This window comes from Amphiura filiformis, chromosome 8 (assembly GCF_039555335.1).
Source record: "Amphiura filiformis chromosome 8, Afil_fr2py, whole genome shotgun sequence".
Classification (NCBI taxonomy): domain Eukaryota; kingdom Metazoa; phylum Echinodermata; class Ophiuroidea; order Amphilepidida; family Amphiuridae; genus Amphiura; species Amphiura filiformis.
Window position 1 is genome coordinate 51,055,917 of NC_092635.1, and position 72,089 is coordinate 51,128,005.

Below are 72,089 nucleotides of genomic sequence, written 5' to 3' on the forward strand. Positions count from 1 at the left end.
GTCAGTGGTTTTCGTTTGGAAAACCCCGAACAATAATTATATTAACCTTGTTTAGGACTTTGAACCACAAAACGTATACAACATTGACCTGGCAATACTAACTAGTAGTTGTTAGCTAGCCAAGTTAATCAGTGAGTGTAAACTGACGATATAATTGTGTTGTGTTAGGTCCAATGCTATCATTAGTAGACAGCACATGGTAATAGGCTATGAATATCTTCTTTGCACGTTTATTGTTCGGCTCTGCTGGGTCACACCATCGCCACCGTTCATCGTATGCTGTCTATAATAGACTCAACGTTTTGTACATTTTCTTATAGCTCCGTCACTTCGAAGAGGAAGTAGGAATAAAATCAGACATGACAGTTCCAGAAGTCAAATACACACAGGTACGAGATGGAAAAAAATTATTGAGGCCTTTTGACATTGAAATATTTTAATTCTTAATGTGAATTGTTAATGGCAAAACAAACATTTTGACACCTCGGAGCATTTTTATAGTTTTGACCCGTATGAGCCAAAAAATTGACCTTTAACTTTTTGGAAAATAACTCAAAACTATACATCCTATATATGTCAAACTATTCATTTTCTTAACTTATGACTAGAGAAATAAATTGGTATATTTTCAACACAATATAAGCAAGTTTGAAATTGATCCTGTATAAAATATTGATGAACCTTTACTGAAAATTCGAAACATTTGGGACTGTATAGAGGCAATTATATAGGGAGAAAGTACCATGTTATGCCGATTCCAATGGTACCAAGAAACCTCTGGTCATAATTGTTACAACAAACAGCCTATAGTGGAATTATTCAGAAAGGAAGAGAACCAAGTCTAATAATTCGTGAACCATTAATTTGACGCCTTTTCTTTTTCAGATTTTCATTAACAACAAATGGGCGAATTCGGTAAGCGGTAAAACCTTTGGCACCATTAATCCAACGATTGGAGAAACGATATGCGATGTTCAGGAGGGTGACAAGGTAAGTATATCAATTTGTAAGCAAAGTCATAGTTCATTGAATTTACAACCGTATGACAAAACAGGCGAAATTAGTAACTTTTTGCACAAGATTTGCAATTAAAAGAGAATTGGCCAATGCTCATTCTAATGACGCTAGTATATGGACAATATAAGTGTACTTTTTCATTTATTGACATAAAATTTGTAAGGAACACTTGAGGATAGCTAGTTTTCAACAGATTGACCACATTCGCCTTGCTATAACATTGACCAAATGACGAAAAGTGTTAGCTTTCGTTCGATATATAAAAAAATCTGATTGCATGAAGGGAACACTTGAAGTTTCGAAAAAACCAATCAATCACAGAGGCCCATTTTCCAGCTAAAAGCTCCACAGCTCTTACGATGCTATGCACTCAACTGCGTAGTGTAATGCTTGCTTGAGAGCTCTTGGACAAAAATGTGTGCTCAGGTGTATCGAGGTGGAAACTGTGCGTAGATGGTTTATAAGAGAATCGTTTTTATATAGAAACTTTTCCATATGAATTAGGCAAGGTAATGTTTTTATACAACAACAACAATAACAACAACAACAACAGTATCATCATCAATTAATCATCATTAACAACAACCATGTAATGTGTCTTGAACGTAACTGTAACTGGTATGGCGTCCAGTGTTCACTTCAACTCTGGCATGACGAAAAAGTGAGTCCAACGGAGAAAGACACAAAACACATTAAGTCAAGAAGTTTAACAACTTCAGTTTTGGGGATGGCTTGATAATGATGATCAATTATAAGATTTTAAGATGTTCACGAAGATGAAGATTGTGGCGATGATGATGAGGAGGCGAAGGTGAAGGAGGTGGAGGAGGAGGAGGAGGAGGCGGAGGAGAAGGAGGCCACGACAACGTTGATGATGATCATCACTATTATGGTGATGGCGACAGTGAATGTGATAATGATTTTTTTAATCTTTGAACTTTTTCATCTGTTCCATATTTTTTCACACTTGTACATTAAAGGCTGACATTGATCTGGCTGTGAGAGCTGCAAAGGACGCCTTCAAAATTGGTTCACCATGGCGCCGCATGGATGCGTCTCAGAGGGGACGTCTTCTGAATAAGTTAGCTGACCTGGTAGATCGAGACGCTGATTACCTCTCGGTATGGTAACAAGTCACCGTTAATATTTCATCTGATTTGAAAGCATAAATCAAAATATAAAACATTTGGTAAATAATAGTTAGAGATAACTAAAAATAAAACACGTCATGCTTATTAACCATCGTGTATTTTGATATAATAATAAGATGAATTAATTTTGATGTTTTGTTCTAATTTGTTAATTATTTTGTATTCTACAGTCTTTGGAGACATTGGATAATGGCCTGCCATATCACACAATGTCTCGTCCATTTACTGGTTGGTCGGCAAATATGTTGCGATATCTTGCAGGATGGTCAGATAAGATTCACGGCAAAACTATTCCAATAGGTAAATTATCACAATTATTGTGGTCGGCAATGTGATTCGTCACACGACTTTATTTAATGGAACGAGTACAAGAAGACAATGCAAGAAAAATTGCTGGGCAAAGATGTCATTAGCCGTCTAATCTGTTCCCGGCCTCTGTTCACCTACTGATTTACCATGCTGTTTACTGTGAAGCTCGAATACCTCTATCATATCTAAGAAATACAGGGTGATTAAAAAAAAGTGCAATAGAGAAAAGAATCCATTTTTATTTAAGAACCGAGTTGAATCTTTTAGGTTTTAAAACATTTTATACATAACATACCCGTTAGAGATCATGTGTGAAAAAATCAAGGAATTAGCATTTACCGTTTTGTTTTTATGACACATTTTATAGCGATACCCAATTTTAATGTTTGTCCAAGAGACATCTAAAATTTGAATGTCAGCCCACTCTGTGTAAGGTAGATTTGGAACAACTGCCATTTTCTTAACCTCATTGGCATTGAAATAAAATGAAGCACCGAAATTGTTATTGTCCTTGGTCTTGTTTAAGGAGAAGAAACATTATTTGATGTTATTTTCATTTTCCCTTTACTTTAACGATGTTTATTCATTATCAAAAACATATAAATTTGTAGGCGGGGTTTTCAAATGAAATGCGCGCAAATTGATGTGGCATGAATAAAAAAAATATCAAGTGAGTTGGACATATTGGGGTTAAAAAAACTGGAGTTGGAGTCGAGTGAGGTATGAAGGACTTAAAGTAATTTTAGAAAGTTTGTTTGAACAGAAAAAAAAAATAAAGTAACCCAAAAATCAACCTTATTTAAGTTAAAGTAAGTTTCAGAGCTGGTGCTTTTATCGTGCATTGTGTGCTCTCATTCAAAATACATGGTACCTCGTGGACAAATAATGAAATTGGTTATCGCAGCAAAAGCACTCACAAAAATTTAACGGTAGTAGCTCGTCACCTCATTTTTTCACAGAAGGTGACAATTGAATGTGGCATTTATAAAAACTTTCAATAATGGGAAAGTTCAACTTGGTTCTTACATAAATGTTGATTCTTTGCTCTATGTCACTTTTTTTGACTCACCCTGTATAAATCAGTACCATCCGCTGGTTTATCACCTACCGCGGGTTGCCGAAATTGTTGGGCTTCTATTTTATGTCTCTCCTCTTTCCGACTCATTTCTCTCTCTTGTCTACCATAATCATCCATTGTACTTTTATCCATTGTGGCAACTTTAATTTGTGCAACTGCACAGGTTTCCATTCATATTTGCCTATATTATATTATATCAATATAATATTGGTCCTGCGCATTTTCGACCCGCAAATTTTAATAATTATTGTAGATGGTGATTACTCCTGCTATACCAGACGCAAACCTATCGGCGTCGTTGGTGCAATAATTCCCTGGAACTTTCCAATATACTTCACGGCGATTAAACTTCGGAAAGATATTGATCTTAAAACTGGCTGAACATACCAAATTCTTCTTGATACATTGTAATTCGTCAGTTTTACTATCAATTGTTGCAGACGGTGATTACTTCTGCTATACTAGACGCGAACCAATCGGCGTAGTTGGTGCAATTATTCCCTGGAATACTCCTATAATCCTCACGTTAATAAGATTGGGAAATGCACTCACCTGCGGAAATACATTGGTATTGAAGCCGGCTGAACAGACACCATTGACAGCACTCTATCTGGCTTCTCTTGTAAAAGAGGTAAGCAAAATGTGTTGATTTTTACTGAAGTGTTAAAATAATTACTATAAAAAACTAACATAGCGCCAAGTCATAGCAATATTGTAAACTACTATTAATAGTATACACCAGGACTGACAGGCTGACCTGACTGACTGACCGGACCGACTGACTGACCGGACTGACTGACTGACCTGACTGACTGACTGACTGACTGATGACTGACTGACTGACTGACTGACTGACTGACTGACAAAGATGTGCGATTTTTAAATGCCACCAATTGTACATGACACTAATTGGGTTTTCCTATCCAACATTTTCTGTCCAAAATGGAAAAGGCACTCAACATAACCACCCAGATTCTCACTTAATTCTCACTCCCATGAAGAAAGAACTAAATAATTTTTGCTATTTGAATCTTAACTGGTATTTATGATATGGTAATCTATTCAATTCTAGGCTGGTTTCCCACCTGGCGTTGTAAATGTAGTACCAGGATATGGACCGACTGCCGGGGCAGCCATAAGTGAACACATGGATGTCGATATGGTTACATTTACTGGATCAACAGAGGTGGGTTAAAATATTTGGTGTACCACAGGGTTCGGAATTGAGGCCTTTATTGGTTACCATTTTAAATGCGTTTATGCCATTAAACAGCCAGATTCGGACACAAATTTAAGCAGTGTGTTTAACAAAATGTTTCTGGGAACTAAACGCATACAAACATTGAACCATTAAAAAAGTACTATACATATTATAATGTACCTGATATTACAAATAAATCTATACATATTCCTTTTATCATATTAACATTTCATATGCATACACTTATTTATAGGTTGGAAGAATAATTCAGCAGAGCTCTGCCAAAAGCAATCTGAAGAAAGTAATCTTGGAAATGGGTGGCAAAAGCCCAAACATCATATTTGCCGATGCTGACTGTAAGAGCACAAACATAATACATTGTCCTATGGACGCAATAACTAGACCAAACACGATTATTGCCGCATACCGGTGCTTTATCATCCGAATCTTTTATTTCCTTTCTTTTACACGGTTGATCAAGTGTCAACTGTGTTCTTCATGCTTAATTTAATATCACCTCAGACAGCTATATCATCTGAGATTCTTACATGTATTAAAGTAGATATTAATTCAAATGCATCAGACAGCTACATTATCTGATACCTGTCCCATTCTCCAGATGAGCATGATTTGGCTAGGACCTAAAATTACTCATTTAAGCAATGGATATCCAAATCATTACTTATTGCATCATAAAGCTACATCATCTGATGCCAATTCCTGTCCCAGTCTCCAAACAGCATAATTTGGCTAGGACCTAACAATTATTCAATTTGAATATAAAACAATTACTCATTTCCGGAATTAGGACAATCCAATTCAATTTCCAAACAGTCTAATTTGGAACGGACATAAAACAATTACTTATTTTACCGGGATTAGGGCAACCCAAATCAATTTCCAAACAGCCTAATTTGGAATGGACCTTACATATTAAGTATGAGACAATATTCCCAATGACTTGCCCAAATGCAGCAATTTATCTCCATTTTGATTCATATATTGTTAAAAAAATGGTAAAAAGCAAAAGAAACAATGCCATTCACCCGTATATTTTTCAGAAAGGGAGTGGTGGGCGGGTTTTAATAATTTTCCTGACCTCTCGGGATGATATCGAAACAGCTTATGAAATTTCCCGGCAATAACTTCCGAGAGAACAGCCAACGCCCCCAGAACCGCTGCCTTTGATTGGCTATTGGCACGCGATTTGTTAAATTACGTAATAATATAATAGTTGACATAAGCAGTGTAACTGAAGCGTTTACTATTTTGCTTTCTTTAGTGGAAAGTGCTGTTGAGTGGAGTCACGTGGGTTTGTTTACTAACTCCGGGCAGGTTTGTATTGCCGGTTCCAGAACTTTTGTACAGGAAGAAATCTACGATGAATTTGTCAAAAGAAGCGTAGAAAGAGCAAAGCAAAGATCCATAGGAGATCCGTACGATCCGAACATACAAGGTGGCCCTCAGGTAATTACTCTACTTGAAACATGTCTTTTTTTCAGCTGTCCTGTTAGTTTTGCTGTATTCGTTTTGGCGTGCTTCCTCTGTATTTTGTGTCTCCACTGCAAACACAAAAATGGTTCTTGAAACGTTATAAACGTGTCATAAACACGTTTTGGTTTCATTTCATTCAAAATGTTACATATAAGTCATGAAAACATTTTAAAATTTTAGCAAAATATTTTGTCCACTCTTTGATAACATGTTAAAATGTTTTGCACATAGTTTTCAAAAAGTGTTTTCTGAGCGTTATTGAACGTTTTATACTCTGTAGGAAACGTTTGTTAGTGAATTTTGATTATTTTATGAATAACACAAAACTTAGTGCAATCAAATCTGTCAGAGACCTTGGTGTTGATGTCACATCCAAACTTGATTGGAACGACCATATTAACAGATTGGTAAAAAAGTGCAATAAAAAAAATGGGTCTCATCATGCGCACAGTTGGTTTTAAGGCACCTGAAAAAATCACCAAAGCCCTGTATAATTCATTGATCAGGAGTGATCTTGAATTTGGTAGCTGCCTTTGGAGTGGTACATCCAGACACAATAGTCAGTGTCTCGAAAGTGTTCAAAGGCGAGCTACCAAGTTCATCATGCACTATCCTGATCTGGATTATCGGGAGCGGTTGTGCCATCTGGGTATGTTACCCCTCACGCTTCGTAGAGAGCAACTTGATATTTGTTTATTTTACAAGTCCTTGTCTGACAATTACGATCTGGATGTTTACAAGTATGTCAAGTTTTACAAGTCAGAGATTGGGCAAGACCGTCCCAACACAAGATCAACATGTGACACCTTGCGCCTTAGGATCCCCTTCTGCAAAACGGAAGCTTTTAAGTCCAGTTTTTTAACCGCATTGTGCCAATTTGGAATCAGCTTCCCCTTAGTGTTAGGTCCTCTTCATCTTTTTCTGTTTTTAAAAGCAATGTGGTTAATTTTTTGCATTCTCATTTTGAGTTAAATTTTCGGCCGGCTGACATTTGTACGTGGGTTTCCGTATGCAGCTGTGCTATTTGTAGGGTGTCTTAATTAAATTTTTGATCTTGAGGTGGGATGGTCTTAGAGGTGATATGCACCTGTTCATCCCAATCCTCTACACTGGTATCTCTCCTACATGTGCTGGATCCGTGGTGCGTTTTATTCACATGTATATATAATATGTCTTTACAAGCCGATTACAAGCCGACGACGGATGTCGGCTTGTTCTGTCTCTTCTCAATTCTTCTTTCTTTCTTCTTTCCTCTGGCAACCGCAATCAACTGCATCTAGCTTCGCAAGGATTGACAGATTTCAACCAAACTTGACCTAAAAAGACCACTGGGCTAGGCCAAACCTTCCATTTGACTTTGACCTTGCTGTGACCTTTGACCTAGCTATAATGGTCAAAAATGTGATTTCACAAAAATGCTACTCCTTCCACAAATTTCATGCGATGAGGACATGGTTATATCATGTGACTCGACTTTAGTCGGTGTCTATAGGGTGTGCTCAGATAAGGGTCAAAGGTCATTAAGGGGTCATTTCGGTCAAAGTCTAAAAAATATTCAAAAAATCACTGTCTTTACAAATTACATAGCAGAGAGTCGCCATTAGCACACATGCATCGCTACTAGCCAGGGTCTTTAGGATGCCTACAGTTTGGGGGTAAAAGGTCATTAAGGGGTTACTTCCGGTCATAAACCAAAATTATCAAAAATGTTCAAAAAAATTTTATCTCAAAATGTAAACAGACCAGAGTAATATAATCATCATACATGAATCAGTGTTCCCTGATGCATGCATGGTATTTTTATTTAGGGGGTCAAAGGTCATTAAGGGGTCACTTCCTGTTTTTAGCTAAATAACTTCAAGAATTTTTATCTCAAGAACTAAACATGTTAGAATTTTTAATTATAATTAAAACAATGCATTTTGTCGGTGTACATAAGGTTTTTTTTCATTGAGGTCAAAGGTCATTAAAGGGGGTCAAAAGGTCAATCAAAATTTTCAAAAATCAAAATCCATGTATAAGTTCCGATTAAGCTGAAATTCACCAGGAATATTTCTTATGACCTCCTTAGCACAATGCAAGAGCAGTTGACCCCATCCGTAACCCAGGGGTCAAGTTATAGGGGTCAAATTGCGGCTTGTATCAGCGTCTGTTGACTCTAGTTTATACTTTTACTTTGTGCAATATATTTATCCATCTTTTATCTAATTTTGTTATTTGAAATTGTAACCAGTGTATGAAACCAAATAAATAAATAAATAAATAAATAACCCGACAATAAAACGTTTTCTGTAAAATGTTTTGTGTTTGCTGGGTCTTGCGCATTTAAACTTAATCTATGCGCGACATATAATTGTATGTTAAACAGAATCAGAAGTGACGAGTAGACTTTCGTTGATTGTTGACTTTAGGGAGTGGCGTAGCCAGGATTGTTTTATGAATCATATCTCCCACACCTCGTCATTTTTACTCATATGATATCTTATTCAGATTGAACAGGTACAAGTGGACAAAATCATGGATTTGATAGAGAGCGGGAAGAAAGATGGCGCCAAATTAGAATGCGGTGGTGGTCGGCATGGAGACAAAGGTTACTTTATTGAATCTACTGTCTTCTCTGACGTCAAAGATCACATGAGGATAGCAAAAGAAGAGGTAATGAGAAATATTTCCCAAATAGTAAATCAGTCTGGAAATTATTGATACCAGTGTCGTCACATACCAAATTTTCTCAATCTTTGATGCACTTAGTATTTTAGTATTTTTAATAATTGTCAATTTGTATCATTCAGATTTTTGGACCTGTACAAAGCATCTTTAAGTTCAAAACTATTGACGAAGTTGTCGAAAGAGCTAACAATACAAGTTATGGTCTTGGTGCAGCCGTATTTACGAATGATATCAACAAAGCTCTTACTATTGCCAACACAATCCAAGCAGGATACGTTTGGTAAGTAAAATGTAGGTTCTCAGTCGAAGAAAGTATGCAGTTCATAGTAAAATGAAAAATAAAATTTTAACGTGAGTTTTGTGAACCTCAATCCATTTTATGCTAGGATATAAGCAGTCCAAAATGCTCCGATTTTTTATATAAAAGTAGTCTCAAATTGTTCCGCTTGTTGAGTTTAAACAAAATAATAAGAGTTTCCTGGTTTTATCTGAGTAATATCACAAGGTTCAAGGTTAACATGATTCAATGGGCTTTGACTTTTTCGCCCTGTTACCCTGGTAACGAAACACCTGAGATAAAACGAACTATTCTTCAGTTAAAATGTTTTCCAACCGGAACAATTTGAGATCTGAACATTTTTGATCTTCTATCCTGTGGAGACCCAAAATTTGACCTTTTTGCCTATAACTCAAGAACTGCACATCGGAGATATAGCACACCTTTTTCTAAATCATATCCAGATTTGATAATTCCCATATGTCCCCTTTTAAAAATCTACAAAACCATACAAGGGAGTAGCAAGAGCATCAGGGGCCCATGGATAAGGAGCAGTACGGGCCCTTTTAACCATGGCGGGATTTACCTTATGGGGGCCCTAGGCCAGGGCAAAATTTGGAGGCCCGAACTCACATGCCGAGGAAGGCATGCGCACTCAAGTCAGAGGCCAAGTTTTGGTTTACGTATAATATAGAGGGACACTAACATACTTTGTTCCGATGTTGCTAGAACATTTGCGCGCAAAGTACGTGAAAAAATTAAATTTCAGACTATTTTAGCCCCAGATCAAAATTAATTTTGCTATTTGAATGTCCGTGAAGCGCGGAAAATTTTACAATTTTGCCCTATTTTGGTCAAAAAACATGCTGTTATTGGGGTTAAAAGAAAGATGCATAGGGCAATTTTGGAGCCCCCAAATTGTGGGGCCTTGGACCCGGGTCCATCTGGCGCAATGGTAAATCTGTTATCATTATCTCCATTATCAGCCCTTATTTAATTTTTGTTTTTGTGCTCGGGGCCTCTGAACCCTTGGGGCCCATGGACTTCCTGTCCCCCGCTTGCTACGCCCCTGAAACCATAAAACTGGTCTCTTATTTCATTTAATCAGGGTGAATGTTTACGCAGCTTTTGCAATGCAAGCTCCTTTTGGTGGCTACAAGCAGTCCGGCATTGGACGTGAGGGGTAAGGATTATAGACAATCATTTAATTGTACTGATTATGAAAAAAGATGTAGGAACGCATCACAGATCTACTAAAATAGGCTTATGGGATTTAACGAAAATACGGTAAAATAAGCTTGATCGTTTTTTGGGAGATTATCTCAGCCAACCCCACATAACTAATGAATATTAACTTTATTATCTCTCTTTATTACTTAGTGGTGAGGATGGAATTGATGAGTATTGCGAGATCAAGACGGTAAGATATTGATCATTTTACCTTTAGTTAACAGAATACAAAATAAATAGAGCCTAAAGTGTTAAAATTAATAAAAATATATTGGTTGCAATGTTCACACACACAAAAAAAGATTTTTGTTTTTCTTGTTACGTACTAACACGACTTTTAACTATATGGTTGCAATCAAAACAAACTCTGAAACTAACAAATAAAGTCAAGTCGGCTGTTAAGCACACATAAATTTTTTACCAAGCTTTCCCGCCCTTTTTTCCTGTTTACATATTAAAGCTATATATATGACTATTTCATTCTTTTTCTCAGGTTATCGTCAAAATTCCAGAAAAGAACTCTTAATTTGCTTCCCAGGAATTGATGCTCGAAGAAGATGAAGAAATAGAATAATCATGTTCAAAATGAATTTTGACGAAATGGGTGGGTGTGCCGTGTGGTATGTCGGGCATTGGTGCATGCCATGCAGTGGCGCACCTAGGGTAGAGAAGGGGAAGCTGTCCCCTGTCAGAATGGTGACATCACGCTATCTCTAAGGTCCGCTATCTCTAAGGTTCGCTATCTCTAAGGTTCGCTATCACTAACGTGTAAAGTCTATGGAGATCAGAATCCCGCTATCTCTAATAGATAAAAAGGTTCGCTATACCTAAAAAAAGGTCCGCTACTTCTAAGGTTCGATATCACTAATTTAGAATAAGGTTCGCTAGTTCTAAGGTTCGATATCACTAATTTTAAATAAGGTTCGCTATCACTAATTTAAAATAAGGTTCGCTATCACTAATTTTGAATAAGGTCCGCTATTACTAATTTATTGAAGGTTCGCTATCTCTAAGGTACGTTATCACTAATTCCAATAAAGGTCCGCTATACCTAAGGTTCGCTATCACTAATTTTGTTTCAGGTTCGCTATCCCTAATTAATTAAGGTTCGCTATCTCTAAGGTTCGTTAATACTAATTTCGATTAAGGTTCGTTATCACTAATCTTAAATAAGGTCCACTATCTCTAATTATAAATAAGGTCCGCTATCTCTAATTTCAAATAAGGTCCGCTATCTCTAATTTTAAATAAGGACCGCTATAGCGAACCTTATTTGAAATTAGAGATAGCGAACCTTATTTAAAATTAGAGATAGCGAACCTTATTTAAAATTAGAGATAGCGAACCTTATTTGAAATTAGTGATAGCGAACCTTAGAGATAGCGAACCTTAGAGATAGCGAACCTTGTAGATAGCGGACCTTATTTAAAATTAGAGATAGCGAACCTTAGAGATAGCGAACCGTAACCGTGAGAATACTTTCCTCATTGACCTTATTAAATAGCAAGCTGAATATTTTGGCGCACTTGGGACACTATAACGCTGTAACAAGGCCTTAGTAAAGCAGTACGGAAACGCTTAAATATGCATTTTAGGGGCTTTACCTGCTATTTAACAGTACTCGAAGTAAACTTTATAAATCTAATGATTTATACCTAAAGTGTATGTAGGTGGGATGAAAAGCCGACGATCAATTGAAAATTTTGACCTTACGTATTGAAGATATGGATTTTTTTCCCCAAAACACTAAACAAAAATAAGGTCTTTTTGGGAAAAAATCCATATCTTCAATATGAAAGGTCACAATTTTCAATTGACCGTCGGCTTTTCCTCCCTGCTACATACACTTTAAGAATATATCATTAGATTTATATAATTTACTTCGAGGACTGTTATATATCAAAATTTGAAAAATATCAAATTTTTATAATTTGTCATAAAATTTGTATTATATTGTGATTTTCAAAAATGAAAATTATTTGATATCAGAAAGACATGCTTCGTATTCAGAATGCAATTCGATAGGTCTGAGGTGCTCTCATGTCCCAAAAATACTGTCGAAACGCAATAAACGCTCATTTTAGATCCCTTAAGTTGCCAGGATTGCCACTAACTGTAAGCTACATATTGCACCTTATTTCAAAACATTATAGTAACATAAGATCCCTTTTTAAAATATCTACGTTTGGTTGTTTTTCTGTCATATTTACTCTATCCGTTTGTCTAACCGTTTAAACGGACCACAATCCGGTCGGTAAACCGTGTAAACGTATGTAGCCTATTTAAAAAAAAGTTGTACATTTTAATTACTGTTGCTTCTATTGAACAGCCAGGGACATAATTGACATAATTAACATGCATTGCTAGCTGTTCAAAAGGAGATACAAAAACGATAACATTGCCAAGCATGATAAGCACGATAAGAGTAGATAAAAAACATACGTTTTTTTTTTGTAACAGTCCTGATGAATTTATTCAAGAAACTTGATAATATATAATTTCTGATTATAAGCTTTTCGTCAGATTTAGTTTCAAGTCGGATAGTTTTTCACCTTTTTACTTAGTCCCAGAGGCACATCCTCACCCAAACTAAAGCTGAGACCCTCCATCACCGGGTGTGAATCTGATTGTGCCGCCTCTTGTTTGTCAATATCGTTAACCAACTGATACTGATCGGGAGACTGATGAGATTTCTTTCTTGTATGAATCTTTTCATGAATCTTCATGTTTGACAATATGCTGAATGATTTGTTACAAAAGCTACAGTGGTGAGGTTTCTCTCCTGTATGACTCAATTCATGTCGTTTCTTGTGGTCCAATTGACGAAATAATTTGTGACAATAACTACATTGATAAGGTTTCTCTCCTGTATGAACCCTTTCATGTCTGTTCTTAGTTTTCGATCGGCTGAATGATTTCTTGCAGAAGCTACATTGATACGGTTTCTCTCCTGTATGTATCCTTTCATGCTCTTTCTTGTATGACACTCGGCTAAATGATAAATTGCAGTACATACATTGATGGGGTTTCTCTCCTGTGTGAATCAATTCATGTTCTTTCTTGTCTTTCAGCCGGCAGAATGATTTGCTGCAATATTTACACATATGTGGTTTCTCTCCTGTATGAATCATTTCATGTTCATTCTTGTGCCACACATATCTGAATAATTTATTACAATGGCCACATTTAAAAGGTTTCTCACCTGTGTGAATCATTTCATGTCTATTCTTGCTTGCCAATGTCGTCAATGATTTGTTGCAATAGCGGCATTGATAGCTCTCTTTTCTATGAATCTTTTCATGCGTTTTCTTGTGACTGTCTCCTCTGTGAATGTTTTCATGCGTATTCTTGTTTACCAATTGACGAAATGATTTGTTACAATAAGTACATTTATAGGGTTTCTCTCCTGTATGAATCATTTCATGCCGTTTCTTGTTACCCAACTGGCTGAATGATTTCTTGCAATAGCTGCACTTATGAGGTTTCTCATCTCCCTGTGTCTCGTCATCCCATTCTCGCTTAGGGCTCAACATGTTGTCTGAAACAAGTTAATAAATAAAAATACATAAATAATGCATAAATAAATAAGGGACCGTTCACAAACACTTGTAAGGGGGGCCTGATGCAAAAAAAAATTATCGCGAAAATTTTTCGGGGCCCCCTTTTACAGACCTCGAAAATTTCAGGCCCCCCCTTTTTGACATGAAAATTATGGGTCAACCCCATAGAAAAGCATAAAAACTCAAATTTTTCGAGGAAAATTTGTGGTCATTTTTTTCAGGCCCCCCTTAGGAGGGTCAAAAATTTTCAGGGCCACCTTTTTTGCATCAGGCCCCCCTTACAAGTTTTTGTGACCGGTCCCTAAACCCTAACAAGCAAAAATCTTCTGCGCATGTATACCACGTGTTGGCATGACGCAATCAATCAACCTACGTTCGCATTGACGGACTGAGTGAAAAACTCACTCGTCAAAAGAGTGAAAATCAGTTCAAAACCAAACGAGTTAAAATCACTACCAAAAGAATGGACACCACTCATTCAAGGTATGATATTACTCGAATACTGTCCTTTATATCATACTTGGAATAGTGGTTCCACTCTTTTAAGAGTAGTTTTCAATCTTTTAGGAGTGATTTTCACTCGTTTGGAGTGATGTTCACTCTTATCTCTCTTCTGGAGAAAGTGAGTTTTTCACTCTTTTACATTAAAAGACTACGGCGAGTGGAAAATTGCTCACGAGTTTAGGCCCCGGGCCCGGGGTTTGGTCGAAGGCCTGGGTGACGGGGTACGGGGTTGATGGAGTAAATATTGAATGAGTCGCATGTGACATATTCTACAACCCCAAACCACCTCCATTAAAGAATTTCTGAACACTTTCATACTTACTCAGCTGTTAAGCTTCCTTAACATTTTGATAACATTTAAATGTTTGTGTTGATTGGCTCTTAATATCTAAGACGTGTTTTATACACACGTTTTGGTTATAAAAAGGTCATAAAATCGTTGTTTAAACGTTTTATATGAAAAAATCCACTACAATAAAATTTCAAAAAATGTTGTAAAAATGTTAAACATCTTTAACAAACATTGTGCAAAATATTTTTAGAAGGTTTCGCATCAAGTTAAAAAAATGTTTTTGGAACGTTGTAAAAACGTTTTATACACTTACATACTTTCTGGGTACAATCTCGAGTCTTTAACATGTTTAATTACCAAGGGTAATTACTTCTTACGTATTTTAATTTACTCAAGTATGCTCTTATAACCTTCTGTGATTTAGTGCCAAAATTCATTTTCTCTAAAGTTAAACTTAGCAGCAACATATGATACTTCTTTTTCATGGCCACATGTGAACTTTGACCAGCTAAATTTAACAATACATTGCCGATTTCTCGTGGTAAGTTCATGCAGGGAACCTGGTTCATGCAATCGCCACGATAACAATGCATTAGTACACTGCATGTAAACTGTCCACCTTTACTCATGGTAAATCGTTTTATACACACCACTGAACTTAAAAATGGTTTCTTTATATAGTGTTTCTGATTTTATTATACAAAACAATGACGCCAAATTAAATAACAATATATTTAAGATATTATTAGCTTTATTGGTTGAACATATTACATACCTGCACCTGTAAACAGACTGACCAAAATGAAATTAGAAATAATCTTCAGCTCCCGTGTATCCACTTTGGTTATACAGATCCTTTCCAGGATATGGATATGTGGTACTAGACTAGTATACCAAGGGCAAAGGAGGTCATCACTTCCTGTTTCCAATGTTTATCATGGCCATAGGTATTAAAAATATTGTTTACTGTATGTATTATGGGTCAAATTGGGCTATGCTAAATTTTATTTGACTTTAACAAATGCGAAGTTAAAAAGGATGTTAACCTTCGGAAAATCAATGCAGGTATATTGTTACGAGTCATTAATGACTCAAGGCTATAACACCCTTTACCCAAATTCACTTATGCACAACAAAACACACTGTTAGTATAAGTTAACAAAAGTTTTATGATATGACAATGAATCTGCACATACAATTTATAGATGACACTAATAATTACTACTTAAAGGAGCAGCTGAAGGAGTATTTCGTGATCCTAGCACCTTCTTTTTATGACACATTTCAGTAGATATCCACGGAAAAACGATGTGTTAACTGATAACATTTTTTTGGCTAAGGATGCAGATCTAGAATCAGTAGTCTTCAAGATATAGAAACCATCATCAAAACCATTGTGTGGACAGCAAGTTTGTTTCAAGCCCTAAATCAGCGTTTTGTTCTGCCAGACTATATGTCGTTAACTCCCATAAGAAACTTATTCTATGGGACACATTACACAATTTTCCAGTTCACTGGTTTAGAGAAAGTACTAAGTAGTCAATCACACTCAGCTACACTCAGTACATGTTGCTCACTATCAACAAGTGAGCTCAAGTGTTTGCGAACGGTCCCTATTGTTGTGATGTGGCGGGAGTTTTAAATGTACATGTCCTGAAAAAAATATGATGCTCGCGCATACTGCCAGGCAAGGCACAATGGGAATTGTCATGATGCCAGCTCATGCGTACTGCCAGGCAATGACGTCACAAGTCATCTCATCTATAGTATTATATTCTCATTGAAAGACGACGGTTAGAATTGTCAAAAGATTTGCTCCTTATTATAATTAGAAAGAGTGGTCACCCTTAATCACTAAACTACCTGTAAATTCTAAATGAGAAAATATATTGATTATGAGCAAAAGCAAGGTGTCAGTTAAAATGTGCCATAGTTCGGAATAGAAACGTGTGCACAGTATTTTTGCGAGACCTGAGAGAACATCGGACACACTAAATTTTATGGTAAATTATTATAAATTATTATAAATTATTAAAATTGAGGTTAATATTTTGATATTTAACAGTCCTCGAAGTTAAATTTATAAATCTAATGATATGTACTTAAAGTGTATGTATCTGGGAGGAAAAGCCATCCATCATTTGAAAATAAACTTTTTTCCCCCAAAGACCTAAAATAAACTTTCCTTCGAGGACTGTTAAATGTCAAAAATAATAATTTTTAATAGTCTGCCATAAAATGTGTATTATATCGCGAATTTCAAAATATCAAACTATTAAATATCATCAGGACATTCTTCATATTCAGAATGCAATTTGATGTGTATGATGTGCTCTCAAGACCCACAAAACAAAAAGTGCAAACATTGCTATTCGATCCCTTAAATCATGGTTAAACTTAAAGCCATTTTATAACATTTGCTGAGGAGAACGCCCTCAATTTTTTTTAAATTCTGGTTTTTACACGATTGTAATGTACGTTAGTCAATAAAGATACTCTGCAAAAATCAAGACTTTAGGTGCTGTAGTTTTGTCAAAATCCGAGATTTTGAATAACACGATGGAACTGGCGTTTTATTATTACGATGGGAATATTAGTCGAACACACCCCGAGGATCGTACCGTATTACAACCGCGGGAGTAACATGCATGGGCGCTAGTAGTAAATTTCAATTTTCTATGCTTTACCTCACTTGTTCGGCTCAAAATTAAAAGGGGACATATCTGACAGTAAAAGCTAACATTTTATGGAAAATAAATACTAATCTATTTTTACAGAAATATTATAATATGGCTTTAAGTGCTCCCAAACAGTATTCGTTTGTGCGCCAGGCCGTATAAGTTACTGTGCATGTAGAAACGCAACAAATAAGTTTGAAATGTCAAAAAACAGAAAATGTCACAATCACGTTTTAACTAAAAACGTGATCGTTTCAAGTCTAAAATGGGACACCAATGCCTCGGACATGAACAAAAAATAAGTGACTGTATGTTTTTTGTTTCGATATACATGAAAAAAGTAATAATGACACACGGGCAATTCTAAAACAACATCTTTTGCACAGACTTCAATGGGATTTGAGAAGTTAAGTAGCAGTTGAAACTCGCGTGATAACACTTTTACAGTGCATGATGGGGCTTCCTTAAATCATCCGCTGATCTGTCAAAGAGATCATAAAAAAGTCTTTAAACTGTGTATTAGCTTCTTATTGTTTTTTTTAACGGTTATCTGATTGTATGACGTTGTGTGATTATCCTAAAGTTCAATAGATATAACACTCTATAGGGAAATTTTAACTCTTGATCTCAATATAAAAATATTTACCTCATAGACCTTTGGCAACTTGTAACGCCCTCTGACCTTGTTCAGAGATGATTGGTTGACCCTGATGTGGATGGCTTCTTTAACACCTCTCTCGAACTAGCGGGGCTTCCTCCGGAGGGGACACTCACATGCAAAGGTGCTACTGGTATGTGCGGCGATCAATGGTTCCCTTTTCAGGCTCTTCGGCAGTTCCTTAAGACCCAAGGACCCTTAAGACCTCAAACTTTGACAATTGTTGCTCTTTAGTTCAAATTGTGAAAAAAATTGGAATCTTTTAGCTCCGCAGCTTATAATTTGGCCCAATTTGAGTTCTCTAGTCTAGACCTACCCCCAAATGTTGAAATTTGAGCCCAAAATTTTGCGATCCGCGCCGCACGCCCTACCAAAATTTAAGTTGAGTGTCCCCATCTATTCGGACTTTGTCCAGGTCAATGTGATGGCCCTGCACAGCGTCATCATCCCTATATCTTCGTGTCTAAAATTGCCATGATAGTACGATGAATCCTCTCGTTTTTCAACAGCTACGCATGGCGATTTTGTTCGAGATAGGCCGAGCAACTCAGGCTAAGCATACCATTTTATGTTTTTACGATTTGCGCATGATCAGTATCCCATATGATATTTCTATTACAAGAAAATTTGATTTGTTATCAGGTAAATCCCAGGTTTTATTTTTAATACACTAACTGGGAATTAAATACACTAATTAGTCATGTTAGTGGGGACCGGTATTTTGCTGTGGATATATTTTACTGCATTTTATAAATAACGATTTTGATCTTCAAAATAAAAATTGTGATATCCCAGCAAACACAAAAAACGTTTTTAATAAGTTATATTTTGGCTTTTGGTTTACATAAAAACGTTTTAATAACATTACAATGTCGGGTTATTATAAAGGTCATGAAAACGTTTTGTATGAAAACACACTACAACAATATTTTTAAAATGTTTTCAAAAATGGTATTGTAAACTATTTTTGCAAACATTTTTTGCCAAATATTTTGTCAGAACTTAACATTATGTTAAAATATTTGCACTCAGCAAACACAGAAATGTTCTTAAAATGTTTTTCAAAACGTTTTAATAACATTTAAATGTCGGGTTATATAAAGGTCATGAAAACGTTTTTAAAACGTTATTGCAAATATTTTGGGCAAACATTTTTCGCAAAATATTTTTTCAACCAAAATAACATTCTGTTTAGAATGTTTTGTATCAAGTTTTCAAAATGTTTTTGGAATGTTATTAAAACGTTTTATACCCTTTATATAACCCGACATTTAAACGTTTTGAGTAGATTATCAAAAATGATTTTTAATGTTATGAAAACGTTTTATAACCTTAATATACCCTTTATATAACCCGACATTTAAACGTTTTCTGACAACCTTTAATAACCTTTTGCGAATGATGTCGAAAACGTTTTGTGTTTGAGAATTCCAATTCTATAAAGGAACACATGTATTAGAAAATTAAATCACAAGTCATACAATACAAACTATGCCACTTTTTTTTTTATCTGCGTCAATAATAGAATATCGATTTCAATCGAATTGAATACATCGCTCCATTTTGAGTTTGTAGTTCACCACTGAGCGATCCAGCGATCGATTGCTAGCCAATCAGATAGAACTCCTTTTCTTTCTTTCGGTGAAATACTACTCGCCCGTCGCTCACCAACGAAGTATTAAGTTTATATTTATAACATAGGGTGTCGACACTGTCTCCTGTGACTCAATATGGATGTGGTTGGAATCCTCGAAGTTGCCAAAGGTCTATGACCCGATTATTACGTCACACTTCAATGACCCGATTATTACGTCACACTGCTCGATGGGGTCGGATCATTTCGCTGACGAAGGCAAAAGTTGAAAATTACGGAGGTAAATATTTTTGTATAGGATCAAGAGTTAAAATCTTTCTATATATGGATTGCCAATACAGATGGACATTCATGCTAAGATACAACACTGGGTTTTTTCAGAGTGTCTTTTCAAGGTGTCTGCAGATGTGTCTGCAGACAGTCCAAACAAAAGAATGTTTATACCAAATGCTTATAGATTGACAAAAAATCCTTACTGTCCTTTCTATATTTCCTTCATATCTATGTCACTATGTGACTGGGAGACTGGATTAGACACCTTTGTCGCAGAATCATCAAGTGGAACTTCAAAGAGCGTATTTTCTTTGTATTTTCGTGATGATCTCAGTGAGGACGGAAGCTGTTGGCAAATAGCTTCTCGAAAGTTTTTGTTGACAGACAAATAGATAATTGGGTTGACGCATGAGTTGGCAAATGCAAGTACCACGAAGAATCGGTAGAGGTTACCGAACAAGTACTTGAAGGGTACTAATCCCAAATTGAAAGCAAGGAATGCAAATTGATCAGGAGACCAACAAATGACGAATGATACAATGACAATGAGCAGCATAATGATGACACGACGACGAGCTCGAAGAACAGACATTGTGGCTAGACATTTTGGACTCCCTTTTTCTTTTGAAAGATCACGTCCCTGTGCTTGAAGAATTTGAATCGTTCGAACATTTACAATAAGCATAATGATCACCGGTATAAGGTATTCAAGAACGAAAAGGAATGTTCCGATGAAGATCTGGAAACCCATACTGGGGAACTCTACAATACATTGTCCTTGATGGAGATGTTTAAACACGTAACCGATGCTATTGATAACGAATGAGGCCAACCAGATGCTGACGATAATGATTCTTGTGACTTTCAAAGTGAGTAAGCTTCTAGAGCGCAATGGATAGCGAATAGCGATAAAACGTTCAACTGACACAGCTGTGAGGGTAAAAATAGAAGCAACATGGACACCCACATGATGTGTGACGAATATACTACTTTACAGTAGAAGTGTCCAGCTGTAGTGTTAGGAACTCGCGACAATAGTGGATGCGGAATGATACAGATGGATGTGATGAGGTCAGCTATAGCAAGAGCTGCGATGAGTGTGTTAGTCGAAGATTTGATAAGCTTACGCGATCGAAGATAGACATGGATAACGACGGAGTTCCCAATGATGCCTATGATGGCTAGAATGAGTTGAAGGATTAACCGCCAGTCCCACTGAATTGGAACCAAGTAGATTGGTTCTGACATAGACGTGTTTTCCATTATAAAGAAGATAATGATGGCAGTAAAATCCTATAAAAAAGAACACAAAATCATAATACGCTTCGGACCTAAACAGCCAGAAATCAGGAAGAGCAGTAAGCGGTTTTTTAAAAAACCATATTGTCAAAAACAAGTACATATATCATATTATTATTCGCATAGACCGTCAATACTCGGGGTCAATATCATTAGTCAACTTGAATCTTCATGAGCGATCAGTGGGTGGAATTTAGAGATGTTTGAACCCAAGACCTCTGTATTACTAGTATTATCGAGTCTGGTGTAGGTATAGTTGGAAGTATTTGTATTGACCGGGATATTGACCGTCTGTGCAGAAAGTGTAGCTTTATTTGATATTATGTAGGGCTACTGATTAGGATTCGTTTAGATCTTACTTTAATACCATGCTATTGTCAATGTGGTTATTTCTGATCTTCATGTTGATTCAAACGAAGCGCCTAAGATAGAGTCGTTTGTCTCGAAGTGTGACTAATAACCCACTTGACCAAAACAAAAGGGAGCAGTTGCTTACACATGCGCCTTTGTGATCGCGCATTGATACATATGTGATGCGATCAAGCAAAATCAGTCGGAACTCGGCAACAAAAATTTTTCACTTTCTTATAGGATAGTAAAAACAACCAGTTCCAATGATATTAGCAATTAAAGAGTTTCCAAAACAAGAGAAAACAAAAAGAAATATTTTCTTCGTTTGGCTATATCTCAAAATCAATATTTCCGAGTTCCGACTGATTTTGCTTGATCGCATCACATAAGTTTAAGCGACAAGACGCTTTTGGTGCAGTAAGCAATCAGACGTTCGCGTTGAAGTAAAACTGAGCAAGCAATCCAATCGATATGTGCAGTTGCCATTAAAGTTGAAGTAAATTTTCAAATTTTATTTCTCAAACGGTGATTATGGGTGTTTTACTGTTTACACTAGGTATGGAATAATGCACGTTAACTTCAACTTTAATAATTCCGCAGACCTTATCACGTACTGCAGTATGTGGGGTACACGGTACACATAAACAACATGTTCAACTGCGGTAGCATATGTGAACCGGCAGCACAAATGAGCCGTAAATTCCCTAAATTGTATTCTGAGTTACGGTGTAAAATGTGTACGAAGGTCGTATTCATCGGTAACTTAAGCTGGCCCGACATCTGTCTCATTTTGATATTCAAAAACTAATCAATAATCCTATTGTTGAAGTGGATAATAAGCTTCTACCTTAGATGGCTATAGAACTGTTAATAGCTCTGGTCTTTGTTTGCTTTTGCTAAATCCTTTACAAGTGGTGGGTTACCAGGCATTGTATTTTGTACAGGTATGCATAACCAACAATTAACAATGAGTCGTCGTCGTCGTGGTCCTATGGGTCATGACTGACCCTTTGTGACCCTGTTGATGATGGTATTCCAGCAGCTTCTGTCTTGAGCCAGACGGTGGGCTGCGACGAGAGAAAGGCCTGTTAATTGTTTAATTCCATCAGTCCATCTAAGCTTCTGTCTACCTCTTCTACGACTGCCTTCTATGTGACCTTGCATAATTATCTTCTCAATGCTGTCACCATCTCTTCTAGAAATGTGGCCAAAATACGCCAGTTTAAAACGATCTATTTTTTGGGACACGGAAGCATGGTCTCCAATTTGGTTTCTTACAAATTCGTTGGTCTTATGTTCTTTCCACGATATTCTCAGCATCTTCCACCAGCACCACATTTCAAACGCCATGATCTTTTTCTTATCTGTCATTCCAACCGCCCACGTTTCACAGCCATACAAGGCAATCGGGAAAACCAGAGCATCCATAATATGAATCTTGGTAGCTTTAGAAATACCTCTGTCTTTCCATATATCTGTCAACGCAATTGCCGATGATCTTGCCATGGCTAGGCGTCTTCTGATTTCCCGTGAACTGCCCCCTGCATTGTCTATTAGTGATCCCAGAAAGTTGAAAGTGTCAACTTGTTCCACATCTTCTCCATTCACCTTCACTTGCTGATTTGTATCTCCTCCACAGATCATTATCTTTGTTTTCTTGACATTGAGATGCAGCCCAAATTCCTCACTACTTGCTTTTACTCTGTCTATAAGGTCCTGAAGCTCATCTGATGACTTTGCAATAAGGGTGGTGTCGTCAGCGTATCTGAGGTTGTTAATCTTTCGACCTCCGACTGACACCTGACCTGTAACACCAACAAATGCTCTCCTCATGATGTACTCTGCATATATGTTGAAAAGGTACGGTGACAGAATGCATCCTTGACGAACGCCTTGGCCAATAGTGAACCACTCACTGTCTCCACTCTCTGTTCTAACGGTGGCTTCTTGGTTGTGATATAATGAGCAAATCAGGTCAGTCACATGCTCGGAGAACCCCATTTCTTTCATTATTCTCCACAGCTGCCTATGCTGCACACAATCAAATGCCTTTGAGTAGTCAATGAAGCAAAGGTATAATGGTTGCTGGAATTCCCTATTTTCTCCATTAAATTCCTCAAATTGCCAATTTGGTTTCTTGTCCCTCTTCCCTTCTAAAGCCAGCCTGCTCTGGTGGTAATTCATTCTCAAGATGATTTCTAATTCTCTCAGCAATGATATGGAGGAGGACTTTACTAGCATGTGAAATTAAGGCGATGGTGCGGTTGTTAGCACATTCCCTTGTGTCTCCCTTCTTTGGTAAAGGTAGGAATACAGCCTTTTTCCAGTCCTCTGGCCATTCTTTACTGTGCCAAATCTTGTTACATAGTCTGTGAATTATTGCAACACCTTCCCCTTCACTCTCTTTCAACAGTTCTGCCTGGATGTTGTCAATTCCTGGTGATTTACCATTCTTGAGCCTCTTCATTGCTTGGTTAACCTCACTCAACAGGATCTCTGGTTCACTGTCAGTGTCTTCGCTTTCGCGAAGAGAGACCTTTCTTAAACAAGAAACAATGAGAGATCTTTCTTAAACCTCGTTGACTTGGGGATGATTTGAAATGACCGCCAATTATGACTGTTTGATATTTATTGCCAGCAATGTGGAAAAAGAGACACATGTAAAAACGTAAAAAGCTATAATTTTGTTGAAGGAGCAAAGTTTAACAAACCATAACCCCGCTTCTGGATATCGTTTGAAGTCAAATGATAGGTGATCCCGCTATCTCTAAGGTCCGCTATCTCTAAGGTTCGCTATCTCTAAGGTTCGCTATCACTAACGTGTAAAGTCTATGGAGATCAGAATACCGCTATCTCTAATAGAGAAAAGGGTTCGCTATACCTAAAAAAAGGTCCGCTACTTCTAAGGTTCGATATCACTAATTTAGAATAAGGTTCGCTAGTTCTAAGGTTCGATATCACTAATTATAAATAAGGTTCGCTATCACTAATTATAAATAAGGTTCGCTATCACTAATTTTGAATAAGGTCCGCTATCACTAATTTATTGAAGGTTCGCTATCTCTAAGGTTCGTTATCACTAATTCCAATAAAGGTCCGCTATACCTAAGGTTCGCTATCACTAATTTTGTTTCAGGTTCGCTATCACTAATTAATTAAGGTCCGCTATCTCTAAGGTTCGTTATCACTAATTTCGATTAAGGTTCGCTATACCTAAGGTTCGTTATCACTAATCTTAAATAAGGTCCACTATCTCTAATTGGAAATAAGGTCCGCTATCTCTAATTTCAAATAAGGTCCGCTATCTCTAATTTTAAATAAGGACCGCTATAGCGAACCTTATTTGAAATTAGAGATAGCGAACCTTTTTTAAAATCAGAGATAGCGAACCTTATTTAAAATTAGAGATAGCGAACCTTATTTGAAATTAGTGATAGCGAACCTTAGAGATAGCGAACCTTAGAGATAGCGAACCGTAACCAAATGATATACCATTTTTAAGTTTATGATGTTTATTTTTTAAACACGAAATAAAACAAAATTGACCAGGGGAGGAATTTACGGCTCATTCGCCGTGAACGGTCACATATACCTACTGATAAATTATGCACATTACTGCACATTATGGGTTATTTATGTATCACGTAAAAGTAGAAACCCAACTCAGCTATTAGCATGATTAGTAAAGTCTATGTTTAACACGATGCCTACCTGATATTATATAGTATTCCTTAGCTGTGTGTAATCTTCTTTTCGGTTGTTTTTGACAGATACTTGTTTCATAGGGCCTAGTAATGTGTACACACTCGTATCTCACAAGTCGCTTGTGGTGTAACTCAGACTGATGAGTTCTAGAAAGTGGTGCGTTTTTATTGACGATTTAAGCACATGTTAAGGTTATTATGTTAAGGTCTTGAATGGCTTTGCCTGTTGAAAAAATGCTTACCTTACATGTAAGAAAACATGTCTACTTATCATGGGATATAAACAAATGCTGAAAAAAATATTTGAAAATGTGTTTATAGCTTATTTTGTCAGGTGCTGTAAAGCACTATTCGAGTAGTTTACAAGCACCAAGCTGTGACAATGCGTTATAACGCTAAATCAGCGACAAGCGATTTGTTTGTAACCAATTAGGTAGTGTGCTTTTTGTTGCCTTTGGACAAGCGCACTTCTACATTGGTCATAAACCAATCGCCCGTCACTCATTCATGGAGTAGAATCTCCCCCTAAAACCTGTAATACGGCCCTTCTATAATTATATATCATCATATAGGGTCCACAACTTATAAGTTCCCCCCTAAATACTTTTTAAAATAAATTGAAAAATATTTGACGAAATGCAAACGTGTAAAAAGGTATGGGTAGCCCTATTTGTTTTACACATATGGATCATCATGGCGTCAAACGTCATTGCGTTAGGTCACAATGTTTCATTATGTAAAAAAAAGAGACTGTTTTTAACAGTTTTATCAGTGTTAAAAGTTGCATCTGAGTACATTGGAGTCAACTCTCAAACAATACAGTAGGCCAGGAATATTCACGTGTTTGTTAAAGAAAACTTAATCTTTGGTTTTCTTCTTTTTCAAAAGCAAAGCAGGTTTTTAATTCTTTTCTTTTTAATGATAAATGACTGAGTTGGGCGGGATATGTACTGCAGTGAGAATAGACCATACATCGCCGGTAGTTCATCACATGTGAAATGTCACATTTTAAAAATGCCACGTTTGCCCGATTTCCTTCGCGGTCGAGCAATAGGTTTGCTGGATGAAAGTGAAAAATCAGCGGAGAGCACCTCGTGGACGTGTCACGTCTGTTCGTCAGGACATGTCAATAGTGAATTTGGCTGAAACCAGCAACGGATCCGGACTTTAATAAACAGCATGCGCCGACGTTGTAATGCATTTGTTAACAGTGTAGAAGGACACATTTCCTACTGAACATCTAGACTTTAAGTTTTATTTCCATTACAAGCACGTGAACAGACCTGACATACTGGGTTTTTTAATTGACTCCTATGGACTAAGGTGCAACTTTTAAAACTGCCACTTTTTTTTTTACATAATGAACCATTGTGACCGAACGCAATGATGTGTGACACTACAAATTGGTCCAGATTTGTAAAACAAATAAGGTTACTCATAACGTATTACAATTTACATTTCGTTGAATAATTTTCGATTTCTTTCAAAAAGATTTAGGGAGAACTTATAAGTTGTGCAACCTATATAACGATATAATCTATAATCGCTCATAGCGATATAAGGCGTTAAGCTAATAAGCTTTTAAAGTCCATTTTACATATGGAGCATTTTGCACCAAGATTTAACAATGAAGATTTGATTCTAAAATGGTTTAAAGTATAACAAATCTCTAATAACAAAAATGACACAATAACAAAAAATGACACAATGAAGATTGCGGATTTACTTGAAAAAAGAAAAAAAAAAAGAAAAGAAAAAAGCGCAGTGATTTATAGTGCGCTACGCACAGGCACAACGCCTAGACGTTGATCCACAAGCCTCAGCACACTTTACAGGTTGTCGCTGACCACTATGGCCCCACATCATTCCATAAACCATTAAACAACAAATCAGGGACTTTGCTGCTTCAAGAGCGCACACCCTAGACATTCCACAAATAACCATCGCAACCAGGATCAGCTCCCCGAGTTTCGTACGGGTTACAACGAGACAAATTAGCAGTGAGTTCCTTGCCCAAGGGAATTTCAAGCTAACTCAATTTTTCCACGAGAGCATACTAGGCACCACCAGGGTTCGAACTCGCAACCTCTCCCACCATAGTCGAACGCCTTATCGATTGAGGGAGCTTGACTACTTGATGGTTTGAGGTGTAAATGGAACACTGATGTCTTGGACATGAAATTATGAAGCTAATGCTTTATTCTTTTGTACAATTATAATAATAATTACGATTGTTAACATTACAATTGAGCACAATCCATAGGGTTTCACGTGTAAAGGAAACTCAAAATGTTGCCCATGTATACATGTGATTGATTTGAGAAAGCTAAACACATCATAAAGAAGACTTTTAAAGTTTAAACTCATTTTTACAACAGTATATCTGATTTTATCACGTTGTGTGGTTAGCCTAGAATTCAAATAAAATGATATAACACTCTTGGTTTTTTCAAAGCGTCTGCAGACAGTCCAAACAAAAGAATATTTACACCAAGTGCTTTTAAATTGATAAAAAGTTCCATAAAACTAAAAATGCTTAAAACAATTTAACACGATTAATGTCCTTTCTCCATTTCCTTCATATCTATATCACTATGTGACTGGGAGGCTGCATTAGACACTTTTGTCGCAGAATCATCAAATGGAACTTCAAAGAGCGTATTCTCTTTGTATTTTCGCGATGATCTCAGTGATGACGGAAGCTGTTGGCGAATTGCCTCTCGAAAGTTTTTGTTGACAAATAAATAGATGATTGGGTTCACACAGGAGTTGGCAAAGGCTAGCACCACGAAGAATCGGTAGAGGTTACCGAACAGGTACCTGAAGGGTACTAATCCCCAGTTAAAGACAAGGAAGGCAAATTGATCAGGAGACCAGCAAATGACGAATGATACAATGACAATTAGGAGCATGATGATTACACGACGACGAGCTCGAAGAACAGACACGGTGGCAAGACTTTTTGGACTCCCCCTTTCTCCTGAAAGATTACGTCCTTGTTCTTGAAGAATTTGAATTGTTCGAACATTGGCAATAAGCATAATGATCATTGGTATAAGGTATTCAATCAAGAAGAGGGATGTTCCGAGGAAGATTTGGAAACCCATACTGGGGAACTCTACAATACATTGTCCTTGATGGAGATGGGTAACATAGTAACTGAAGGTATTGATAATGAATGCAGCCAACCAGATGCTGACGATAATGATTCTTGTGACTTTTAAACTGAGAAGGCTCCTATAGCGCGATGGATAGCGAATAGCGACAAAACGTTCAACTGACACAGCTGTGAGTGTAAAAATGGAAGCAACAATTGATACCCACATGATATTTGACGAATATACTACTTTGCAGTAGAAGTGCCCAGCTGTTGTGTTAGGAACTCGCGACAATAGTGGATGCGGAATGATACAGATGGATGTGATGAGGTCAGCTATAGCAAGAGCTGCGATGAGTGTGTTGGTGGAAGATTTGATAAGCTTACGCGAGCGAAGATAGACATGGATGACGATTGAGTTCCCAATGATGCCTATGATGGCTAGAATGAGTTGTATGACTGGTCGCCAGTCCCACTGAATTGGAACCAAATAGATTGGTTCTGACGTAGATGTGTTTTCCATTGTAGATAATAACAGCAGAAGATTCCTATGAAAAAGAAGCAATCAACAAACAGAAAACAATATTATACGAGTTAAAGCTTAATTGGTAAGGGATATGGAAGAGTGGTAAGTATTTTAACAAGGCAAAGGTAGATTCCCAGCAAACACAAAAACGTTTTTAAAACGTTTTAAATAAGTTGTATTTTGGGTTTTGGTTTAGGTAAAAACGTTTTAATAACATTAAAATGTCGGGTTATACAAAGGTCATGAAATCGTTTTAAACGTTTTGTATGAAAACACACTACAACAATATTTTGCTTTCGAAATGTCATTGTAAACTATTTTTGCAAACATTATTGGCCAAATATTTTGTCAACACTTAAATAACATTATGTTAAATTATTTGCACCCAGGAAACACAGAAATGTTCTTAAAATGTTTTTTACAAAACGTTTTAAATGTCGGGTTATAAAGGTCGTGAAAACATTTTACGGTTATAAAGGTCGTGAAAACATTTTAAAAACGTTATTGTAAATATTTTGGGCAAACATTTTTTGCAAAATATTTTTTCAACCCCAAAATAACATTCTGCTTAGAATGATTTGTACCAAGTTTTCAAAAATGTTTTTGGAATGTTATTAAAACGTTTTTATACCCTTTATATAACCTGATATTTAAATGTTTTCTGTAAAACATTTGTGTTTGCTGTGCAGTAAATTACCAACAAATGTTATTTAATGTTATGAAAACGTTTTCTACCATTAATATACCCGTATATAACCCGACATTTAAACGTTTTCTGACAACCTTTTATAACCTTTTGCGAATGATGTCGAAAACGTTTGGTGTTTGCTGGGTTGGAGGCAAATCAAAAAATATAAAACTACAAATCTGCAGTGTACTTAATAAACTATATATTGATCTCGTAGGTAATGAGGTCAGGAAGCCAATGAATTGCACTTGTATTTTTATCGGTCTGGCGGTTCTTGAGTTAAAGCCAATAATAATATCAAAAAGAATATTTTGAGCGTTTTTCCCTCCATCATTGTCCATAGAAAAATCATGCACATGGGATGGAAATGACATCCCTTAACCATTGGGATTGTCTTTTAAAACCGCTTATGAGTCAGCTTTATTTGTGTCAATATTTGAGGCAATGCGCCACTTTCAAGTTACTCTTGGGCAGGGATGATCATGATAGATGAAGCTGTACTGATCAAAAAGGTGAACGCTTGTGAAACTAACCGGAACAAATGTGACCCTTTTGTGATATATTTTTTGCAAAATTTAATTGAAGAAAACTATACGTGAAAATGGGACAGGGTATAAATTAGTGAAAGAAATTACAAAGTGATAAATAGAGACGGAGAAACTGGTAGATATATAACACCGTACAATTATTTGCTCATAGTAAAAACAAAATGCAAAATCCTTCTTTAGCATAGATTGATACTAGCCATATCAATTTATTATTTCTGTAACATACGTTTTGGGCTAGGATCCTTTGGTGGTACCCAATAACAAATATGATATAAAACCAGTGTGACATATTACACTTCCAGTCTATTCGGCCATTTAACTTCTGGAATACGTATAGTACGTGCCAAACTAAAAATGAAAACATAATTGAATCAATTAGGCAACAATAGATTTGAATCGGGATCAAGCGAGTGGTTTCAATAGCAAGGTCACAAAATATAAAGGAATTAATAAATAGAGGTCAACTTGCAAAGACTATGAACAATATAGGTTGACCTCTCTTTCCGGGGGTGTTCTACCTATAAATGGTGTCTTTGCCTTTTGGTTGCGTTTTCTGTGATTCTGATACAGCTTAGCATAGTGTTCGTTGTAAACATTATAAATAAACTAAGAAATATATGTACACCTATAAGCAGTAGTGTATCAGGAGGTGGCGGGGCAGCAGCGTGTCCTCGGCGGGAGTCCCACGTATTTTCACGCGTATGGGCAATTTCTCAGGCTCTCAAGATAATAAAATTCACGCACTGTTTAAATATCTCACGCATTGTCAAAATATAGTTAGAGAAATTGTCTGCCCCCGCAGGGAGGTTAATAAGGTTAATTTACTGGGTGGGCAATTTATTTTGTTTTGCTCTCAGATCAGGGAAAATAATTTACTGATTGGGCAGCTGTAATTAATGGCATCCAAGTGTGTGGATTGTATGTCAGTTTGCGAAGAATTAGGACCGTATAACATTGGTCAACATTTTTTATTCTTTCTGACCCATATAAAAGGAAAAAAATAAATAGATAAATAAATACAAAAAGTTCTAAAATTTGAGAAAAGTGTTAGTGGTTTTGTGTCTTCAGATCATAAATATGCAGTTTTCGCTGAGTTGTTATGGTGGTCGAAAAAAAATGGTGCTTTTCTCAAAAACTGCTAATTTTTTCAGAAATCTGCTGTGCTAGTTGTTGCATTGCATTTTTTCCTTTCTGAAAATATGTACTTTCATTGTACTTATCTTCATTACTTTTAAAGATACAAAACAATGACTAAAATTTCACACTTATAGAGTGACCCTGCGTGACCCTTAATCATTTAAAAAACATGGGTTCATGAGGAATGTTGCCCGTTGTATTGTTCTATTATCATGATTATCCGATGAACCATGTTCATCACAATCATTCACTGAGGCTTGTTTTTCATTTTTTCAAAGGTTTCCATGGGTACTGGTCGGGTGTGGTTTCGTGTATTTTTATGTATTTTTCATCACAATGATTCAATGACCCCTATATGACTTCTGTAGCTAAGAATTAATTTCATACAATTATGATCACAAATATCATGAACTACAACTGTCATCGCGAACGCGGATCGGGGCATCGCAATCAGAGAGAACTGAGCCAGTTCTATATATTACATTGTGTAGTCTGTGATATTTATTCCTGTACGAAGTTGTAACTGAATAATTGGCATTATGTTATGAAAAGATACACCAATATGACCACAATAGAAACAGTTGATTTCAAGAGATATCATAATGATATTAGTTTTATAATAATCATTATGATGCCCAATTGCTTGTGGGCAAAATAATTTACTGGGTGGGCACTTTGGAGCAATGGGCAAGTTAAATTTACTGGGTGTGCAAAAACATTTCCTGTTATTTACCTCCCTGCCAAACGGACAAATGACCAATACCACTAAAAGGATTTAGTCACGATATTCAAATAATCAGTTTTGCGAGTCTTGTTGTTGTATGGTATTTAGGGCCTAAAATGGCAAAATATAGACTTATTATCAAGATGCACCAATGATATCGAACAAAAAATAGAATATTATTTAGAATCCCCGGAATTGAAATTATCTAGAGATCGTTGTTGTAAAATGTTAATGATAAGGAAAGCAGGAATAATATTCAAAACATTACATAATCCCTTTTGCATGATGTATAAGTTCAAATTTATACATTGTTCAATGATCTTTAAAATATTGCTAAGAAACTTTAAATTGCTCATCAAACTTCACCTCAGATCACGGTCCACATGTTCTAACCATTGTTTTAAGGTGTCCTAGCAAAGCATAACATTACCGCTTACCTGTTATTGTTGTTGTAAACTTATCCGTAACTTAGCCCGCCCGGTTTGTTGCTATAAACGCACTGGTATAAACGTACGTGTGAAAGTGAAAAATGAACTGAACCAAAGGGTCACGCTGCGTGCGATCGTCACGTGGTATCAAGAATAAACTTAAGAATTATACCAAAGTAGACCATCAAATTGAAAACAGTATAGTCAATTACTAGGAGAGTCAATTATTTTGGCACGTACGTTCTCCACGGTAAATTATTGTAATGAGCTATGATTGTATTGATATTAAAACCGCAGTTACACGACTATCGTATTTCTATGGGGTACCACATGGCTCTGGTTCTCCGTGGGTACCCTTCCACTAGTACACGTCAGATGTCGGCCAAGATTATTAAGACCATTCAATATAGCCTTCATGTTCTAATGCGGCCCATACACTTTCAATTTGATTAATCAATATCACACACCGACATCGCCTGGTAAATAATTACATTGTACAGCAGAGAAACTAAAATCAATACCGGGATCGATACCAGTGTATGTGCTATGCACGATTTGATATTCAGACGATAAATCTTTGGATACCGGGGTAGAAAATGATGAATATCTCCCATAATTGTTTGATTCTAAAGAAGCTAATTTCAAGGCTTGCACTTGAATATGTTGAAAGAATATGATAGTCGTTAGCTTGTGTATTGTGAAAGAACCGTGCGTTTTGAACTCAAAAACTGACAAAAATTCTGATTTTATATGTGCCGAAAAAAAAAAAAAAAAAAAAAAAAAAAAAAAGACAGCTGCCCTCATTCGTAAACACTCGGGTCACGGAAGATACACGGTACTATAAAAGCAGTCTAAAAGCAGATGACGTCATGACGTATACCATGCTCGCTGACATCTACAGAGGTCAGTCACCAGGCTATTGTCAATAGCCTTAAGGTCCGGGCATATACTACCACCGCATTTGCGATGCGTTGCTTTGCGATGCGGTGCGTTGCCGCACTGCATGGTACTGCAAACAACTGCATTGGATTATCGCAATAAAGTTAAATACATTTTAACATGGAAATGCGACGAGTTACGTTGAGTTGCGGCAAAAAGTAATCGATATATCGACATCGCAAAGCAACGCATCGCAAATGCGGTGGTAGTATGAACGGACCTTTAGTCGGATGTCCCTCGGCTCATTATGCGTCTCAAAACTATTAAACAGGTCGTAACAAAATGGCCATGCATGGCTGTGGATTCAACCTACCATCATGGCGATTTCTGTCATGACGATATCGGGGCGATGTCACTGTGAATCAAAGACCCATACAAGAGTGACAAAAGCCGGACATTAAATTCGTTGATTATTTTAAGCGGTGTGGTGGTACATCTACTAAATCAGGGGTGAAGGGGCACAGATTATTAGCATATCCCTGACCTATTCTTGAGGACTTTTGCTGTCACGCTGAAAATGGTATTTATCAAATTTAGGAGAATAAAAGCATTTATAATTGTTATTAGAGTCAGTAACAAACTATAGCCTATATTAAAAGTCATCGGTGTTATATGACAACGCGCCGGAAATTATTATGAAACGTGGATCCGGTATCTAATCTGTGTATTATATAGATTAGTTCTGGAGTTGATATGAAGTTCTTTAAGGTTAGCAACTATTTTAAACCGTTGGGATTTGTAGTTTACAGCATATTGCGAATGGTAGTGAGCTTTGGCAAAAATTGCACTGATCATTTCATAGCGAGCGTGTAGAAGAATTAAAGTATCACAGATATACTTTGTAGGTCCTGTGGTTATTGTGTAATGTTATGTTGTAAAGAGGGCTGAGACAACAAAGTATATGATTTGTAGAATGAACTTTTGCAAAACATCAAAGTGTTATTTTTCAATAATATATTGATTTAGATAATGACAATCGATTTTTTGGCTGCTTTGACCAACAATACCTCGTGTACCCTTAATACTTAGGTTTTCAATGACCATGGTCGCTGTTTGGTCGATAATAGAAATGAGGAACAGATAACTAGTATTCTTTTGGCATAGATTATTGTTATTTCCAGGATTTCCGCCCATTTCCTCCTCCATCAGTTTTAATAGCTCTATGGTGTTCCAAAAGTGTTTTTTCAATAATATTAGGAGACTTGCATACGTAATACTATATAATTTAACCATGGCTAACTTATAAGCAACTGCGCCATCCTTCAATGCACTTGGCACATAAATTGTCTGAATCTGGTAGCAGAGTTGATGGTGTTTTTGTTAGATGGTGTTGGCAGTTATTTTTTTATTCGTAGCCAATTATTGCACATTATTTTGGTGGAACAAAATGATATCATTTGGTTGGGCGTAAAACTGTCGTTGTTGGGCACGGTTGTTTGATGTGGTCATTTATTAAGTTTTCTAAATAAAAAACATTATATAATGTTCAATTCTAGACCGGGACAATACCGCTATTGTTTGTTTCTTTATCAAATGATTCATTTTTTTCTAGTTTTTTGTGATAATTTTTATTCTTTAAACTGTACATTTGTGTTCAAATTGAGTGCGCTATTTACATAGACTTTTTAATTTACCTCATGCACTCATTAGTGCATGAGGTCCCGGGTTCGATTCCCGGCGGTGGCGATTTGCTGGGATATTGACTTGGAAAAAAAGTCTGAAATTAATTGGCAACTTCTGTAGATTAAATTCAGACTTCCGCTCTCCCCATGGTTCATTTAGAATTGGGTAAATGAATCATGAAAGTACTCCGTCCTTCGGCGGGGACGTTAAGCCGTCGGTCCCGTGTACAGAGAGCCATACCTGTACATGTATCTCGCAGCCAGTTTCGAAAAGAGTAGGGTGTTAACCCCTGACTGTTCCCAACCCGTCCCGGTGTTCAAATGGACCCCAATGGAAATAAGCTTCAATAGAGGCTTTCTTGGGTTATCCAGGGTTGTCAAAATCCGAACAAATCAAAAAAAAAAAAAAAAAAAAAAAAAAAGCCAAATATTATGACTTATTCCTTACATTTCATGATAAAAAGTTTTTGGAAAATTTCCTTACCATTTTGTTAGTAATTTTTTCTGATGTTCATCATACAAGTGTCTACCCCTTGTAAATATGCAAACAAGATTTAAGATAAATAGCGCCATCATTGTTCAACTTGACTTTAAAATGACACAGTTTTACATTACATCAAACAACCGTGTGGGCAATTGAAGAATTCCAAGTGTATACATGGGTCAAATTTAAAACATAACACTAACCAGAGGCCAAAACTTGCTTTTAGATTACAAATCGAAAACGGTACATCGCAAATAGGTCAAACTATACTTTTTCTGAATCTTTATGACATGAGGAATACATTAGTGTATAGGTTTCAACACAGTCTGAGCTTGTAATTTGACCCCTCTATTAGGGCCATGACCTCTCCCCGCAAAATGGCAAGTCAGATTATTGTCAAAAGCAGACACTTTTGGGCAGGATCGCAAATGGAGAAATAGCCAAAAATCTGCCCGGGGGAGATTTTTTCACAATTTGGGTTTGTTGCGAATTTGTGATGTTATTAATGTTTAGAATATTGTCTGATAGTTTCAGACCGGAATATAACTGGCATCATGTATTTTTTGAGACATTTTTCTTGATAATTCCTACTCTCAACATTGTCAATAATATTTTTAAAGGCCGATATCTCAATTTCCAATTTTATAATACCATAACTTACGAACTCATTATCTTCGATTAGGAATGTCCGATTTCATTGGGGAAAATGGCGTTATGGAGCAAAATATCTCTATATTTAAGATATGTAAAAACCTCCAAATTTATAACCTGCCCAAAAGTGTCTGATTTTGACATGACACGTCACAAATCATCCTCTGGGAACATCTATATCATCCATTTGTCTAACTATAATAAAAAGCATGCAAAGACAAAAAATATTGTACTATAGCTCAATATAACGTTGTCGCCTTTAATTTGGAAATATCTGTGATATTATGTATGACACTGTGACATAAATAAACCTTATATTAAAGTTCCGAAATAACTTGTAACCATCGGGAACCACCAATGTACAAGGATCACTTACAATATTGTTGGTCTTTTTGTCATTTCCGTAGAAGGCATGTATATCCGTAATACCAGAGAAGACGAGAAAATTCTCTCTAGATACAAGAAGCATAATTGCACTTTGTACTCTTTAACAATGTGTTTCATTGATTGGTCTTTTTGACGTACGAGGTGAGCATGGTGAGAAATTCATAATCCGGTGTTAGTCAGTTCCTTTTTCACTGTTGTTCTTTGAAATCTTTGATATGCGATTTTGGTGAAAGATTCTAGCTCTTCACGGTCATTATTGTTGTAAGACATTCCATGTGACTTCAGAAGAGAAAGTTTCAATGCCAGGTACGTTGCGTAGCCGTTTCATCTTTAAGTTAGAATCATTTATTCTTACGTATTCAAGAAAGATTCCTTTGTAAGGTAAGTATGGTAATATCATTCTAGTACGTGCTGTACCTCAATTTTCATGATTTTGAGTATTGCCACGCGGGTTTTACGTGCACAGTTTATCTATGCACGATCCTGGAATCTAGTATTGATCAAAGATAGCAGAACCAGGGATGGTCCCTTCTCTTTGGAATAGTTCTGACACTTAGAGTACTACACCCTGCCCAATTTTGCCTGTTTTTGCATTTTCTCAAAATTATAGCGCATTGGTGACAAGTAAGATATGTATATTATAGGGGCAAGGACTACAACACTGGAAATTTTATTTCAGCACAGACAACAGTTGTGGAGTTACAGTCAAAAATGAGGGGAAACCAGTATTTGATCAATAAATCAATAACTTCTTGCCTTGAGTTGCTGAATTTTCAGTGCAGGAGTTGTAGTCCTTGCCCTATAATATACATATCTTACTTGTCACCAATGCGCTATAATTTTGAGAAAATGCAAAATAGGCACAAAATTGGCCAGGGGTGTAGTACCCCCTTAAAGTGCACAGGGGTGACTCTTGCTGTATACGGGACCATTGGCTAATACGTAACTTCCGAACCACGAGACGTTGCACATACACTACCCCCAGCACAGACAACAGTTGTGGAGTTACAGTCAAAAATGAGGGGAAACCAGTATTTGATCAATAAATCAATAACTTCTTGCCTTGAGTTGCTGAATTTTCAGTGCAGGACCTGTAATATGAGAATATAAAGTTCACTTTGACTATCATCAATTATGAAAAATTACTTATTGCGCTCTCTTTTTCTTCTATTTCTGAAAGGTTGATCAAATATATTTTGGTATGTATCGTTAGCTTTAATAAACCAAAAAAAATATTTCAATCGGCTCACAACGTTTGAAGATAATTATGATTTTTTAAAGAAAAGTACCCGTTTTGTCTCTGTCAACGGATAGCAAACAGAGTGGTTGGGATGGGTCATGCTGTGGAGTGGCCTGCAAGATCACCAGACCTCACACCACTTGATTTCTTCCTTTGAGGCAAAATCCAAGATCTTCGCAAACGTATTATTGCTGTATTCGCAAGTATCCAGCGCACAAGGATGGTACGCAACACAATTGATGCAATGAGGACCAGTGCTGATACCTGTATTCGCCAAGGAGGCAACCAGGTAGAGTGCAGACTACAGTTAACTCACTTCAGAAGAACCAAGTTTTTTTTATCCTAAAAAGAGAAATGACTTATGTTGTAAATAAACAGAAAGCAAGAAACAACAAAGTATGAAAGTAAGAAACACAATAAAACAAAAAGGCATAAATAACCAAGAAAAAATAAGTAATGGCAAGTATTGCTATTGATTAAAAGTTTTTTTACATACCAAAATATACTTGATCAACTTTTCAAAAACAGGAGAAAAAGAGGGCGCAATGAGGGTTCTTTCTTTTTTGGGGGACACCCTGTACCTAAATATAACCCGACATTTAAGAACATGTCTGTGTTTGCTGGGTGCAAATATTTTAACATTATGTTATTTAAGTGTTAACAAATATTTGGCAAAAAATGTTTAAAAAAATAGTTTACAATAACATTTTGAAAACATTTTAAAAATATTGTTGTAGTGTGTTTTCATACAAAATGTTTTAAAACGTTTTCATGACCGTTATATAACCCGACATTTTAATGTTATAAAAACGTTTTTAACTAAACAAAAAGCCAAAATATATATAACTTATTTAAAATGTTTAAAAACGTTTTTGTGATTGCTGGGCCTAAAAAAGCGCAGTGGTTTATAGTGCGCTACGCACAGGCACAGGTTGTCGCTGACCGCTACGGCCCCCGGGGTAAAAGCAGGGGGCGGCCAAAACGAAGGGGCGGCAAATGAAGGGCGGCGGAAGAAGAAGGGGCGGCAAAAAGAATTAGTAAAGAAAAAAGGGGCGGAAAAATGTGAAAAGTATAAAAAATTTGTACTAAACATCAAATTGTGTTGCTTTTTTTTTTGCTCTTCACTTTTTCAAACGGCCGAAAAAAATTGGGTCAACCTTTTGGGCTGTTGAGGAAGGGCGGCAAAATTGAATTTTCTTCAGCCCCCGGGGTAGGAGCGACCACGGTAGGCCACTGCCAGACATTCCACAAATAACCTTCGCAACCAGGATCAGCTCCCCGAGTTTCGTACGGGTTACAACGAGACAAATTAGCAGTACACATGTAAGTTCCTTGTCCAGGGGAATTTTCAAGCTAACTCAATTTTTCCACGAGAGCGTACTAGGCACCGCCAGGGTTCGAACCCGCAACCTCTCGCACCATAGTCGAACACCTTATTGATTGAGCTAAAAAGAAGAAATTCTACAATTTTATTTTGTAAGTTAACTGAACACAATTGTAGGATTTCTGACCTAACATTTTGGGAGATCGAAGAAGAGAATTCTCACCTAAGGCAAGCTCAAGTCTCGAACCCTCGCCGTCCGACATACACATGCACAGCGCAACGTCTTTACCGCTCGGCCATTTCGCCCTCTTATATCACCGAATCTCATCTACTCGTATTCTAAGGTATTCAAGAAAGTAAATTATCTTTATGAAAGATAATAATGAGTGAAGACGTTTAAATTTCTTTTTTAATTTCATTGTAGGCAGTACGGAAAATATAAATAATTTACTATAGACAATAGTTTGAGTATTTGGGTAATTCAATAATGAATGCTCTTTCTTCTTTTTTTTCCTTACAGAAACCCGTCAATAGTTATATTTGCCAAGAAAATGGAATTTTCGGAGGGAAATTGTACAACAACTCCACCAGCCATTACTGATATCCCCAAAGTTTTAGTGATGACTGTAGTAGTTATAATGGTATTTGTGGCCATAATTGGAACCCTGGGGAACACTCTCGTCATTTGCGCTGTTGTGGGGCATAAGAAACTTCGAAGTATTCATAATATCTTTATTATCAATCTGGCTGCTGCTGACCTGATCGTTACTGTGATCATTATTCCATTCGCTATTGTCGCAGCGATAAAAGGGGCATTTCTCACCGAACACGATGCACTTTGTGAGACCGTAGGATTTTTTGTTGATCTTAGCTGTGTGACATCAATGATTTCCATCGCCAACATAGCTTTAGATCGGTACATTTGTATTTGTCACAAGAACGTCTATCAAAAGATCTACAATAAATTAACTGTTCCATTTATGGTGATGAGTATGTGGCTCTACTCGTTTCTTGTAGATTTACCAAATTTTGACTTTGTTGGTTGGGGAGCACATGGCTTTGATCCGAAGACACTAATTGTGTGTTCATTTTCGGCATTGAAGGCAGGAGAATTGGGTTATATTTGGTTTCTATTTGTATTTTCGTGGGGAGTATCGTTTACTATCATATGTTTTTGTTATTCGCGTTTGTTTTTGTTTGTCCGTCGCAGCCGGAAATCGCTTAAACAAAATCGTCGAATATCTTCGTCAAGAAAGTCCTCAACTGGAATCAAATCGGCAGACAAACGGTTACTAAAAGTTCTCGCTGTCATTATCATCTTATTTGTTATCATGTGGGCGCCATTTTGCCTCATTAGCTTGCTTTACACATATGTTGAAGTACCTTCTTGGCTGTATTTCCTATCGGGTCATTTGTGTGTATCAAATAGTTCCATCAATTTCCTTGTTTATGCATTTAATAAAGACTTTCGCGAAGGTTACAAGCTGGTTTTAAAGAAGTTTACTTGCGATAAAGAAGACACAGATGGAAATGCACGAGTTTGTATGACCATGATGACGAACATAAACACTGATTCGACATCTCAAGGTAGTCACAATAAAATATAAAACATAACATATCGTCGTGATTTCCATGATGACGAAATATCATACGATCAAGCAAAATCAGTTGAACCTTTGAGGTACCGTATAGCCAAACAAAGGAAATATTTCCTTTTGTTTCCTTTTATTTTGGAAAATCTTTAATTACACATATCTTTGGAACTGCTTTAATATATTGAAAATTTATTATTTCAGAGTTCCGACTGAATTTGCTTGATCACATCACATATTGCAAGACCTAGTCTCGGGCCAGACTGTATGTGGTTATCACAAACATCGTCAGACCAACACAAATTGGCCGTGTAGGAGACTAGTAACGACCAAGGCAAAAACTCGCCCTCTCTAGTTCAATAACACAAAGGGATGCAGACGGTTTACAGTTGGGTGCAATTCGGCAATATGCGGATGGATATCGTAATAACTAGTATATAGGGTATGTCACAATAAATTCTTTTAAAAACTAAAACCAAACTGGTCTAAAATAATATGCAGTAAATGTTATTTTGTGTAATTAAAATGTTTCGTTTTAAAGTTATACTCATGGAACTAGCACTATTCTCATATAATTTTATATAACTTTAGATATCGATGTTCAAATGAGATGGGGATAGAAAACATTATGTTGAGAAGCAGGCATGCCTTCCGCTGATGTAACGTAGATACAGCAGTGCTTGAGTCAAAGTCAAGTTTATGAGTCCGGTAGATTTCGAATCCATTGCAGTCTGAGCCCAAGTCGGTTGCTATCCGTGGTGTGGACTCACAATCTGTTCCTGTGCTTTCTGGAGTTCCCCAGGGCTCTGTCCTGGGGCCTCTGTTGTTTCTTGTCTATGTTAATGACTTGTGTCTTTCTTCCTTTTCTTTAAACAGTTCTCTTGTTCTTTATGCAGACGATACTACTCTCTTCAAGCCTATTTCTGCTCCTGATGACTTGGTTGATTTCCAATCCGACATTGATTCCATCCATTCTTGGTGCTCCCTTAATCACCTTTCTGTCAATTCCTCCAAAACAAAAGTCATGGTCATTTCCACTAAGAAGGACCCTTTTCCGGATCTCAATCTCACTCTTAACAGCCTGCCTATTGAACGTGTGTCATCTGCGAAATTTCTTGGTGTCTGGCTGTCTGACAAGCTTTCCTGGAATCTTCACATTGATAACATATGCAGAAAAGCTCGCAAAATCATCGGCTTCATTCATAGATCTTTCCAATCAGCCCTTCAGCATCCGTCGTTCTTTGTACTTGGCCTTGGTTCGCCCCATTCTGGAGTATGGTTGTACTACTTGGCATCCTCTTAACATAACCCTTACCAACCGTCTTGAGTCTACCCAAAGATTCGCCTGTCGTGTCATTCTTCAGTCTTGGAACCTCTCCCATGAGGACCTTCTATTGGATTCCGACCTGCCTCTTCTTAGTAAGCGTCGTGATGTTGCTTCTCTGTGTCACTTATTTAAAATCTTTGCCAATCTTTGTTCTTCTCCCAACCCTTTCCAGCCTCATCCCAGACCTGGTCTACGGAACCTCAATTCCCGCGCTGTTCAAGTTCCTTTCCGCCGGCTTTCATTGTCCCAGAGATCATTTTATCCGTTTGCCTCCTCCATCTGGAATTATCTCCCTGAAGCTATGGTCAATGCTTCTTCCCTCCAGGCCTTCAAATTGGCCATCCAGTCCCACCTCCTCTAACCAGTTCACATAATTTTATGTTTTGTTTTATTTTATTCTGTATTGATTATATGTATTTTCTAGTAATGTTTCTGATTTCAATGTTAGGGCAATCCTTCAATTTATTGTGTAATCAATATTGGATCTGCCTGGCCTTGTGCCAAATGTTATAAATAAAAAAATAAAAAAAGTCCGTCTGGAACCCAAGTCTGGACTTAGATCCAAGTCGTTTGAAGCAAGTCCAAGTCCTTTAAAAACGGACTGAGGTCCGGGCATTAAGTCTAGCTTCGAAGGAATCTGCTCTGATACCCGCCCATGTTGTGAATCGACATCATATTTTATTTTATAAAAAAAAATTACATTTTTCTGTGTTACACACTTTCATACACTTTTGACAGGGTTGTGGTATATATAATATAACTATGATAAAGCAATATTATAATTGTGGTAATTACATTTATAATTGTATTTTAATTATAATTGACCACTGTAATTATTGTTCAATTACATTGACAAACTTTGAGGTCTAGATGACTTTGAGGTTAAATTTGTGCTGTACAAGAAACATAAAAAAATGTTATAATTTTGATGTAAATGATCCTTAAAACTTAAAACTTACTAAAGAATATTTGTACTTCCTGAAATTGGTTGTTACCTAGATCCACATCAACAATTTAATTAGAGGTTAATAACTGCGCATCGGTTATTTGGAGGGTATTGTGAAAAATCTAAACATTTTGCCTTTGGAACCGAGGAATATCCCGAGGGGCGTAGCCCCGAAGGATATTCCGAGGTCCAAAGCAAAATGTTTAGATGTTTCACAATGCCCGACATATTACCGATGCAAAGTTATTAACCTCATTCATAACCGTCACTTTAATCTCTTCACCTTACAAAATTACACTCAAAATTTTGCTCAAAAGTTTATAAAAATAGATGATTTTTACATCTTCCCTTTCCAAAAATCGATCAGGCTAAAACAAGACGACCAATAACAAAAGTGCGTATCACAATCTGTGCAAATATGGTAGCGCGCAATCCAAACACGGCAGCCAGCGCTCGCACAGTTTGTTCGACGCACAACAACACACAAACGCTGGTCAATTGTGTGCGACATTGGAACAATTACGCATTTTGCGGTCAATTGTGAGATATTAATGACCTTAATTTGCGTAAATGTAATTGGATCGCACGCATCGTGTTTATTAATGAGGTTATGAATGGGCAATAAACTATTGTGCTGGTTTTTTTCAAGATAACGAGTTATTCTAGTATTGCAAACTATTCTTTATTATAAACTTTATTATAATTATTATAATGGAAAACAATTTAAGACCACCCAAATCCGAGAATTTATCTAATTTGATCCCTGTGTAGCCCTGTGTTTGAGTCTAAAAATGTTACATTAAACAATTCGTACTCTAGCTCAATAATAATAATGCTTGAATTTGATAATATCTGTAATTATGTTGTATGTAAAACAAGAAAGTCTATATATAAAATATCGCAAATGATCCGGAACAACTTGAACCCATCGGAAATCATAATGGCTCCCAATAATCCTTTTCTAATATCCAAATTGTGACGCACTTCCCTTGGAAAACGATTTACCATGACGGTGACCCTGAATTTGTTCAGCATGTGGTGGGGCTTCTTCTGATTTTGGGATGCACCATGTACTATTATGGTGTTTCGCTGAGATGAGAAATGCATACGTAGGCTCATTGGTCAGGGCATCAGTTTCCTTGTTCTTTGAAATATTTGCTATCGTTTGAATCATATAAAAGGAGTCCGCCCTTCACAATCATTATTGTGATATGTAGGACGTTCCATGTATAGGCTATACTTATCTGACGTGTCTGAAGAGGATTTGCCGTGTTGGAGGTATTCAAGTTAGAATCTCTACTATTTCAACAATTCTAATTTGCAAATTGAAAGAGAATAACTTGAAAGCAGCTTATGAAAGAAACGACTCAAGCGGTTATGGGCACCAAATAAGCATACTTCCCGAGTAAGCTACTAGTTTATTAAGTTGATGAGTATAAGTGGCGATTTTGTGATTTCCAAATCTAGGTAAGTTATTACATAAGCTTACATAGACTACTAAAGTTACGCAGCTAGTATTCTTGTTTATTTACTCGGCAACTTACCTTCTTGGTCTCTAGCAGATTTATTCTGCTCCGTTCTGATACTGGCGTACCATAACACAAATCTTTTTGTCTTTATCTGCTAGGCGTAATCTTCTAAGTATTCTTAATGACAAGACAAATATATCAAGTAACCTCTATTCCCAGAATCACTCCATTCGTAAATAAAATAAAATAATGGAGCGATAAAGCACATTGGCGTTACGTCCGAAGATGTGTGTTACGTCCAAATATCATATGGCTATACCAACTCTGTTACGTCTGGTAATGGCCGGGGATTAGAACACTCGTAGTGAGGCCATTAGTATTCACGAATGTTCAAATCCATGGCCATTACCCTTTACGTAATGTACAATGTACCATGATTTGGTACACATGTCCGAATATGTTCTATAATAATGTTTAATTGCTTTGAGAAACGAAAGCGTTGAATGATGTTTTACTAGTCTAAATCATTAATAAACGTTTCTTCTTCCTTTTCTTCTTTTTAAATACAGGAAACCGTCGACAGTGGTATATCCCAAGAAAATGGAATCATCGGAAGGGAATTATTCAACATCTCCAACAGCCATATCTGACATCCCCACAGCTTTAGTGACGACTGTGGTAGTTATCATGACTCTTGTGGCCATAATTGGGACACTCGGGAACTCCCTTGTTATTTTGGCTGTTGTAGCCCACAAGAAACTTCGAAGTATTCATAATATCTTTATTATCAATCTTGCTGCTGCTGACTTAATTGTTACTGTGATAATTATTCCCTTCGCCCTTGTCGGAGCTATATACAAAGGTTCATTTCTCACCGAATTCGATGCAATTTGTGAGACCGTAGGAGTATTGAGTGTTCTTAGCTGTGCTACGTCAATATTTTCCATAGCTAACATCGCCTTAGATAGATACATTTGTATTTGTCACAAGAACATCTATCCCAAGATCTACAATCGGTCAACTGTTCCATTTATGGTGATGGGCATGTGGCTATACGCATTTCTTATAGATTTACCAAATTTTGACTTTGTTGGTTGGGGAAAACATGACTTTAACCCTGAAGTACGTGCATGTTCGTTTTCTGGAATGAAGGCTGCTGAATCTGGATATATTTGGTTCCTTTTTGTATTTGTGTGGGGGATATCGTTTACTGTCATATGTTTTTGTTATTCGCGTTTGTATTTGTATGTCCGTCGCAGCCGGAAAGCTGTTACGCAAAATACAGTAACTTTGTCAAGAAAATCCTCAACGGGAATCAAACCAGCTGACAAACGGCTCCTGAAAATTATCGCTGTTATTTTTATTTTGTTCGTCATCATGTGGACTCCGTTTTGCATCTTTGCTTTGCTAAATACACATGTTGAAATACCTTTCTGGTTGTATTTCTTACCCGGTCATTTGTGTCTTTCAAACAGTTCCATAAATTTCCTTGTTTACGCATTTAATAAAGACTTTCGTGAAGGTTACATATTGGTTTTAAAGAAATTTACTTGCGAGAAAGAGACCCAAAAGGGAAACACATGTGTTAATATGATGAACATAAACACTGATTCTACATCTTTAGTTAGTCATAATGAATAACAAAATGAAGAATGATATCATCGTCATTTGCAATATGCCGAATAAAAGTTATTATAAAGCATTCCTAAAATCTAAAAAATGCAGTTTAGGCAGTTTTGCTGTCAGCAAAACTATCGTATATGCTGCACTTAACATTTATCTATGAGAGAAATGGCGCCGTGGTGTATGTGATCACCTATAATTAAAGACAGAGATAAAACGATTTTATCGCGTCTGACGTCACCTGTCAATCAAATTCGAGCACGGTTTGTTTACAAGTGTCGTGATGATGACTTGCTGAACGCGGTGGTATAACCGGGTGCCTTATTGTTAATTTGCACCTTCAAACATGCAAACCATCTCAAAAGTTAGGTCTTTACAGTAGGAAACTTTCTTTCGCGAAGGCACCATGTCAACAATGTCTAGAAAAGTTGCTTTTTGCCTTGTAAAAGTACGTAATTTTTCGCCATTTGCTGCTATTCCTTTTCTCCGATCAGCACCAGATAGATCGGTCTTCCTTTTACGCGCTATTAACCTGTGTAAACCAATCAAGGATCGTAATTGACAGTGCCATCAGACGCGATAAAATCTTTTTATCTCTGTCTTTAATTATAAACACGCATAATCACCGCGAGATCAACTTTGAGAATGGATTGTCGACAACCCCATTATCTGCGCAAATCGGACAATCTAGTAATTTACCTTTGCCAGTTAACGAATATAACATGCAGAACGTATGATGATTATTAACTTGAAAACACTTTCTAACATCTAACGGAGCTTTTGAAAATATCCATAGATGCAATTTTGAAAAATATAGGTCACAAACACCAAGCCCCCTATGTATGTAGATTGTGTGCACTTGTATACGTAAAAAATGTACTGGAAGTTTTCGGATGCAAGGGAAAGAATGTATGACAAACGTGGACACAACGAAAAGATTGCGTTGTCGATGTAAAAGTTTGTTTAGACAAAATAGTCAAAATGAAAAACAGGCTTGTCTTACTTGATTCCGTTAGCAGGTGTACATGGAAATATGTGAAGAATTTTGCATGCATGACAAATTCTCGAGTAAAAATAAAAAATAATGTTTTAAACGGTTGTTCTGTTTGGAGACACACTTGGGTCCTGATGGGACCAGGCTCAAACAAAATCTTCAAGCCAGGCTAAAGAGTGAGAAACAGGTTTGACTATCAAGTGAACAATGTGTGTGTAACGGCTGTAACGGACGTAGTCAAGAGACATTTCCTTAGAAACATGGAGGTGTATAGAGTGTTCTTATAATTGGTCCCTTCCAGCCGTTGATGGCGTTTTAACTCGGCTAACTCCAATCAGGCATAGTCTTTGTCTCGCGGGTAGTAGATCAGTTTCCCAGTCTGTAACACAGACTAATCCAGGCCGGAATTGGCGATGCCAGGCTACACAGTCGTCCTTGCTTTCAGCATTGACTGCTTTCAGTTTTCAGGCCTTGCTTACAGTTTTCCGCTTCGATAATTCCGGCCTGATTGGAGTTAGCCGAGCCAAAACTCCATTAAGGCGAAGGGACCAACTATATATAAGAAAAATCTATAACTTTGATTATATTGTTCTTGAAAGATGACTATTGGTGTGAGATCGAAAAAGAATTTTCCTTACAAATTGTGTGTGTTGTTTAGATTTATTACAAATTGTATCATTTGCTGAGGAAGACATCCTCAATGTTTTTCAAAATTCTGATTTTCACACGATAGTAATGTACTTTAATAAACTAACATATCCTGCAAAAACCAAGGCCTTTTGATGATCGATTCCGGTGATCGATTTGACAGCTCTTTACTTGTTACGTAAGAACTGGATCGCAGACTCTGAAAACATGTAGCGCCCAGTTCTGAATTCACAAGTCAAGAATCATCAAATCGATCAACGAATTTTATCATTATGCTGAACAAGGATGTAGCTTTAACAACCGAAAAATTCAGGTGACCAACTTTTATTTTCTGTGAACAAAAGTTCAATCCTTCATTTAAACATAAGATAATTTTTCGCATGAAAAATTGACAAAATAGGAAAATGATGTATTAGAAACGTTTTCTATTTCTATTCTCAAAATCGATGGTCAATGTTTATTTTTCAGGCCAATCTTAAGGGAAGGGGTATGAACGTTTGGACAGTATTTATTGTGGGACATTATAGCGCATCAGACATATCGAATTGCATTCTGAATACGAAGAATGTCCTTCTGATATCAAATAATTTTGATTTTTGAAATTCGCAATGTAATACACATTTTATGGCAAATCATTAAAATTGATATTTTTGATATTTAACAGTACTTGAAGTAAACTTTATAAATCTGATGATTTAGACTTAAAAGTGTATGTAGGTGGGATGAAAAGCCGACGATCATTTGAAAATGTTGACCTTTCGTATTGAAGATATGGATTTTTTCCCAAACTACCAAAAAAAATTAGGTCCTTTTGGGAAAAAAATCCATATCTTCAATATGAAAGGTCAAAATTTTGAATTGATCGTCGGCTTTTCCTCCCAGCTACATCCACTTTAAGAATATATCATTAGATTTATAAAATTTATTTCAAGGACTGTTATATATCAAAAATTTGAAAAATATCAAATTTTAATAATTTGTCATAAAATTTGTATTATATCGTGAATTTCAAAAATTAAAATTATTTGATATCAGAAAGACATGCTTCGTATTCAGAATGCAATTCGATACGTCTGAGGTGCTCTCATGTCCCACAAAAAATACTGTCGAAACGCCATAAACGCTCATTCTAGATCCCTTAACTAACTGAAATAGCCCATAGCGAACAGGGCAATACAGGGCTCGCAGGTTTTTGTCGCAGGTGAATAAAAACGCGGTTTTAACCGCTTGGCAAAAACAGTTTTTGCCAGTTTTTACCGGCAAATATGTCAAAAACTAAAAAAAAGTGATTTATTTTTCAGTTTTTTTCATCTCAAAACAAGTTATCAACTTACAAAAATATTTTCCCGAGTGTAACAAGGCCAGATTTTGTTATTATAAGTAACATAGTAAGAAATTAAAGGCATGCATTTTCATTGCTCAAGTGCATTAAACCGAAATGTAGCATATATCAAATTTTTTTCATTTTAAGGACTTGATGAGACACATAATTATGTTTCATTAAAAGTTGTGTGTTACTGTTTATGAGCTGTGTTACTTTTTAATATTTGAGTGACTATACGTGAATTTTTGCCATTTTTGTCGGTTTAAAACGTGCAAAAATACGAACAGTTTACCAACCCAAAGTGTTACAATTAAACATGACAACAAATAAACACAAATCCCGACCAGCACACAACCCAACTTGAAAAAAAAAGGCAAGGAAATGTGCCAGCATGGGAATCGAACACTCGACCTTCCGATCTCAAGTCGGACGCCTTATTCATTAGGCTACCAGCTTCCACTGATAAACGGTAGTTAAAACTGGGTCTGATGTTAGCAGTCGTGGGTTCGATTCCCATGCGGGCACATTCACTAGCTTTTTTTTCAAGATGGGTTGTATGCCGGTCGGGATTTGTTTTTATTTGTTGTCATGTTTAATTGTAACACTTTGGGTTGGTAAACTGTTCATTCCTTCTTATTAAATATATTCAGTTTCCTCTTCTAGCGAGCAATCGTTCCACATTGGTGTTTATTTGTTCTTGCAGGATGCGTAGCCTCATTACCTACTTTACTTGTATTATGTTAGGGAAACGAAAGCATCAGCGATGATCTCCTGTACTTGCGTTATATTTGTTTGTGTAAATTGTGTAAAATCTCGACTGCTCACATTAGACCCAGTTTTAACCACCGCTTATCAGTGTGAACTGCTAGCCTAATGGAGCGTCCGTTTAGAGATAGGAAGGTAATAGGCAGTGGCGGCTGGTGGTATTTTTTGTACTTGGTTCAAATCGGCGCGAAGCGCCGCCCGGAGCACTTGTGCGACGCAGGGTGTTGTCTGAGGGGGGATGTCCCCCCTCAGAAATTGAGAAATTTTGAAAAGTAAAGTTAAAATGGTGCGATCTGGTGCATACTTTTAGGGTAAATTAAAAAAACCACCTGAACATAAATAGGTTAAAAACAAGATCCTTGATTCTTCAAATAAAACTTACCTAATATATATGTGTAGAAAAGCGATTTTGAAAGAAATAGTCGACAGAAGTCATCTTGAAATTGAATAAATTTGGCTTGCAGAATACTAGTATATCTTGAGCTACACACTAGTCATGCTAGCTGGTATATTTATACTAGTTTCAATAGCATTTTTGGTGTAAGATGCATGCATTAGCACACCAAAAATATATAGGGTGCAATAAGTTCTTGCTTAGTGCTTAGTAGGTCTGCATGAGGTTACATTATTATACAGGTTTAGTTTGAACAATATGTTGACATAATTGTGGCACTGACTAACCCTGAATGATCACACACCATGACACTTCCATTAGGCAAAAAAAAATTGTTGTGTTGCCCTCAACCGTCCGGTCCTAAATCGTGAAAAATCAGGGTCGCAATTTTTTTGTTTTTGTTTTTGGAATGATGATTTTTACAGATTTGTTCAAAAAATCAATGGTTTTTACTTAAAATTAATATTATATTGAAAGACTAGTCTTTAATTGATGTCTAACAGGTATCCAGAAGTCAAAATTGACAAATGTCCCTAATTGAAGAAGCATTATTTAATATTTGAGGGATTTTTAAAATCTGAAGGTTTAAAAAAAAGAAAAAAAAAAAAAAAAAGGAATCCGACCGCCCGACCCAACTTTCCCATTTTTCCACTTGAGGGCAACACAACAATTTTTTTTTTGGCCTTAAACTTAATCCAAAAACCTTGAAACGTATCTATGCAATAAACCACAGATATTCCGATATCTGTGAATAAACAAGCTGATGATGTCTAGACTCCACAGAAACCTCAACTTTTTGACTATTGAGTAAGGAAATTCTTCTTGACTCTGTGGGCCACATAAGATGTTGAACTGTGTTGAAGATTATGAAAAAGTGGAGCGAACCTATTTTCTGCACCACGGTGTAGTGTAGGGGTCGCATAGAAGCTATTAATGGAAAAGCTTTTATAGTCATTGCATAGTGGGTTTATGTGGGGGAGATAGCAACTATTGGAGCGAAACTGGAATCTGTACCATTTTGAGGTTGCCAGTTTACTTCTAATTATGCACTGGACAAAAACTTAAAAATCCCTATGATACATGGTTAGGACTCACAGAATAAGCCAGAATAGCCATTTTTAATGGATTTTGTAGGGTTTTATTGTTTTTAAGTAACATGATAATTACATATATTTGATCACACTATTTTTTGGAATTCTAGGGTGGTGCGCGCTGCACCACCATAACCATATCAAGATCCGCCCCTGGTAATAGGTTCGAATCCCATGCCGGCACATTCCTTTGTGTTTTTTTTTCAAGTTGGGTTATGTGCCGATATCGATTTCTGTTTATCTATTTGGATTGGTAAACTGTTCTTTCTTTCTTATTAATTATATTAACGCTACTTTATTTGTTCAAAATGTTTTAATAAAATTAAATGTCGGGTTTTTATAAAGGTCATGAAAACACACTACAAAAAGTTATCAAAATGTTATTGTAAAATATTTTTTGGAAATCATTAGAAAAAGTTAGAGGATATCTCCCATTCACCCGTGCGTGGTGAATCGACCACGTAATAATCACACACTCAAGGGTATAGGTCAATTGCACGAGTCAACTCCTTTCGAAGGCCGTATCTTGCTAAACAAATGTATTTAGGTCAAAATATCACAATTAATATTGATTTGAATATGTTATCTTCATATTACATGCAAAAAACTTTGTTTATTCTATATCAAATATGCATTATTGTAAGTCATTATTAGTTTCCGATAGGTTCAAGTGGGTCCGGTCTTCTAATAGGGTTTACTGTGTTACAGTGTCATACATTATGTTACAGATATTCCCAAATTAAATGTAGCAACATTGCACTACAGTATAGTCAGTATTATGTGGATTTCAACAGCAACATGATGCACTTATGGTCCATGGCAAGCCCGATTCGACCTTTGTGGCATTAAACCCAGTTAACATAGTCCATACAGGACCAACGCAATATTTAGCACCATAATCAACGCCGTCAGGCGTTGGTCCTTACACATTAGGTCGCTACCCCCAGCAGCGTCCCTCATTATAATAAACAGTGACCAAAACCAAACCAGTCGATGAGTTACGTCATGAATCCAAATATGGAAAATAGCCCCGCCCACCATTCAGGCTATCTATTACATAACTGGGACTCTCAAGTCATCTCAAGTACTTGGTATCCCAATCGATTGATTTTGATAATGCAATAAAAGCAATATACAAACTTTTGAGGTCGCTTACCAGTGCATGGAAATAGTAGATATCTACTATTTCCATGACCAGTGTAAATCGGGCTAGTATGAATTAAATGAAAGTTTTATGTTGCTATATCAGTGCAGTTCGAGATAGTGTAGGCCTAATCAGTGTTAACAAAAAGTCATTTGTATGATTCTAGGTTTGTTTTCCTTTTTTTTTATTTAATATTGTCACATTTGTCAATAGGCCTAACCGCCTAACCGTGATACCATTAAAATTACCATAACTGAACTTTGATTTATTAAAGTCATAATGTACAATGTTATGAATTTGGTTAATTTTTTCAAACCTGATTTTTTGGCATATTTGTAATGTATACACATGTCACAACTTGCACCTAAATGGAATCAGCCAAATTTGTTGTGTTTGTAGGTAAACAGAGCAAAGTTCGACATAAAGTCATAATTCAAGAATTATGACTTTATCATCATATCCTCCTATAGAACTGCGTGTTAAACGGCCAAAATAACAAGCAGTGTTTACCTCGTTATTTCAGCTCAAAATGGACAAAACCATTCCCGATAATTAGGGCCTATTACTGGTATTATTTCAGCATTTTGAATATATAATGACAAATTTAAAATTTGAAGGAAATCGTACATTAAGCCTTTAACACCTAACTGGAAATAACAGAGTGAGTAAAATAAAATAAAAGGCGATACAACTCGCAACTTAAAGTACTGTTGATATTTCAAATGCATGTGAAAAAAGGAACGGAAAATTACAGCATGAAAGGGCCTGTGATTACTATTTGAATTAGGGGTTTAGATTTAAACTATTTTAATGTCAAATCTTTAAAAAACAACATGGTCTTCTCGTTTCAACCGAGGGGCATGGGATTCACCACTTTTAATTGATCAATCGAAAAATTAATTGATGATTTAATAAAACAATATAAATTTAATGTAAATAAATAATAAATAAATATTTTCTTTATATAAATAAATGGATACATAATTCAACATATAATTCGAATAAAATGAATAAAAACCATAAGCCTGATAAATGGCAATATATAAATCAATAAACGAATAGAAAATAAATAAATAAATGAATAATAAAACAAATACTGATGAACAGAAATAAATATATTAACGAATAATTAATGAATACACATTATGTTAATTCCGTTTCTTGAAAATAATAAGATCAGCAAGTTCTTTCTTTCTTTCTTTCTTTCTTTCTTTCTTTCTTTCTTTCTTTCTTTCTTTCTTTCTTTCTTTCCTTCTTACTTTCTTTCTTTCTTTCTAAGTATAATGGTAATAGCTACGTATACATGTAACATATAATAAGTATACCGGTATAGGCCTATATAAAGGTTGTTTCACAAATTGACATTTTATTTTATTTTAAGAAGGGGAATGTCATAAACAGTGGCGTACTGAAGGGGGGCAGCTCTTTTGTGAGAGGTCTTGGGAGGGATGAGGGAGGAAGAGGTGGAGGAGGGGACATGGAGAGTGAGAGGGGGGCGGGGGGAAGAGAGAAAGAGGGACAAAAAGTATGAGGGGGTGGAGAAGGGAAAGAAGAGGGAGTGATACTTTAGCAAGGAAAGAATAAGTACAGAGAAAGGAAAAGAAAGCAATGACAAATAAATGTAGGCCTTATAATAATTATTATAGAAACTAAACACAGCCCCCCACACACACATAGGCCTAACACTAACAGCACTATAGGCAGCCATTCGATGATGTCAATGCCTTTATGCGTTACGTATTTAAAACGCCCAGTCAGATGTATTTTACACCTGCCAAGCACAAGTCACCCAATTTCGAAAATTGGACGTTGAATGTACACTCTCATGAATATTGATTGGCAGTAGCGTAGCCAGCGGGGGGCAGGGGGGGCAGACTGCCCCCCTGACAAATACTGAAAGAAAAAAGTGCCCCTCTGACCAAAGGGCAAAGGAAAAGAAAAAGGACAAGGAGCCCCTTTTTCATCAAAACTCACCCCGATCATGGGCCAAAATAGTGTCAAATACAAAAATTTTGCGCGCTGCGCGCGCACATTGTCACAATAAAGCAATTTTCGTCTCGATCATGGGCAAAAATAGTGTAAAATTCAAAGTTTTTGCTCGCTACGCGCATATCGCCCCAATAAAGCCTTTTTGGAAGCTCGAAAACATGTACAGTCTCTCTAAAAACAAAAATTTCATGTTGCAACTGCAATTTTTTTCAGCTGTGCCCCTGAAATTTTTTTTGCCCCCCCCGACCAAGAAAGCTGGCTACGCCCCTGTTGATTGGCAACATTTTCCAATATGTCAGCGCTCAAATCGGACACAATAGAACAATAGACCATTCAGTGCGCTGTTGATTACAACATTTGATTAAATGGACTGCACTGGCCCATGATTACGTTGAAGGACGTCGGTTCAAATCCTTTGTTTGTAGCCAATTACTAATTTCAAGCACAATCTCTATACAAAAATAGTAACGAATCGTGGTTAACCAGGACAATATTAAATGTAGTGATGACAAAAGGAACTGATTGTGTGCAACCTACAGGTCAGTGAACTGAGGGTAAGAAGAAAACCGAGTATTATAATAGCATGAACACATATCAACTGAAGAGGATTAATAATCAATTTCGTTACGCAATACTTGTGTCAATCCCAAGCTAGAAGCTAGTGTTCTGGTAGCAGGTAGGCAAGCCACACCTACTGACAGCTATTGATGATATTAGGTCAATCGGATTGGCTGAATATCATTAGTAGCTGTCAGTAGGCGTCAATTAATCAGTTTGACATTTCCCCGACTTTCCGGGAAGGATATATCTAATGTAGAAGGACCCACGCCTGACGGCGTGGACTATCGTACTAAATGGAGCGTGGTCCTCCTTGAAGGACTAAGTTAACAGGAAATTAATCCAGTAAATCGATTCAATAAAGCAAATAAGCTCATGCATTCGATCACTAACGGCAACCAGCTTCGGTCGATTACCCCAGCTGCAGCGTGTGTAAACTCTAATTTGCATAGAGGCTGTACGTGAAATTATTGATTGGCTCCAAACAAAGGATTTGAACCGGTGCACGTAATCATGGCGCAGTGCAGTCCATTCAATCAAATGTTGTCATCAACCTATTTGATCGCAGTGCATTGTTATGTGTGAGACGAACTGTCGCGGTTGATTACAATCAAACAAACGATGTCTTATGTATTACTTTGTTCCGTGATGAAAATCGTGATGTTTTATTTAATCACTCTCGAAAAATGTATTTCTTTTGTAGGCCTATTACTTTGTTTTGTGATGAAAATCGTGATGTTTTATTTCATCACGCTTTAAAACAACCGATTTCTTATGTATTACTTTGTTTCGTGATGAAAACCGTGATGTTTTATTTCATCATCGCGCTAAACAATAATTATAGTTACATGCATTTCAAGAAAAAAATCTTATTAAAACGGTAGGCCCTATGTTGTTTAGAAAAAATGTAGAAAGTGATGATGATGATGATGTCGATGATGATGATGATGATGATGATGATGATGATGATGATGATGATGTCTCCAAAAGTGTCCCGGTTTTTTTTTCTTGCCCTAAATCGTGCGTATCTATTAATAAGGCACTTCAATAATCAATAATCAGTCCGGTGACGGCCTCCACTAACTAGCTACTAACTTGGGTTATGGGCCCTGATTTTCATGTTCACTGTCACTTACTCATCAGCGAAGTACGACCCTTTGTCAATTACCTACAGTACCAAATTTCGGCATGCTATTTAAAAAACTCATCATGATGATCGAACAGAGAGAACTTTAAATGTAGCTTGTACCGTTTTCGTGTGGCATTCTTCAGAAGTGAGCGGTCCGTTTACCAAAATTTTCGGTCAAATCTCCATTCAATTAACACGGGATTTGGCTAGCTATGCCTTGCCCTCACTCACTGTTTTACCAAAGTACGAATATTTCTGAACATCTAACCTAGCTGTAATTTTAGGTCATGTTAGAGAAATATATTTGCTAGAAGTTTTTGAGAGTACTTTTAATATTGGCCGGTTATTTTTCACACATTGACGTTAACTAGGCAAATGGCTATCCTTTTAACGTGGCACGATTTGTAGAGGTCACAGCTCAATGGTGAGAGCACTGTGTATTGTGTATAGGAAAACGGACAGTAACTGCAGTATGATTTGCTCACTGGAATTACACAGACACTACGTGGCAAGAGAGTCACGCCTAGAATTGACCACCGAGTAACCAAGGCGGTTCTCGAACCACTAGTCTCGCCTGCTTACGCGCCCGGGCTTTCGCGATCACTGGTTTGGGAAATTGTTATTGTAAAATGTACACAAAAATGACACTGTATTGAAATTGAACTTGGTATTATTATGTCATCGAAGAGAATGAAGAATGTTTAAACTAATTGAGATACCGTTAGCTGCGAGCAATTTGTTCATTAGCCTACTCAATCGTTAAAAAATGACATAACGAAACATTAATGGAATACTACATGCAATGGTAGATTTCAATACATTTGTTTAGAAAAGAAGTGCTTCATGATAACGCGAAGTTAGAACCTTAAGATAAAGGGTTAATTGTGATGGCATTGCCACGTTTGTAGTTTATATACCGTACTAGTATACAGACCTGACATTAAGTATGGACTATTTCTTCAAATTTTCTATTTCTTTAAACCGCGCGGGTTAAAAATTTATTTGGGTGTGTCGGGAGATGGTGTCAAATAATTTTGATAGAAAATATGCTTTACATTATGGTGCTCATAGTGTAGTGAATTAGCCTAAAATGGCGGATTTAAGGAGACTGAATTTGAGTTTTGTGGGGGATAGAATGTCTGAATTTCTGAATATTGTTCTGATAATTAAATTGATTGAAGTGTGAAGTGATATGTATACTGAACTTAAATACCAATAAGTGTTGATCAGAACTGAAATGCACTTGTAATGTAACAGTTTTGAATGTGGGATGAGCTTTTGAAAAAAAAAAGTGGTTCTTAAAAGTGGTACATACTCTCAGAAAGTTTAAATGGCCCATTGGGCCAATTGTTATAAACTTACTGTACACAAATAAACAGCGTGAGTTCATTGGACAGCCAGGAATCAGCGCAGTTGAGTACGTACCATTTTTAAGAGCTATATTTTAAGCTCCCCATTTTCAAAATATTGGTACATTGCAAATGCATTTCAGCTCTGACGAATGCCAATTAATGACGAAGTTTAGGAAATATCACCTCAAACCCCAATAAATTTGATAATAACAGAACAATGTTGCATAAAGTCCGAAATTGTGTCCACCATTAAACTTAAATAAAGCCTCCTTAAATACGCAATTTTAGTCAAATGCACTACATTATGAGCACCATAATGTAAACTCATGGAAAGCAGACTTTCTCTCAAACAATTATTTTTACAAAATCTCCCGACACACCCCAATTAATATTTAGCCCGTGCAGTTTATGCAGACCCCTTCCAGATTAGTTTTGGCACTTCGTGCTTAAATATCCCATACTTAATGTCAAGCCTGTATTATCTGAAGTGGATGTATAATATATATATATATATTCTTTAGTAATTTAAAACTAATTTCTTATTTAACCTTATCATATCATTTAAAAACACGTAAGTACACAAATGTTAATAAACAAATACACCAAATACACATACAGGGTCTGATAATATGTATACCCAGCAAACACAAAACGTTTTACAGAAAACGTTTTAATCTCGTGTTATATAAACGGTATAAATCATTTTAATACCGTTACAAAAATATTTCTGAAAACTTGAAACAAAACATTCCAACATAATGTTATTTAAAAGTTGACAAAATATTTTGCAAAAATGTTTGCCAAAAATATTTTACAATTACACGTTTTTAAATGTCATATGAATCGGTTTCGAAATTTCGTTTTTTCGGTTTTCTTGACCATTATATAATCCGACATTTAAATGATATTGAATTGAAACAATTGAATAAACATTACATTCTACAGCATGGTTTCAGTTTTGATGAAGTGATAAATATAATCAGAATGGAATGCGGATGTATTGTATCAGAAGCCAGAAATGATGAACAGTGTTTATGTACAAGTGTTTCGTCGGACGATCATTATTCATGCGTATGATCTGATTTGTATTAGTTTCTTATGTGGCAGTGGACAGTGATGAAACCTATATGCGATTCGCATCCAGCTCTTCACGATCATCGTTGCTACTTTAAATGAAGGACGTTTAATGTGGCTTTTCTGAAGAGAACGTTTCATTTGTCAGGTACGTAATGTCTATGTATGACTGATTAGTGCGTTATTCAATAATGAACGCACCTTCTTATTTTGTATTTCAGTAGTTTCTTTTTTGGGGCATAAATTTTAATTGGGTTAAGGGAAGGGGTATGAACGTTTGGACAGTATTTATTGTGGGACACTAGAGCACATCAGACATATCGAATTGCATTCTGAATATGAAGAATGGCCTTCTGATATCAAATAATTTAGATTTTTGAAATTCGCAATGTAATGCACATTTTATGGCACTGTAATAAAATGGTTAATAATGCACATTTTATGACACTGTAATAAAATGTGTATTATATCGTGAATTTCATAAAATGAAAATTATTTGATATCAGAAAGACATTCTTCGTATTTAGAATGCTATTCGATAGATCTGATGTGCTCTCATGGCCCACAAAAAATGCTCATTCCAGTTCCCTTAAGGGGGTACTACACCCCTGTGGTAAATTTATGACTATTTTTGCATTTTTCTCGAAAAATAATTACACACTGGTAATAAAAGTTATCTATATTATTGGGGCAAGGAATCCAATTACTACACTAAAGTTTCAGTGACTCAAGACAAGCAGTTTAGTTTATATGATAGGAAACGAGGTACATCCAAGCGGTACCTTATTTCTTATCATAAATAACAAACCGCTTGTCTTGGGTCACTGAAATTCCAGTGTAGTAATTGGATTCCTTGCCCCCTATAGTATACATAACTTTTGCTACCACTGTGTTATTAGTTTTGAGTAAAATGCAAAAATAGACACAAATTTATTGAGGGGTGTAGTACCCCCTTAAAGTTTTATGATTGGAAGAATTTGTAGGTACTGGTGATAATTTTGGTGCCAAAATCTCAAAATGACCAAAAAGGGAGTTAAGGCTTTCTGGTTCTGAACCCTCGATATTTATGTTGAACAATTATTGTTATTGTAAAATGTACACAAAAATGACACTGTATTGAAATTGAACTTGGTATTATTATGATGTCGAAGAGAATGAAGAATGTTTAAACTAATTGAGGATGAAAACGTCCGGATTAAAATATAACCAAATATGCAGTCACATATGAGGTTCTTACCTATAATTACGATAATTTGATACACGAAAGTACATGGATGGCTGATAAATCGATAATACTGACATCATTTGTCTGCATTTGTTTATTTTCTATTACAGTGTCTATATATGGTGCATAGGTTACAAAATATGGAATCAACTGCGGGAAATAATTCAACAGCCGTATCTGATATTCCCCAAGCTTTAGTGATAACTATAGCAGTCATCATGGCACCTGTGGCCCTAGTTGGAACCTTGGGGAACACCCTGGTAATTTTGACCGTTCTGGCGTATAAGAAACTTCGAAGCATTCATAATGTCTTCATTATCAATCTTGCTGCCGCTGACGTGATCGTTACTCTAATAATTATTCCCTTCGCTATTGTTGGAGCGATAGACAAGGGATCATTTCTCACCAAACGCTCTGCACTCTGTGATACTATAGGTGCCTTAGTTGCGATTAGTTGTGTAACATCAATTATTTCCATCGCCAACATAGCCCTAGATCGCTACATTTGTATTTGTCACAAGTACATATATCCCAAAATTTACAATAAGTTTACTGTTCCATTTATGGTAATGGGTATGTGGCTCTACCCGTTTCTTGTAGATTTACCAAATTTAGACTTTGTTGGTTGGGGAGAGCATGACTTTAATCCAAAGACACGTCAATGTGCATTTTCAGCAACAAAGGCAGCAGAAACTGGATATATGTGGTTCCTTTTTACATTTTCGTGGGGAATATCGTTTACTATCATATCTTTTTGTTATTCGCGTTTGTATTTCTTCGTCCGTCGTAGTCGGAAAGCCCTTCAACAAAACAAAACCTCTTCGGTAGGCGAATCCTCAACTGGAATCAAATCGGCAGACAAACGGTTATTGAAGGTGCTCACTGTCATTATTATTTTGTTCATCGTCACTTGGGCTCCGTTTTGCCTCCTTAGCATGCTTGATACCTATGTTGAAGCACCTTACTGGCTGCATTTTCTATCCGGTCATTTGGCTCTTTCAAACAGTTCAATCAATTTCCTTGTTTACGCATTTAATGAAGACTTTTGCGAAGGTTACAGACTTGTTTTAAATAAAGTAACTTGCAAGAATGATGCACAGAAAGGAAACACAGGATTTAATATGACAGACATAGCCACATCTTAATTAGGCTTTTCTTTTTGGCCGTAGCAGGAAGTCAAAGCTAATTTTCAGACGGCATAGAAAAGTCCTTCAGGCTGAACCAGTGGCGTAATCAGGGGGAGGGCGCCTACCGCCTGTAAAAACTCTTGCCCCTTCTTGCCCTCCTGTGGGATGGTGGCTGCCCAGATATTTAAGATTTTAGGCCTTTTTTTGTGCTTTTTAGCCCATTTTTGTCACTGTTTTACCCCCTTTGCCCACCCTCCGAAAAAGTGCTGGTTACGCCGTTGGGCTGAACCTGGTTTGACAACTAAACAATACAGTATAGTGACTATTTAGCCAAAAGTGCTCTATATAATGTTTCGTAGGACAGATGATTCAAATGGACAAAGCATTGTATCAAAATGTTCAGAAGTGTCGGGAAAATCGTGTTTTTTTTGCCATGTTGGTCTGTGTGCAGAACACATGATATCTATGAATAAAACCTCACTTAATTCAAGACATTTAATATATGGGTGAAAATACCAATGAAAATGGTGATGCGCAGTTGTGACCAAGAAAATGTAATTTTTACATGGGATTTTTTTGGAAAAATAATTTATGCGTCATAAAAGTGTATCAATGTATTAAGGGGAAAGGCAACACTCAAAAGTGAGAAATAAAGTAATTCTAGTTTTTTTTCTATTCTTTTGTCTATAGAAAACAAACAAACCATTATTGAAAACTTGATGCAAAATATTCTAATGTTATTAAGAGTTGACAAATATTTTGCAAAATTGTTTGACAAAATATTTTACAATAACATTTTGACAACGCTTTTAAAATATTGTTATAGTGTTTTTTTTAAATAAATAAAACGTTTTAAAATGACATTTATATAACCCGACATTTAAATGATATTAAAACGTTTTTGTTTGCTGGGTAATTATCTTTTCAAGCACGGTTTCAGTTTCAATGAAGTGATAAATATACTGCGCCAATAAAGTATCCTTACACTTGGAAAAATAATCACAATTTCCAAACTGAACAATATTGGTGTAAATTCATTTTTTCATAGATGCACTATCTAATCCTGCACATTATGACACCACATCGAATCCAATGTGACCTCAAGAAGTAAAGTTATAACCAATTGAATAGACGAAGGTCCAGTTTTAAAAGTGACAAACTGGCCTATACAAAGCGCAAAAAGATTGCAACAAGAGACAACACAGTTCCTTCAATAAAGCGTTATTTAAAGCAGTTTTTATTTCAGTTTTTACTTCTCTGTACTTTTCATAACTTTCATTTTATTTGTCAGTTCTTTTGTTTCAGTTTTCTTTTGTTCCCTTTGTTTTAAGTTAAAGGAACGCACAAATTAGCCACTTACCACTCTCAAACCAGATGTCTAGTCCATGGAGTTTTGAATAGGCCAGTTTGTCACTTTTAAAACTGGACCTTCGTCTAATCAAATGCTTGTAACTTTGCTTCTTGAAGTCGCATTGGATTCAATGAGGTGTCATAATGTGCCGGATAAGATAGTACATCTATTAAAAAACAAATTTACCCCCATATTGTTCAGTTTGGAAATTGTGATTATTTTTCCAAGTGTAAGGATACTTTATTGGCGCAGTATATAATCAGAATAGAATGCGGATATTCTATCAGAAGCCAAAAATGATCAACAATATAAAGTCATTTATACTACAAGTGTTTCGTTGTGACGTATGAGATCATAATAAATGCGTATGATCCGATTGGTATAGTTTGCGACAGTGATAAAACCTATATGCGCTTCTCATCCATCTCTTCACGATCATCGTTGCTACCTTAAATGAAGGACGCTTAATGTGACTTTTCTGAAGAGAACGTTTCATTTGTCAGGTACGTTTAGTCGTGTTATCTTTAAGTGGGCAGCGCGGCGCAGCAATTCTTTAAATCTTTAAAACTACTTCGTATACCGTACGAGAAAGGTGCATGACTGATTGCAGATTAGTAAGTAATTTAATAATGAATGCTCCTTCTTCTTCTTTTCCTTCTCCTTTCCATCTTCTTCGTTTTAATGCAGAATACCGTCGGTAGCGACATTGCCAAGAAAATGGAATCATCGGAGGGGAATTATTTAACAACTCCTACAGTCACGTCTGATGTACCACAAGCTTTGGTGAAAACTATAGTGGTCATCATGGTATTTGTGGCCTTAATTGGAATCCTGGGGAACATCCTCGTGATTTGGGCTGTTGTGGCACACAATAGACTCAGAAGCTTTCATAATGTCTTCATTATAAATCTTGCTGCTTCTGACCTGATCGTTACTGTTATAATAATTCCCTTCGCTATTGTCGCTGCGATGAAAGGGATATTTCTCACCGAACACGATGCACTGTGTGAGATCATAGGATTTTTGGTTGATGTTAGCTGTGTTACATCGATGATTACAATCGCCAACATAGCCCTAGATCGCTACATTTGTATTTGTCACATGAACATATATCCCAAGATCTACAATAAGTTAACTGTTCCATTTATGGTGACTGGAATGTGGCTCTACTCGTTTCTGGTAGATTTACCAAATTTTGTTGGTTGGGGAGCACATGACTTTGATCCGAAGACACTAATTGTGTGTTCATTTTCGGCATTGAAGGCAGGAGAATTGGGTTATATATGGTTTTTATTTGTATTTTCGTGGGGTGTATCGTTTACTATCATATGTTTTTGCTACTCGCGTTTGTTTTTGTTTGTCCGTCGTAGTCGGAAAGCGCTTAAACAAAAAAACAGCATGTCTTCGTCGAGAAAATCCTCAACAGGACTCAAATCGGCGGATTACTGACGGTTACTGAAAGTTCTCGCTGTCATTATTGTTTGTTATCATGTGGGCTCCGTTTTGCCTCTGTAGCTTGCTTTATACATATGTTGAAGTACCTTCCTGGCTGTATTTTTTATCGGGTCATTTGTGTGTATCAAATAGCTCCATCAATTTCCTTGTCTACGCATTTAACAAAGAATTTCGCGAAGGTTACAAACTTGTCTTAAAGAAGATCACTTGCAAAAAAGAAACCACAGAAGGAAACGCAAGAGTTGACATGTCGAACATAAATACTGATTCAACATCTTAAGTGTCAGCATTGCAATAAAGAACTTCTCTCCATCGTGCAGAAATATAAGCTAGAGTGATGTGCCTACGTCTGTCACTCGCGGTCTGGCAAAAACAACCCTACGGGCACAGATGATGGAGCTAGAAGACGTGGTAGGCAAAGGACATGTGAAGACAACATCCAGGAATGGAGGAATCAAGTTCACTGATTTCCAAAGGCCTTGGTTAAACTAGGATCTCCCGATTATTATAAACAGGTCATCTTTCTTGTGCAGCCCATCGCTTCAAATATCTAGCTTCACCTAGAAAACATTAAACCTCTCTGATCTGTGTTGCTCTCAAGATAGTGTAAACTAGCATGAGGTAGTTTGACCCATGTAATAACTAAATTCTAATGATAGTGAGTTTTCTTAAATGAATTGAATCTGAAAAAGAGCGAGAACACGAATGGAGTACAAAATTCGTACAACAAGATTTCCCTTTGGCTCAGAATAAAACTATTACTAAGACTCCTTAGGGGTGGCATTTTCTTCGGAAGGGGGTGGGGTCCCAAATATCGGTGACCGGTGTCAATTATTTTTTATGACCCCCCTATCGCGGGCAAATTTTTTTACGACCCCTCCCCTATCTTGGGTCGAAAATTTTTATCATGACCCCCCCCTTCCACCTACACAGACTCAAGACAAATTATTCATTGTCAGAACTAAGGCGCGGAGCGCGCCAAAAACTTAAGAGTGAAGAAAGTTAAAAATTTTATCCCAAAAATTTTGCATATATTATACGCACATTTCGATTGTGAAGTTAAAGAATCCGCTCATAGCGCGCGAAAATTTCAAGTCACCAGCCCTCAATAATTCTATAACCCCCCTATTTTGAGTGTTAAAAATAACAACCCCCTATTTTTGGTCTGAAAATTCTATGACCCCCTTGTATTTTTGGGACCCCCCTTCCGAAAAAAATGCCAGCCCCATTAGGCATTTGCCTTTTAGGAGCACTATGGAAATTTTTCCCACGATATTTATTTTTAGGAAAAATAATTTTGAAGGCGGTTACCATGGTTACCAGCATTATATCTGAGGACAGAATTTGACAAAAGAGTGACCCCTTAAGAATATGAATGAACACACAATAAAATTATGACACAGAGACAGAGAGCCAGATCAGGAGAGCAATATTATGAAGATAATATTATTTTGTGTGCCGTGTTCGCTTTTACCGGAAAATATCCCAATTACTTCCTGTCCCTATCAATGAACCGGACAATGATTTGACGGACAAATGTATTGATTTTATGTTTTGCTTAAGTTTTAGGTTTAAAAAGAAGTTCCTGTAGGTGGCCTGAATTTCAAAATGCGAAAGATATATGGTAATGTGTGCCTTAAGTCACAAATATTTATTTTCAAATAAATGCAAAGTAGGTTGGATATGAAAATTATCAATTGTTCAGGAAAATCTTGATTATCATATCATCCATTGAATTAAAGTCCTTTTTTTCATTTTTTTTTGCTTGATTTTGTTTCCTGAATTTTTCAAAACAAGTAATTCTATTCAAATGTTGTACAGTCTTATGCGATTCTGACAGGTTCTATAGTCAAACAACATTGGCTTGATGCTTGGTTCCAAATTCAACACCCAAGTTACTATCGCTTACAATGTTTACCGTTACATTGTTACCGCAAATTTTTGTCTTGAAAAGGTTTATATTTTTGGTAGAGGAAACTATCAAATTTACTAGTCGAAGCATTAAAATAATAGGTAAGCAATACATTAAACACCACCTTAGTGTCGAAAATCCAAGAAAAATAATTTACATAAATTCAATAAAAATATAAATCGTTATTCATAAAGTAATCGTCTACCGCTGATATAAGTCTGGACAAAATAATCGTCTACTGCTGATACTAGTGTGGATGAAGTAGTCATCTACTGCTGATACTAGTGTGGATGAAGGAGTCATCTACTGCTGATATTAGTGTGGATAAAGGAGTCATCTACTGCTGATATTAGTGTGGATGAATTAGTCATCTACTGCTGATACTAGTGTGGATGAAGTAGTCATCTACTGCTGATACTAGTGTGGATGAAGTAGTCATCTACTGCTGATATTAGTGTGGATGAAGTAGTCATCTACTGCTGATATTAGTGTGGATGAAGTAGTCATCTACTGCTGATACTAGTGTGGATGAAGTAGTCATCTACTGCTGATATTAGTGTGGATGAAGTAGTCATCTACTGCTGATATTAGTGTGGATGAAGTAGTCATCTACTGCTGATATTAGTGTGGATAAAGTAGTCATCTACTGCTGATATTAGTGTGGATGAATTAGTCATCTGCTGCTGATATTAGTGTGGATGAAGTAGTCATCTACTGCTGATATTAGTGTGGATAAAGTAGTCATCTACTGCTGATATTAGTGTGGATGAATTAGTCATCTGCTGCTGATATTAGTGTGGATGAAGTAGTCATCTACTGCTGATATTAGTGTGGATAAAGTAGTCATCTACTGCTGATATTAGTGTGGATGAATGAAGTAGTCATCTACTGCTGATATTAGTGTGGATGAATTAGTCATCTACTGCTGATATTAGTGTGGATGAAGTAGTCATCTACTGCTGATATTAGTGTGGATGAAGTAGTCATCTACTGCTGATATTAGTGTGGATGAAGTAGTCATCTACTGCTGATATTAGTGTGGATGAAGTAGTCATCTACTGCTGATATTAGTGTGGATAAAGTAGTCATCTACTGCTGATATTAGTGTGGATGAATTAGTCATCTGCTGCTGATATTAGTGTGGATGAAGTAGTCATCTACTGCTGATATTAGTGTGGATAAAGTAGTCATCTACTGCTGATATTAGTGTGGATGAATTAGTCATCTGCTGCTGATATTAGTGTGGATGAAGTAGTCATCTACTGCTGATATTAGTGTGGATGAATTAGTCATCTACTGCTGATATTAGTGTGGATGAATTAGTCGTCTACTGCTGATATTAGTGTGGATAAATTAGTCATCTACTGCTGATATTAGTGTGGATGAAGTAGTCATCTACTGCTGATATTAGTGTGGATGAAGTAGTCATCTACTGCTGATATTAGTGTGGATGAAGTATTCATCTACTGCTGATATTAGTGTGGATGAAGTAGTCATCTACTGCTGATATTAGTGTGGATGAAGTAGTCATCTACTGCTGATATTAGTGTGGATGAAGTAGTCATCTACTGCTGATATTAGTGTGGATGAAGTATTCATCTACTGCTGATATTAGTGTGGATGAAGTAGTCATCTGCTGCTGATATTAGTGTGGATGAAGTAGTCATCTACTGCTGATATTAGTGTGGATGAAGTAGTCATCTACTGCTGATATTAGTGTGGATAAAGTAGTCATCTACTCCTGATATTAGTGTGGATGAAGTAGTCATCTACTGCTGATATTAGTGTGGATGAAGTAGTCATCTACTGCTGATATTAGTGTGGATAAATTAGTCATCTACTGCTGATATTAGTGTGGATGAAGTAGTCATCTACTCCTGATATTAGTGTGGATAGAGTAGTCATCTACTGCTGATATTAGTGTGGATGAAGTAGTCATCTACTGCTGATATTAGTGTGGATAAAGTAGTCATCTACTCCTGATATTAGTGTGGATAAAGTAGTCATCTACTGCTGATATTAGTGTGGATGAAGTAGTCATCTACTCCTGATATTAGTGTGGATAAATTAGTCATCTACTGCTGATATTAGTGTGGATGAAGTATTCATTCGGCTGATATCAGTCTGGACGAAGAGGTCATCTGCTGCTGATACTAGTGTGGATAAAGTAGTCATCTACTCCTGATATTAGTGTGGATAAAGTAGTCATCTACTCCTGATATTAGTGTGGATGAAGTATTCATCTACTCCTGATATTAGTGTGGATGAAGTATTCATTCGGCTGATATAAGTCTGGACGAAGTAGTCATCTGCTGCTGATATCAGTCTGGACGAAGTAGTCATCTACTGCTGATATTAGTCTGGACGAAGTAGTCATCTGCTGCTGATATCAGTCTGGACGAAGTAGTCATCTACTGCTGATATTAGTGTGGATGAAGTAGCCATCTACTGCTGATATTAGTCTGGACGAAGTAGTCATCTACTGCTGATATTAGTGTGGATAAAGTAGTCATCTACTCCTGATATTAGTGTGGATGAAGTAGTCATCTACTGCTGATACTAGTGTGGATAAAGTAGTCATCTACTGCTGATATTAGTGTGGATAAAGTAGTCATCTACTCCTGATATTAGTGTGGATAAAGTAGTCATCTACTGCTGATATTAGTGTGGATAAAGTAGTCATCTACTGCTGATATTAGTGTGGATAAATTAGTCATCTACTGCTGATATTAGTGTGGATGAAGTAGTCATCTACTGCTGATATTAGTGTGGATAAATAGTCATCTACTGCTGATATTAGTGTGGATAAAGTAGTCATCTACTGCTGATATTAGTGTGGATAAAGTAGTCATCTACTCCTGATATTAGTGTGGATAAATTAGTCATCTACTGCTGATATTAGTCTGGACGAAGTAGTCATCTACTGCTGATATTAGTGTGGACGAAGTAGTCATCTACTGCTGATATCAGTCTGGACGAAGTAGTCATCTACTGCTGATATTAGTGTGGATGAATTAGTCATCTACTGCTGATATTAGTCTGGACGAAGTAGTCATCTACTGCTGATATTAGTCTGGACGAAGTAGTCATCTACTGCTGATATTAGTGTGGATGAATTAGTCATCTACTGCTGATATTAGTCTGGACGAAGCAAGTATATTGTAGTCATATCCTGCTGATTTTATTGTGGAAGAAGTAGCCGTCTAAGGATATTAGTCCGAAGTAGATCTGATATCAGTCTGGACGAAGAGGTCATCTACTGATGATATTAGTATAATTGAAGTAGTCATCTACTGCTGATATTAGTGTGGATAAAGTAGTCATCTACTCCTGATATTAGTGTGGATAGAGTAGTCATCTACTGCTGATATTAGTGTGGATAAATTGTCATCTACTCCTGATATTAGTGTGGATAAAGTAGTCATCTACTCCTGATATTAGTGTGGATAGAGTAGTCATCTACTGCTGATATTAGTGTGGATAAATTGTCATCTACTGCTGATATTAGTGTGGATGAAGTAGTCATCTACTGCTGATACTAGTGTGGATAAAGTAGTCATCTACTCCTGATATTAGTGTGGATAGAGTAGTCATCTACTGCTGATATTAGTGTGGATAAATTGTCATCTACTGCTGATATTAGTGTGGATGAAGTAGTCATCTACTGCTGATATTAGTGTGGATAAAGTAGTCATCTACTCCTGATATTAGTGTGGATAAAGTAGTCATCTACTGCTGATATTAGTGTGGATAAAGTAGTCATCTACTCCTGATACTAGTGTGGATAAAGTAGTCATCTACTCCTGATATTAGTGTGGATAGAGTAGTCATCTACTGCTGATATTAGTGTGGATAAATTGTCATCTACTGCTGATATTAGTGTGGATGAAGTAGTCATCTACTGCTGATATTAGTGTAGATAAAGTAGTCATCTACTCCTGATATTAGTGTGGATAAAGTAGTCATCTACTCCTGATATTAGTGTGGATAAAGTAGTCATCTACTCCTGATATTAGTGTGGATAAAGTAGTCATCTACTCCTGATATTAGTGTGGATAAAGTAGTCATCTACTCCTGATATTAGTGTGGATGAAGTATTCATTCGGCTGATATAAGTCTGGACAAAGTAATCGTCTACTGCTGATATTAGTCTGGACGAAGTAAGTAGTAGTCATATCCTGCTGATTTTAGTGTGGAAGAAGTAGCCGTCTGCGGATATTAGTCCGAAGGAGTCACCTAACTGCTGATATAAGTCTGGACGAAGTAGTCAACTATTGCTGATATTAGTCTGGACGAAGTATCCATCCACTGCTGATATTCGTCTGAACAAACTATATAAACCTTAAGAACATTTTATGTTTACTTCCTGCGCTTAAATCTTTTTAATTTGTTCCGCACCCATAGAGGTAACCCATTTGAAATTTACAATCCCTGTTGGAAGATTCGGGATCCGGTATTACGGGCCTCATATACGTTCCTATCGCCTCTTCCATTTCTAATTGTTATTTTTTATTATTATATTATTAAAATGAAGCTAAATTCTAAATCCTAAGAAAATAACCCTTATTAGTGAGTATTTAATTTATAATGAAATGTTTATTCTTTTTCTTTTCAATACAGACAATTCCAACACAACAGTCATGTCTGATGTCCCCCAAGCTTTAGTGACAACCGTGGTAGTTTATCATGGTCTTTGTGGCCATAACTGGAACATTGGGGAACACCCTCGTCATCTTGGCTGTTGTGGCGCATAAGAAACTTCGAAGTATTTATAATATCTTTATTATCAATCTTGCTGCTGCTGACATGATCGTTACTGTGGTTATTATTCCATTCGGAATTGTTGGGGCAATAAACAAAGGATCATTTGTCACCAAACACGATGCACTATGCGAGACTATGGCAGTTTTAGTTAATGTTAGCTGTATTACATCAATGATTTCAATCGCAAACATATCCCTAGATCGGTACATTGGTATTTGTCACAATAACATATATCCCAATATCTACAATAAGTTAACTGTTCCATTTATGGTTATGGGTATGTGGGTATACTCATTCGTTGTCGATTTACCAAATTTTGACTTTGTTGGTTGGGGAGAGCATGACTTTAATCTAAAAACAAATATATGTTCATTTTCAGCAACGAAGACAGCAGAATCGGGATATATATGGTTTATATTTGCATTTTCGTGGGGAATATCGTTTGTCATGATATCTTTTTGTTATTCACGTTTATATTTGTTTGTTCGCCGCACTCGGAAAGCTGTTACCCTCAATACCACAGTGACTTCTGCAGGAAACCCCTCAACAGGAATCAAATCGGCAGACAAACGCCTACTGAAAGTTTTCGGTATAATTATTATTTTGTTTGTTATCATGTGGGCTCCGTTTTGTCTCCTTAGCATACTTGATACCTATGTTGAAGCGCCTTACTGGCTGCATTTCTTATCACTTCATCTTTGTCTTTCACACAGCTCTATCAATTCCCTGGTGTACGCATTTAATAAAGACTTTCGTAAAGGTATGATATTTGTTTTAAAGAAACTTACTTGCAAGAATGATACCCAAGAACACGAAGAAGGAAACTCAGGAGTTAATAGAAGTATCGTAAATATTAGTACCACAGTAGTTTGAAAAGTATTTTAATACTTAAAACGTTCTAAAGTACCAGTAACATGATAACGAAATGAACAATAATGCTCATATATACATACTGCAAAATATTCCGACATATTGTTACTGAATGTCAACATAATCAACATTTGATCCCTTGACACTAGATGAGCTTTTTTCATATTCCCCTCATATTGAAGATTATTTTCACATGTACATGTAGATGTCTCATTTTGTTTGTGAGTTTTCTCAAGCATCCTATGTATAAAGACGTACTATTGAGCACTGTATAGCTGTATTTGATAAATCTACTTCTTAATATTATACACGTTGTTAACAAAAATATTATTAAATATCTGTTCACCTTGACTTTCTAATTTGTGGCGAGTTAAAACCGTCACCCCAAATAAATACGGGCGATAACAGACACAGTACGGTGAATACGCCATATACTAGTTGATCGTGATCGTGATTATTTCACAACAAAAATGTATTTATTTTCTCTTTGCTTTTCCAATAATGTCATATGATTGCATTTTAGTAAAAAAATTCAAAATTATAAATATTCAAATTCAATTCCAAGAGCAATTCATGCACCTGATCGTTATTGTGCAAATTATTTCATTCGCTTCGGAGCAATAAACAAAGGATTATTGCTCACCAAACACGATGCATTATGTGAGTCTATTGGAGTTTTAGCTGTTGTTAGCTGTGTAACAACAAGGATTGTAATCGCCGACATAGCCCTACATCGGAACATTTGTATTTGTCATACGAACATCTACATGTATTCAAAGTTTTACAAACGTTCATACCAGAGCCCTTAAATGAACAACAACAACTATACTG

At 36.5% G+C, this 72,089-nt stretch overlaps 6 protein-coding genes across 7 annotated transcripts; 3 read left to right on the forward strand and 3 right to left on the reverse strand.

Annotated features, from left to right (window-relative positions):
• The first annotated feature begins 285 nt into the window (after positions 1-285).
• Positions 286-11,032, forward strand: LOC140159175 (aldehyde dehydrogenase 1A1-like). Its single transcript, XM_072182548.1, has 13 exons — positions 286-389; positions 886-990; positions 1,998-2,138; positions 2,339-2,468; positions 3,996-4,186; positions 4,628-4,741; positions 5,010-5,112; positions 6,039-6,223; positions 8,741-8,905; positions 9,043-9,200; positions 10,306-10,380; positions 10,578-10,617; positions 10,921-11,032. Exons 1-13 carry the CDS (start codon positions 360-362, stop codon positions 10,951-10,953), a joined length of 1,470 nt encoding a protein of 489 aa, XP_072038649.1. The 5' UTR covers positions 286-359; the 3' UTR covers positions 10,954-11,032.
• A 1,861-nt stretch (positions 11,033-12,893) lies between these two features.
• On the reverse strand, positions 12,894-15,715 carry LOC140159176 (uncharacterized). The gene is made up of 2 exons (XM_072182549.1): positions 15,559-15,715; positions 12,894-13,965 (listed from the first exon to the last, which is right to left on the reverse strand). Exon 2 carries the CDS (start codon positions 13,958-13,960, stop codon positions 12,959-12,961), a length of 1,002 nt encoding a protein of 333 aa, XP_072038650.1. The 5' UTR covers positions 13,961-13,965; positions 15,559-15,715; the 3' UTR covers positions 12,894-12,958.
• A 3,764-nt stretch (positions 15,716-19,479) lies between these two features.
• On the reverse strand, positions 19,480-25,985 carry LOC140158299 (galanin receptor 2b-like). Its single transcript, XM_072181404.1, is given in 3 exon segments — positions 19,480-20,940; positions 20,943-21,279; positions 25,348-25,985. Coding segments are annotated over 2 exon segments (1,050 nt in total). The 5' UTR covers positions 21,250-21,279; positions 25,348-25,985; the 3' UTR covers positions 19,480-20,197.
• Positions 25,986-27,054: 1,069 nt separating this feature from the next.
• LOC140159177 (galanin receptor 2b-like) lies at positions 27,055-32,751 on the reverse strand. 2 transcript variants are annotated; one of them, XM_072182551.1, is made up of 3 exons: positions 32,498-32,751; positions 30,426-30,547; positions 27,055-28,985 (listed from the first exon to the last, which is right to left on the reverse strand). In XM_072182551.1, exon 3 carries the CDS (start codon positions 28,958-28,960, stop codon positions 27,896-27,898), a length of 1,065 nt encoding a protein of 354 aa, XP_072038652.1. In that variant the 5' UTR covers positions 28,961-28,985; positions 30,426-30,547; positions 32,498-32,751; the 3' UTR covers positions 27,055-27,895. The 2 variants fall into 2 exon arrangements, with proteins under 2 accessions (XP_072038652.1, XP_072038651.1); XM_072182550.1 differs by lacking the exon at positions 30,426-30,547 and having other exon boundaries at positions 32,498-32,750.
• A 4,022-nt stretch (positions 32,752-36,773) lies between these two features.
• Positions 36,774-41,179, forward strand: LOC140158300 (melatonin receptor type 1B-A-like). The gene is made up of 2 exons (XM_072181405.1): positions 36,774-36,877; positions 39,656-41,179. Exon 2 carries the CDS (start codon positions 39,687-39,689, stop codon positions 40,740-40,742), a length of 1,056 nt encoding a protein of 351 aa, XP_072037506.1. The 5' UTR covers positions 36,774-36,877; positions 39,656-39,686; the 3' UTR covers positions 40,743-41,179.
• A 2,704-nt stretch (positions 41,180-43,883) lies between these two features.
• LOC140159178 (melatonin receptor type 1B-B-like) lies at positions 43,884-48,276 on the forward strand. The gene is made up of 2 exons (XM_072182552.1): positions 43,884-44,467; positions 45,039-48,276. Exons 1-2 carry the CDS (start codon positions 44,430-44,432, stop codon positions 46,108-46,110), a joined length of 1,110 nt encoding a protein of 369 aa, XP_072038653.1. The 5' UTR covers positions 43,884-44,429; the 3' UTR covers positions 46,111-48,276.
• Positions 48,277-72,089: the final 23,813 nt, after the last annotated feature.

Coding starts and splice junctions, on each gene's coding strand:
- LOC140159175 (XM_072182548.1), top strand. CDS start 360: ATGACAGTTCCAGAAGTCAAATACACACAG. Junction 6,224..8,740: donor ACATACAAGGTGGCCCTCAG/GTAATTACTCTA, acceptor TATCTTATTCAG/ATTGAACAGGTACAAGTGGA. Junction 10,618..10,920: donor AGTATTGCGAGATCAAGACG/GTAAGATATTGA, acceptor TCTTTTTCTCAG/GTTATCGTCAAAATTCCAGA.
- LOC140159176 (XM_072182549.1), bottom strand. CDS start 13,960: ATGTTGAGCCCTAAGCGAGAATGGGATGACGAGACACAGGGAGATGAG.
- LOC140159177 (XM_072182551.1), bottom strand. CDS start 28,960: ATGGAAAACACATCTACGTCAGAACCAATCTATTTGGTTCCAATTCAG.
- LOC140158300 (XM_072181405.1), top strand. CDS start 39,687: ATGGAATTTTCGGAGGGAAATTGTACAACAACTCCACCAGCCATTACT.
- LOC140159178 (XM_072182552.1), top strand. CDS start 44,430: ATGAGTATAAGTGGCGATTTTGTGATTTCCAAATCTAG. Junction 44,468..45,038: donor TTTGTGATTTCCAAATCTAG/GTAAGTTATTAC, acceptor TTTTAAATACAG/GAAACCGTCGACAGTGGTAT.